Source organism: Phyllostomus discolor, chromosome 13 (assembly GCF_004126475.2).
Source record: "Phyllostomus discolor isolate MPI-MPIP mPhyDis1 chromosome 13, mPhyDis1.pri.v3, whole genome shotgun sequence".
Classification (NCBI taxonomy): Eukaryota; Metazoa; Chordata; class Mammalia; order Chiroptera; family Phyllostomidae; genus Phyllostomus; species Phyllostomus discolor.
The window spans coordinates 51,695,942-51,749,164 of record NC_040915.2 but is presented as its reverse complement, the minus strand read 5'-3'; the positions used below and the strand labels follow the sequence as shown (position 1 = coordinate 51,749,164).

General features: G+C 53.6%; 1 protein-coding gene and 1 long non-coding RNA gene across 6 annotated transcripts; both read right to left on the bottom strand.

Annotated features, from left to right (window-relative positions):
• Positions 1-9,967: 9,967 nt before the first annotated feature.
• Positions 9,968-31,165, bottom strand: CABP1 (calcium binding protein 1). 4 transcript variants are annotated; one of them, XM_028527973.2, is made up of 7 exons: positions 30,441-31,165; positions 17,851-18,030; positions 14,968-14,998; positions 14,566-14,709; positions 14,236-14,345; positions 13,865-14,012; positions 9,968-10,432 (listed from the first exon to the last, which is right to left on the bottom strand). In XM_028527973.2, exons 1-7 carry the CDS (start codon positions 31,083-31,085, stop codon positions 10,407-10,409), a joined length of 1,284 nt encoding a protein of 427 aa, XP_028383774.1. In that variant the 5' UTR covers positions 31,086-31,165; the 3' UTR covers positions 9,968-10,406. The 4 variants fall into 4 exon arrangements, with proteins under 4 accessions (XP_028383774.1, XP_028383776.1, XP_028383775.1 ...); XM_028527975.2 differs by lacking the exon at positions 30,441-31,165 and adding an exon at positions 22,541-22,758; XM_028527974.2 differs by lacking the exon at positions 17,851-18,030 and having other exon boundaries at positions 30,441-31,164.
• Positions 31,166-38,861: 7,696 nt separating this feature from the next.
• Positions 38,862-40,368, bottom strand: LOC118497842. 2 transcript variants are annotated; one of them, XR_004900349.1, is made up of 2 exons: positions 40,066-40,368; positions 38,862-39,094 (listed from the first exon to the last, which is right to left on the bottom strand). It is a non-coding gene; the product is annotated as an uncharacterized LOC118497842 (long non-coding RNA). The 2 variants fall into 2 exon arrangements; XR_004900350.1 differs by having other exon boundaries at positions 40,094-40,368.
• Positions 40,369-53,223: the final 12,855 nt, after the last annotated feature.

The following is a 53,223-nucleotide window of genomic DNA, read 5'->3' as shown; positions in this document are numbered from 1 at the left end:
GCGATGGACACTCTCCCGACCTCAGAGTCTTTGTCCCCTAGTGAATCAGGAAACCCATCCTCCCACAGAAAGCCACATGCACTGGTCTTGAGGACTTGGCTCCCACGGGAACAAGACCCCGCCCCCACGCCCTATTGGGCTCATCCAGATGGCCATCCAATCAGAAGGCTCCAACGCAGCGGAAACGCGTGGCTTAGTGGGGGAGGGCCTCCAGGCTACCCTTGTCTCCATGGCAACGGCCTCAGGCCTGCCCCGGCGTCGTAGGGGGCGGGTCCGGGGCTTCCCCAGCCGCAGAGAGAAGAGTGGCGGGCGGAGGCCTGTCTGGAGATCTAGTCTGTTCCATCCGCGCTTGCGTGACCGGAGCTCCCCGTCTGCTGTGTGACAGTCCACCCAACGTCCTCTCACACTGGCGATCTCTGCGCTGTGGTCGCTACTCGAACTCCCACTTTTAAGATAGTAAAACAGGCCCAGAGAGGGGCAGTGTTGCCCGAAGGGTCACACAGCAAGTTTAGGGCACAGTCAAGGCAAAATCCCATTTATCTATTTATTCCACAACTATTTATAGAAACCCTACAATTAAGGTTGTCAGATTTAGCGGATAAAATACAGAAAGCTTAAATTTAAGTCTGAGCATAAACAAATGGGACATGCTTATACCAAAAAATAATTCATTGTGTGAAATTCAAATTTAGCCCTGGCTGGTGTGGCTCAGTGGATTGGGCGCCGGCTTGCGAACCCAAAGGTCACCGGTTTGATTCCCAGTCAGGGCACATGCCTGGGTTGCTGGCCAGGTCCGCAGCTGGGGGCGGATGAGAGGCAACCGATGGATGAATCTGTCACACATTGATGTTTCTCACCCTCTTTTTCTCCCTGCCTTTCCCTCTCTAAAAGTAAATAAATAAAATCTTTTTAAAATAAATAATAAACAAAGTTAAAAATAAAATAAATAAAATTCTAATTTAACGGGGCTTTTGCATTTTCTCTAACAACTCTGCCTGCTGGGGGCCAGGCAACGAGCTTTGTGCAGCAGTGAGCAAAACCACACCAGGCATCCTGCATGGGAATCACAGTCCCACGATTCAAATAAAATGGTGGTGAGTGCTACGAAGGAACAAAATGGGGTGCCGAAATGGAGAGCATTAATAGGGGGTTTTATTTAATTTATTTTTCAGAGAGAGGAGAAGAGTGGGAGAGAAACATAGATTGTTTGCTTTTCACACGCCCCCAACTGGGGACCTGGCCCACAACACAGGCATGTGCCCTGACCCCACCGGGAGGTGAACCTGTGACCCTTTAGTTCACAGGTCGGTACTCAATCTACTAAGCCACCAGAATTCCTTCCCTAGTCCCCAGGTTCACACAGAAGTAGCTTTTGGACTGTCCCCTCCTGGTTCCACTCCCCCCCCCCCCTTTTTTGCAAGGATCTGGACATGTTTCCTGCTACGTGTTTTCCCTTCGGGGCTGTTCTGGGGCCCTGCACTTGGGCTTCTAATCCCACTTTCTTCTCTCTGAAAACTGTCATCTTTGGAGCAGCCGGGCAATTTAGAGCTTGAATAGCTCTCAGGGCAGAGGTGATGCGGGCTTCCTACCGCCAACCACAAGATTACCCTCAGAGCCCGTGGTCTAGCCACACACTCACTTCCTCCGGGAACTCAGGTTTATTTTATCTCCAAGGCCATCTAGTTCAGGAGAAAACCATAACAGGAATGGCTTAAACTTTCCTCAAAAGATCTTACAAAGTTAAGGGCTTAAAGAGCCTTCTCTCAGCTCCCCAGGTCCTTGGTCACTGGAAGGAAGTGGTCAAGATTCCTGGCTAGCACCCACTAGGCTCAAGTTCTCTACCTGCATGGGCCACCCTTGCACCAAAGAGCTTGTCTCCATTTTTGAAATTCAACAGCTTGTGGATGAGGCTACCTTTCAGGTAAAATGAAATCTCTGAGACCCTGGAGGCAGGATGAGCATGGAATCTAAGTTAGACTGCCTGGGTTCCGAGCCCTGCTCCCCCACCTACTGTGTGGCCTTGAACAGGTAACATACCTCTCTGAATTTCAGTTTTCTCAACTGCGAAAGACATAATAATACTTCCAACTTCAAAGGATGGATGGATGAGTAGAGAAGGTAATACAACCACCTGACCTAGCAATGTCATTCCATTTCTCCCAAGAGAAATGAAAACATATGTTCACACACAAACCTGTACACAAACGTTCATGGCAACATTATTCATAATAGTCAAAAAGTAGAAGCAGCCTGGTTGTAAAGTACAGCAAAGGAAATGCAGTCAATCATACTGTAGTAATTCTGTATGGTGCCTGCTGGCTACTGGCAATATCAGGAGGAACGCTTCGTCAAGTATATGGTTGTCTACCCGCTAGGTTGTACACCTGAAACTAATACAAAATTTCTTTTCTCTGGACCTCAGTTTCCTCATCTATAAAATGCAAATAAGAAGACCCACCATACAAGGGTGTTAGGAGCCCTGAACAGAGCGGCTGGCCTATAGTAACATCCTCAGTGCACCATGGCTATTAATCATGTCAGAAGAAATAATTATAGCATGTGATGCTAACACTTGATAAATAGTGTTAGCAAAGGCCTCAGTGAAGTGCTCAGGCTGAGGAGTTGGGAAAAAACCCTTCCGCCCCGGGGAGGGAAAAGCCCAAGGGAACCAAGTTCAAACGTGGAAAAGGAGCAGCTGCTTGTGAGCCCCCAGAGGCAGTTTCACCTTGACCCACAAAACTGAAAAGGGGTGTGTCTTCCTGTACAGATAAGGATCAGAAGAACAAAGCATGCTATTAATTGTCTTGCCTATTTTAAGTTTGTGGAATATTTTTCCCCCCTTAAAGATAAGCTCACAATAAAAGTTCAAAAGGTAAACACAGAAAGCGGGTGGAGGCCGGTCTTGCCTACTACCAAACCCGCCCTGCCAGCCCTTGCACTCAGAGTGGGCGGTGTGGTACCAAAGCCAAGTTTTCTAGCCCAGGGCCTATGGCAGCGAGATGGCAAAGGGACCAGAGCCACCTAGAGAGTCAGGAAACCACCGTGTTGCCCGGTCCTGGCCCCAGGTGGGTCTCTTGAACCGAGAGAAACCTGGCTGGGTCTCGAACTTCAGGGGGGAGGGCGAATGGACTTGGCTTTTCTTTGGTTCCCCCAGGAGGATATGAGTCACAGGGAAGAAGCCAGCCAGGCCCAGGACTGCCCAGGACAAGGACAGAAACACCAGCCGTCTTCCCATCTGGATGGCCTTGGGCAAGTCACTTCCCTTCTGCACTACGCTTTCCTCACCTGTGAAGGATGTGAGGAGACTTTTCAGGCTCCTAGAGTCAGATGAAGATTATATAAAGCGAACTTCAGGAGAGTGACTTACGTGACCATCGTAAGCAAGCACTCTATGTGTTAGCTGCGCTCGCTATCTCCCAGGCTCCTTTAATTGTGTGAAGGATACAATTTACGAGATTGAGAACACCAAGGACAGTCTATATTACCTACTGCAGGTGCGAGCGTGGTGAGCCACATTTCCTCTCTGAACCTCAGCCTCCTCATCTGTAAAATAGGGTGAGATGATGAAGAAAAAGGACATAACACAAAACTGAAAATAACTCACAAATAAATAAAGCGGCTGCTTTGTTTTTCCCATTCCCTTCCCTAGAACTGGGCACGTTAGGGAAGCGACACGAAGAAGCAGGATAGCCAGAGCTTGGCCACTGGATGGTAAATGGCCCCTTAGGCCGGAACTTTCTGCCGTGATGGATGTATATACCACATATACCATGGCTGTACCATCTAGTACAGTAGTAACCACCAAGCATACGTGGCTACTGAGCATACGAAATGTGGCTGGTATGTCCAGGGAACTAAATTTTTATTTAATTTTAATTAATTTAAACTTAAACAACCACATGTGGCTAGTGGCTACCACGCTGGACAATGCAGCCCGGACTGGGAGCTCCAGGAGACCAGCCGTCAAATCTGTCTTTCTGTCCCTGCCCCTAACACCCAGTGGAGGACCTGTGTTCAGTTCGGATTTGTTGAATGAAAGAATTAACAGATGTCGGAACTGAAAAGCAAATGTTTTGAGAACTGTTTCCCTCCTCTTTCCCGTGAAGTTTCCAAGACTTACCTGTGAAATGGGAGTAAGAGTAGTTCCTATATCATGGAGTTGCAATGAGAGTTAACAAGTTACTATTTGGGAAGGGCTTAACAGAATGCCAGCAACACAGCTGGTGGCATACAAGTGTGTATTAATTAAAAATAAAACTCGTCTGGCCTGTGCGAGCTCTTCCTTTTTGGAGAGTCTGTTGCATTTTAGTTTGGTTGCAACTGCAGGAAAAATTCAAAGTAATAATGGCTGTAATGACAGAGAAGTTTTCTCTCTCTTTTAAAGGAGTGTGGCATAAGGCACCCCAGGGCGTTTGGGGTGGCTTCCAGCAGGTGTCAGGGACCCCAGTTCCTTCAGTTGGTTGTTCTACCATCCTCAGTACTGACTTCTTCCTCATGGTCCAAAATGGCTGCCCTCGCTCCAAGCCTCAGGGTCACATCCCAGCTAGCAAAAGGAGGAAGAAAGGCGAGGGAAGCCAGGTCTCTCCTTTTAAGGACACTTAACCAGAAATTGCCTGTACTTGCTTCTATTCATTATCTAGAATTTGGTCACAAGGCTACAGCTAGAAAGCAAGGGAGGCTGGGAAATGTAGTCTTGATTCTAAATGGCATAGAAAATGGGAATTTTGTTATTAAGGAAGATGGGAAGAACGAATGTTGACAGAAACGCAGCAGTCTCTCCAGATCTCCAGTTTCACCCCAGGATTCGGTTCTCGGTGGCTGTTTCAAGCATTTGTAGCTATTGAAACTAGTGACAACACACGCGTGTACCTGACTACACACGTGTGTACGTGACCCACATCGGCATTCGTGTCTGTTACCTGATCTGGTCACTAAAAGTCCTCCAAGCAGGTGTGGTGGTGGTGGTGGTGTTACTCCCTTTGAATAGGTGAGAAAACTGAAGCTAAGGCCAAAAGGCTCAAGGTCCCAGAGATTGTAAATGACTGACCAAGGACTAGAACCTAGGTCGGTCCGACTCCCAATCTTTTCTGGCCTGTTCCATGGCCCTGCCTGCAACGTCAAGGCTCCTGCTGCACAAGGAAAGGGTCCTGAAAGACCGGACATCAGAGCAGAGGGAGACCCGAGGTCAGGAGGCCACAGGGATGGGCCTGGAGCCCTTCCTGCACCCGGGGGCGGCAGTCACAAATGGCTGCCTTCCTCTGCACCCCCAGGGGTGCATCCCTCTGGCCAGCATTCGCGGACTGCGTGCTGCTGAGCACCCAGCCGAGTGCGAGGCTTCAGGACATACGGCAGAGGGTAAGTCCGACAAGATCTCCACACCATGTCCTTCAAAGGCCATCTCCCATCAGGAAAAACTCATGATGGAGAAGCGAACAAATGTATTCATTTACACATTGGTGGATTTTGTTCGTGTATTCAGTAAATAATTACTGAGCACCTACTAGACGCTAGAGACATACTGCAGCGAACAACGTAGAAACGGCCTCTGCCCACATGGAGCTCACATTCCAGGGACGGTTGGGGGCATCAGTCAGTAAGCAGACAAGCAGAAATAGATCGTGATATAATAAGTACATCAGGTCCTAACTTTCATAGATGCTCTCAAGAGTATAAGTGAGATGTGGCCATGGCTTCCTTCCTTCAATAGGGGAGTCAGGGACACATTTAATCCCAGTCCCAAGAGTAGAGAAGGGTCCAGCTGTTCAAAGAACGCAGGGAAGAGCGTTCCAGGAACAGAGAAGAGTCTGCGTGAAGGCCCTCTACTAAGCATAGTGCCTGGATTACTTCATCACAATCGCCCCGCCAGGGAGGCGCAATAATCACCACGGATGTGTGAGGAGGCTCAAAGAGGAAGAGGGACTCTCTCCTGACTCACGCGCCCCTTAGCCCCCTTCCGTGGCAGAGCTGGGGTGCGACCCGAGGTTTGACTGCCCCCGAAGCTGGAGCCTTGACCGTGACACTCAGCCCCTTTGTCCTCTCTCTAGGAAAGACAGGCATCAGCAAGGGAACAGGAGCAGGTGGCAGGCACCCCAGAAGGGGAAGGGATATTCTGTTCCTGCAACCTGAGCCTCAGGCACGGCCGGCAGGATCGGGGCCACCTCGCAGGGCCGTTCTGTGTGGACGGCCCCTCCCGCGCCGTAGGGCCAGATCCCGGACTGGACTGCGCTCGTCTTGCCCTTGACCATGGCCACCGAAGGCTGTCGTGGCTGGCGCTTCCTTCCCCCTTCCTCGAGAGAGAGGGATCCCAGAAACTTGAGGACTCATGGGAGAGGGGGCAGGGAGATAGGGAATAACAATACAACCATCACTGCAAAAATTTTTCTCACATGTACTGTGTGCCAGGCACTTTTCTGAAGGCTTCGAGTACACTGACTCGTTCAAGCTTCAGAACACCCTAAACAGCATCCCCAGATGAGGAAGCTGAGGCCCAGAGGGTGGTGAAACTTACCCAAGAGGGTACAGCTAATAAGCGGCAGAGCTGGGTTTTGAATCCAGGTGGCTGGCCCCTGAGTTCGCCTTTTTGAAATTCTTTTCATTGTAAAACAGGACAAACAGAAGAAACATACAGAACAAATGTGCAACTCAGTGCATTATTATAAAGCAAGAAAACCCCACATGGGTTGAGAAATCGAACTTTGCCCGACACCCCCTCTCTGTGACCCCCTCTCTGTGACTCTCCCCACACAGCTGCCCCTCCCCAATCTCTGAAAGCAACCGCTTATTTAGACTTTCACGGGAATAATTGCCTTGTGTTTCTTTGTGGTTTTTTTCACCCTAAACACTGCTCAGCCAGGCCCATTTTTTCCTAACTTGGTTTCTCTAACTTGATTTTTTTCTAACATTTTTTTCTCTCTGAAATCTCTTTTAATCTCCAAGTCCTCCCTCCGTCTCTTGCTTTTTCTTGTCATTTGTCTGTTGAAGAGCTCGACCACTTGACCTGGGGGTTTCCCAGTCTGAGTTCGCTGATGCAATACAGAACCACTCAACGCTCCTCTGTTCTCTAAACTTCCTGCCAATTGCCCGCGGGCTCTGGAGGCGTGATCAGACTCAAGGTTCATCCTTTGGGCAAGACCCCACGGGCTGTGTTCTTCCCTCAGGGGCACAGAATGTCTGTTTTCTCTGCCTTTTGATCATAGCCATGTTCTTAACCACAGTGCCGCAGGCTGCCTGCCCGCAGCTGCTCTGTGATTTGCTCCACCCTCCGGACCTACCTGCCCCAAAGGCAAGCCTGCCGTGGGCACCAAGGCTTCTGCCGCCATGGGCCTGGCTCACACAAGAAGGCAGCCCCTTGGAGGTCCCACCTGAGCCTCCCCACCCTCCCAGGCCTGCGGTGGGATCGGACCCTGCCCCTCTGATGAGCGTCATCTCTCTCTGCATCTCCCTCCAGCTCAGAACACCAGGCAGATGGATTGCTCCATTTCCCAAAGGGGCCATGCTCTTCTTTCCTCTGGGCTTTGCTTGTGCTGTTCCCTCAACCAGAAACACTCTTCCCCTCACTGTCTCTAAGCACAGCTGATCCTTCAGGTCCCAGCACATCTGTCCCTTCCACCCCGACCCAGCCAGATTGGACTGGCTGACTTTTATGTACCCCCACTTCTCCTAGGCTGACCTTGGGGAGTAACCCAGGAAGCAGTACTATTACATCATACCTGTCTGTTTTCTTATGTTTCCCCTCCTAGAGTCTGAGCTCCTGGAAGACAGGGACCTGGGCACAGGACCTGGCACATACTAACTGCTCAGTAAATATCAGGTGCATGCAGGTGTGAATGAACTGGACTTGGCGGGTCACTGGGAGGCAAAGCCAGGCTCCAGGCTCTGGGCTCCGTGTGAGAGCTCTCAGACAAGCAGAGCTCCTCTGAGATGACACACACAGCGAGGGCCCCATGAGGGGGTGCCATGCTGTTGTGCAGTACGAGTCACGGGAAGAATTCCTGCCTTGGATGGGTTCCTTCTGGGACAATGGGTCTCAGTCTTGGAAAGTAACACAGCCCTTTCTTCAAACAATCTTACTAGGCACCCCTAAATTTAAGACAAGTTCAAGGTGAGGCGTTCCAGTTTCAGCCTTGGAGGAGGCAGAGGCCCACCCAGCCCCTGGGCCTCCCCTTGTCCTGGGCACCAGGCCTCCTCGGAACTGTTCCTTGGCTACATCGCCAAGTCACGTAATCAAAGCCACGTGTCTGTTCTCCTAAGAGGTCACACTAAGGACAGAAGCGTCCTACCTAACACCCCAAGTTCACTCCCTCCCTACAGTGCCCCAGGGGCCCACCCTGGCAGCTAACAGACACCCCCTTGCCACAGGTCGCTCCCCCAGTCCTCCAAAAACGCTGCGTTTCTGAAACAGCGCAGATCTGGGGCCTGTGGGCCGAGCTGAGTGGGCACCGGAGCAGCAGGGCCGCAGGCTGCCAGGGGGCACGGCGCCAAGGGCTTAGCCTCAGAATTGGATTATTTGAGTGAATTTGGAGCTCTCGGCCCTCCGGCCCTCAGGGACATGGGGATTACACAGGCTTCTGGCAGGGGCCCGCAGTCTTTCCCACATCTCCCACCAGGTCTAAGCACAAGGATCGTCCCTGGGCCGCACGTCACGGGCATGGCAGAGTCCACGCACCTCCCACCTCCAGCCTTCAGTCCTCGGCACCCCTCCCCCTCGGCCGCCTGGAAGCACACCTGTCTCCCGCATGTCTGGAATTTATAGCTCTGCTATTCAAATTGTGGTCCGCAGGCTGGGCAGCGTCAGCATCCCCTGGGAGCTTGTTAGGGATGCAGAGTCATGGACCCACCCCAAACACTGCATCAGAACCACCAGAGTCGGGCCCGGACCTGCGGCCTCACAAATCCTCCAGGGGATTCTTACACACACTAGAATCTGAGAGCCACTGGCTCGGAACACCTGGGTCTGTCCCACACCCCTGATTATGCCCCACGCCTGTCAAAGATTCTGGGCAACCTCCGCCCACAGGCTTCTCCTCTGGACTCCTTCCGCCCTTCACTTAGCTGAATGACTTACGATGATTATAATGGGCTGTGAAATAATTGTGCCACATGGCGCAACTCCACCGCAGTTAGGTCAATAGTGGCCCCTAGAGGTGTGCAATGCAATGCCCTGAGAACACTCACTGTGAACTTCATCAGCCTTTATTATCCCGTTACATTCGAGCAAACTGAGGTTTAGAGAGGGGATGTGACCGGCCCAAAGACACACAGCAAATAAACCCAGAGCCTAACCACCCTACAATTCTGCTTCTTGCCGGGGGGAGAGGATGGCAGCTGTTTCTACCATCTGTCCCCTCACACACACGCGGGTGTCCTCCAGTGTGAAAACCTTGTGCTCACTTCCTCAGGACAGCCTCCCTCATCTGCCCAGAGAAGGCCGGTCCTCCTCATTCTACCCCCTCAAAGGTCCCTTTTTCCTTAATGGTAGCATCACAGTTCGTAACCACATGACAGTGTGATCATTTCATGTCGGTTTCCCTGACCAAGGTGAAAGTGCCAGTAAGACAGGAAGTGGGGCAGACCCTGATAGATGCTTACCCAATGGGCTTTCTTTTTCTTATACGGCAGGTCCTAGAATAATGAGATACGTAGGAACTTAACTCTTGTTTGTATCCAACAGCCTATGGTAAAATTGGTTTCGTTATATGTGGTGTCACTTGAACATTGAGGGCTTACTGTAGAACCTGACCTTGTGTGCCAGCTGCGTCCCAGCTACATCGCTACAGCCTCAAGCCTGCCTTTTGAGTAAAGGTACCAGGTTCTGGCTCCTGAGGTCAGGGAGGAGGTGGCTGGGTGTCTAAGGGGTCCTCAGTAAGCGCATGTTGAAAGCAGGAATGTTCAGCCAGTTCTGGGAATGTAGCTGGTACCCAAGAAACATGTCATCCCACCAGGCCCAAAAAGCAAAGACCCCCATGGCTGTCTTGCTCTCGGAAATATTTTTATTGGTTCTGAGATAACAGGGCTGAGGCGAGCTGGGATGGGCACAGAGCTGGGAGGGCAGCAAGAGGCTTTGCCCCGGGGCAGACATGCTGTGGTGGGATCTGCTGGCGGGCTCCCTGGCCCACCCAGCCAGCAGCGGCTGGGTACATAGCGCTTGGCGCCTGGCATGACCTCTGCGGGCTTGGCACTGTGGCCTCCTTGTCGGCGGGCGCCCCCCTTTCCAGTTGCAGGAATCGCGAGTCTTTCACAGTGCGGAGGGGTGGGGGGTCCGGGGTGGGCACCTCCCCGGGGTGCAGGCAGGCCCCATCCGCCAGTACGTCCTGGGCTCTCGGCAGCTACAGCGGGGTGAGGCGAGCTCCGGCTCCTCTTCCCCCTGCCCGTGGGAGCTTGGCGGTCCTGGAGGGGCCCTTCCGGCCTCAGCGGGACATCATCCGGACAAACTCTGGGAGGGCACAGGAGAGCGGGGAGAGAGCAGCCGTCAGGGCCGGCCCAGGGCACTGCCTCCAGATTTCCTCAGGTTCCCCCTCCGTTGCCACTGCTCCTGACTCCGGCCGGCCCCCCACATCAGGGGGCCCCTCGAACCCACCTTCTTTCTACACAGCAGCTAGCTCGAGCTTTCTAAGCAGCACATCTGACTCCCTTCTCAAACCTGACCCCCACCCACATTACCGTGGATGCTCACGGATAATGTCCCTTATCGTCACATGACCTCCGGGCCCTCCCTCCTCTGGCCCCAGCTGACACCTCCAGCCTCCTGTCTCCCCGCTCACCCCCCAGTTACGCGCTCTCCCCTGCGGCACCGCTGGGGCCACGGGCTCACTCCCACTCCTTTCACCCCTTCACAGCTTCCTTGCAGCTTGTCCCCTCGCCCTTCTTCTTTCAGACTGGGCTTCCCCCTTTAGAGCAGTTTTAGGTCCACAGCAAAGTCAAGCACGAAGTACCCAGAGTTCCCACACACTCCCCACTTCCACAGAGGCACCCCTCCCCCGCCACCAACAACTGTTACAATTGATGAGCGGCGCTGGCACGTCACCATCACCCCAAGCCCAGTTCACATGAGGTTCAGCCATGGTGGTGTCAATTCTACGGTTTGAACAAATGTGTGTAATGAGTGACACGTGCCCACCATCACTGTCTCACACAGGGCGGTTTCGCTGCCCCAAACCCTCTGCTCCGCCCACTCGTCCCTCCCTCCCGGCACAGCCCCCGCAAGCCCTGGTCCATTCCTGTCTCCAAAACACCACCTTTTCCAGAACGTCCTAGAGTTGGAATCACACAGTGTGTAGCCTTTCCAGACGGGCTCCTTCCACTCAGTATAGTATGAATTCAAGTTTCCTCCATATCTTCTCATGGCCGGATAGCTTGTTTCTTCCCAGCTCTGAATAACATCCCATTGTCAAGTGGACTGCAGATTATTTATCCATTTGTCTACCGAAGGACATCTTGGTTGCTGCCAGGTTTTGGCAGTTATGAACAAAGCTGCTATAAACATCCATGTGCAGGTTTCATTTGGATAAATATTTCTTCCTTCGTTTTCACCTGGTAGCTCCTACTCATTTCTTAGCGCTGTTTATGTATAAGCTCCTGCAGAAAGCCTTCCCTATCCCTCCTGCAGATTGGTACAGGCACCCCCTCTGCACGCCACAGCCCACTACACTCCCCCCAAACAGCACGAGCTATACTGCTGGCTTCTGTCCCCTTGCTGGTCTTAGGCTCCCCAAGGCAGGGGGATTGGGTCTCAGCACACAGAGGTGCATGACCATGCAGGAGGAGTGGATGGGGGCGCTGGGCCCTCAGGGAAGGGCAGCCACCTGTGAGGGGCACTCACCTGACACAGGACATTCTGAGATGTTCCATCTGGAGGCAGCAAAGCCTTCTCTCCCTCCAGCCACACTCTACTCAACCTTGAAGAACAACTACTTCCCATAAAGGGCCTCCCCACCTCTGTGTTCTGGACACACAGCCAGGCATGTGCTCATCCAGCCTTTCTGCTCAGCACCCCGTGTCTGGAGAACGGAGTCGGTGCTTTCCTGCACCTTTCCCGTGCAGCTCACAGTGCTGCACACGGCGCCGTGCACGGTGCGACGTGTGCAGCGGTTGAGATGCCAGACCTGGGCTGATGGCACAGCTCTGCTTCTTACTAGTCAGGCGACCCTGAGCAAGTCACATGACTGCTCTGAGCCTCGGCTTCCTCCTCTCATGAGGCAGTAACGGTGCAGTCTAGAGAGTCCTCACGAGGGTTAAATGAGGTGAAATATGTAACGGGGCTGGTATATAATAAATGTACAATAAAGGCTAACTACTGTGATTGTTGCTGATTCCTTAAAAAAAAAACCTTTCACGGAGCATTAGCTACATGCCAGGTACTGAGTTACACGGGAAATGCAGAGAGAAGAAAAACAAGGTTCCTCTTATGAAGAAGTTCAGAGTCAAGCGGAGGGACAACTGTGAGTGGCAGGTAGGGGACAATGTGAAGAACATGGGTGACCCTGATGTGCCGCGAGGCCCAGGAAAGAGGAAGTGCGATCGGGAGAACCCAGGAAGAAGGGTGGAAGGGAGTGCCCCGCGGCCGCGGCAGGATCTTGAAGGATGAGCAGAACTGAAGATGAACAGAACTTAGCCCACGCGGACAACGGAATGAAAGGCATCCTGACAGAAAGAACACTGTGTTCAAACAGGAGCCTAGCAAGTTCACGGACCACAAGTCCTGTGGTCCAGCTGTAAGGGGCAGTGGGAGCGAAGAAATGGCAGGAGCCGCAGGTGGGAAGGTGGGCTGTGGTCAGATCTTGGGGGCCTACCTGCCGTGTTTTTCGGACCACAAGACGCACCTAGGTTTTGGAGGAGGAATATAGGAAAAAAAAAATTTTGAAGCAAAAAAACGTGGTAAAATATTTAATAACATAAGTGACATAATAGTTCACCAATGTAAATGTAAACAGAACTCAACAGCAGCATTAACGACCATCATTCCTCCCAAATTTGGCAGGAGGTGGGGGAGAAAGGTACATCTTATAGTCCGAAAAACACGGGTCAGTGCCAGTGTGAGGGACGTGGCACTGGGAAAACACCTTCCGTGGAGGGACACGGACAGACCGGTGGAGACGGATGGATGGACGGATGCATAGATGGACACTGATGGGAAAGTGACTATACGGATAGATGAACAGACCAATGAGGTACGGGTAGGAATACAGACAGACAGATACACACACACAAACGTATGAACAGGGGTAGGGACGCACGGATGCACGGACAGACGCGTGCAGGTCGACGGGTGAGCAGACGGATGCATGGGAGAATGACAGAAGGACGAGTGGCCCTGGCTGGTGTGGCTCAGTGGATTCAGCACCAGCCTTCCAACCAAAGGGTCACTTGGTTCAATTCCCAGTCAAGGCACGTGCCGGGGTTTCGAGCCAGGTCCCCCATAGAGGGCATGTGAGAGGTGACCACACACTGCTGTTTCTCTCCCTCTCTGTCCCCCTTCCTCTCTCTCTAAAAATAAATAAGTGAAATCTAAAAACGAAGAAGGATGAGTGGATGGATGCATGGGTGGGTAGAGAAGAGCATGGGTAAATGGTTCTGTGAATAACTGTTTAGAGATGGATGAGTGGATAAATAGGAACCTGGACAGATGAAGAGATGGATGGATGGATGGATGGACGGACGGACAGAGAGACAGGGATGGACGGGTGGGTGGACGGGCGGGTGGACAGGTACAGAGACGGGAGGCAGACTGGCGTGCACGGATGGAGGGCTGGCAGGACGGAAGCGTGGGGGATGGAGAACGGGAACAGACTGATGGGTGCGCGGTGGGCGTACCGGGGCAGGGCTCCACGGATGGCCACTTTCTTGCCCACTTGCAAGCCCCACCTACCTTCAAAGTCCACACGGCCATCCCCATTGAGGTCCACATCTCGGATAATTTCCTCTATGTCTCGATGTCCCACCTGATGACCGAGGAGTTTCCTCATGGCCTCTCGCAACTCACTGGTGCTGATCTCCCCGTCACCGTTGGTGTCGAACTAGAGGGGGCAGGAAGGAGGGAAAGGCAGCTACAGCATGGAGACGGTCAGGAGCAGTTCCTCAGGGTGAGCTCCTTCTCCAGAGTCACTGCCCCTCCTCCCCGCAGAGAACTTTCTCTGCCCAAGCCCCTTCTCGGGTCTGGAACCCAGCGTTCAGGTTCCTTTTCAAGCTGCCACCATGGGGCTGGGATCCTAACGACCCACCCACGCCCCGCCTGCCCACCTCTCGGAAGGCGTCTCGCAATTCTTTCACTCCAATCATATCGGCCGTCTCCGCCAGGAGTTTAGGTCCCATTAGCTCCACAAAGTCATCAAAATCCACATGGCCACCCACTGGGGACAGAGGAAAGAGTCAGGCCCTCCATCTAACCATTCTGCGTCTCCAGCCAGGTGGTGGAGGGCACCACCAACCCCTCCTTGACCTGCCCAGGGCCAGGCCCAAGGTTTAACCAAAGGCCACACGAGACAGAGAGGTGGCCACGGGCAGGTGGTCTGTCCAAGAATGGCTCAGGGCGGTGGGGCCAGGGAAGGAGGTGCCCGCGGAGGGACTCACGGTTCATGTTGATCTGCTGGGACAGCTCAATAAGCTCCATCTCGGTGGGCATGTAGCCCATGGTGCGCATGCAGTTGCCCAGGTCCCGGCAGTTGATGTAGCCGTCCTTGTCCTTGTCAAACTCTCTGAAGGCCTCTCGGAGCTCTGGGGAAGGGAACAAAGGTGGGCGCGCTTGGGGGTGGGACCCACAGAGCTTCTGGGGGCAAAGACAGCCACAGGGCCCACTGGCTTGGAGCGGCCCCTGACCCTGCACCCCTCTGACCCCCGGCCCGCGAGGATGCCCGGCTCTGACAGGCCCTGTCCCTGCAGGCCAGGGTGTCCCTGCCTCTCCTCCCCCCAGGCTCCCTTCCCTCAGCTTCCGGGATGGCTGAGAAACCCTTTCCCCAAAGGGCCAGGTCTTACCTTCAATCTCCTCTGGCCGCAGTGATCTGTCCTGAAACGAAAGAACACGTCCTGTTAGCAGCTGCGAGGGGCCCGGAGCCCCAGAATGCCCAGCCTGCGGGCCATGCGAGGAAGTGGCAGCAAGCACTGGGTGCAGGTGTTGGGGCTGCAGCAGTGGCAAGCCTGGACCCCGGCCCTGAGGGGAGAATGTGCGCCCCCAGGCCTCCCCCCGTCATGGGTGAGGCCCGGGGACCCAAGGGCCCCATCAAGCCTGGGTGCAGAAACTCTGCGCCCAGCCCCTTATTTCGGACACAAGAATACGTCAGAGAACAGAGCTGGTCCTGAGGCGAAAACCTGCAAATGAAACAGGGTCTGCGGGAGGTCACGACACAAGGGAGGCCTGCAAGGTAATGGGAGGAGAGAGGGGCTGGAGGGGAGAGAGAGCGGGACTAAACAGGCGGCCGAGAGAGGAGGAGGAGGAGGACCCGAGGCTGCGGAGGCAGGATTAGGGCTGTGCCCTGCTTCTCGGGCACTGCTCTACCTTCTCCGATTTGACCCCCAGCCTACACTTTGCCCTGTCGGAGGACACAGCGTAGGACCCTGGGGGCCGCCAGTGTCTCCGGCTGCCACCAGGATCCAGAGCACACAACTAAAGCCTCAAGCAGTGCCCAAGCCTCCTTGGGGAGTCAAGGAAACCCTGGGTCTCAGCATCACAACAGGTGGCAGAGAAGTCTCTAAATAGCAGGCCCACAGGATGCAGAGGGTGGCTGCAGCTGGTGAGGGGCCAGTGGCTCCGGGCCTGCCCAGGAGGGACGCCGACTGCACAAAACAGGTGCGGCTGCCCAGCTGGACCTGCTCAGTGAGCTCCCAAACTGGTCCACAGGGCTCCTCTTCCCCACGTGACACAGCTCCCTGCCTTTGGCCAGGGAGAACATAGGGCAGGTGTGCTTGCCCCGAGGAAGTGCTTGCCCCGAGGAAGTGCACGCCAGGTATGGGCACACCTGTCGTGAGTACAGACATGCAGGTGTGCCACCGTGAGCATGAGGCATCTCAGCTGTGCACACAGGCTGTTCTAGCCAAAAGGGTCAGGGAGGGTAGAGACAGCTGCGGCCGACCCACTCCAAACCAGCCTCGGAGGAAGGGGCCCCAGCCCCGGAAAATCGGAGCATCTTCTAGAAAGGGGCTACTAGGCAATGTCCTGTGGGGCAAGCAGGCGCACAGGACCCGGTGCTCAGAGGGGGCTCTAAGAGGCAGGGCAGCATTGACTGTGTACATGTGCTTGGGACGGGCAGGCTGCGAGCTGCCAGGTCCTGCCCTTGTGGCCGAGGGCAGGCTTCACGGAAGGTGTGTGCCTCTGTTAGATGACCGTACGGACTGCCATTAACAAGCCTGTCACGGCGCACAGTGCACAGGTTGTCACTCCACCCCCCACCTAACCCCTATCTTCCCCCCATGTAGCCGGTCTAAGTCAGACTTGGATCTTGAGTAACCAAAAAAGATGTCTTCCGCAAGACCCGGCCCCCAGGAAGCAAACGTGAGCGAGCACCATGGGTGTGCCTGTGGCAGAGAGTGCTCGCCGGGACAAGTTGCTTAGACATAACAGTCCTTCCCACTGCTCGGGCTCCAGCAGCCCCTGGCTTCCCCAGGACCAGCTCCGAAGAACTGGAGAAGTGAGGTGCTGCTGACCCCCACTGCAGCCTCCCCCACGCCTCCTGTACCGACGGAGTCAGGGGGCGGGAAAGCCAGGCGCCCCTCTGCTGCGGACCTGTGGTCTGGCTCGTCCTGGTGGCTGGCGCTTGCGCCGCACCCTCCTCTGTGCAGAGACGCAGGGGTTTGTGTGCTGTGCTCTGGAGCGGAACGGAGACGCCCGCCCACGTGGCAGGGAGCCCATGAGCAACGTGGGGGAAGTCAGGTGGAAACGAGCACGCGCACACTCCTTTCTCTGAGACTGACATGGCCAGGGAGAAGAGCTCGGCCTCCAGAGTCAGACAGACTCGGGTGCAAAGCTCAGACCTGCTGCGTCCTAGCTACGGGCGGGCCACTTCTGTGGGCCGCGGGCTCCTCGCCTGTGAAAGAGGGCCACACCAGGACCCACCTCCAGGGCCTCTGCGAGCGCCACAGAACGAGGCACGTAAAGTGTCTAGTGCGTGGCGTTCAATAAGTGGAACCTACGCAAGTTTGTATCTGTAACACCATCATTGTTTCCCTCCTCCCTGTGGCTGTTCAGACACCTGAAGGAGGTTGGCCAATACAGCAGCCACGTGTGGCTATTTAAATTTGAATGGGAATTAAACAGAATTAATAATTCAATTCCTCAGTCACACTAGTCATATGTCAAGTGCTCAGTAGCCACACGCGGCTAGTGGCTGCTGTACTGGACAGGGCAGGTTGTCGAGCGTTGCCAGTGCGGCAGGAAGTCCTGCTGGACAGTGCTGTGCACCCGGCACTGCTGTTCCGGGCCCAGGAGGCCCTGACTCAGCTCCCAGAACCTGAGTCCCACCTCCATCGCCCGCAAGCTGTTACCTTGGGCAGGTGACTCCTCCAATGCAGTTTCCTCATCTGTAAAATGGGATAATAGTACCCACCTCTCAGAGTTGCTCTGAGTCTCAAACGAGAAAACGCACCAAAGCTCTTAGCACAGTGCCTGGCATGTAGTTAAGTGCTCGGAAAAAATCCCACAGCAATGTTAGCTGCTGCCGTTACTTCTTGCTCATGGAGGCGGACTCACCAGTGCTTTGCAGCCATGAGCGGGAAACTTTAGGGATCAGGTTCGCAGGTTAGCGTCTGCGGTGTGTCTGCTGGGGGACACACGCTTCCGTGTACAGAGCCCCGCTTCTTCCCAGCACCTCCTCACGCCCCGTGAAGCCAAGCCCAGCATGGCTCTGCGGGGGCCGACTTACGTACAGGCTGCCTGTTCTCAGCGAAGCCCTTGCGCAGGAAGATGCAGGCAGGGCCCAGCAGGTTGTGCATGACGGCGCAGTTCTGGGCCAGCATCAGCAGCGGTCCCGGAAGGTCGCCGCCAGCCGCCAGCCCCTCCTCGCTCGTCTGCACCGCCCTGTAGCTGGTCGTCTCCTCCTGGCGCATCTTCAGCCAGCACCAAGCAAACACAAAAGAGAGGCAGGCGTCACCTTCCCGCCCAGCGGGGCCGCCTGGCCCCAGCCGGGCTCTTGGTCCTAGAGGGAGCTGTCCTCAAGAGCAGACCCGTGAGAGTCCAACAGCAGGGGTCAGAGAGCCCTCAGGATGCTCAAGGGCAGGCGTTAAATTGGTCCAATAGTTGGTCTCCGGTCCTTGGCTGAAACAGATGTTCCAGGGAGAGCTGGGTGTGGTACCCACCAGGTGGCTCAGGTGCATACACACACACACACAAACATGACACACACACGTGCAGAGAATCACACTCATGTGTGTGCAGAGGCTCAGAGAGAAAGGCAGGCAGCGGGAGGCTTCCGTTCCAACCAATGGCAAGTTTCCATTGAGAGATGAATGGAGGAACGCCCTCTCCCAGCACTGTCCCAACGCCCCAGTGCAAACCCTGGGGCTGAGTTCCCAAACTGCCTTCCAGCCTACCCCTGCTGGACCCCCGCTGGACCCCCGCTGGACGGCAGTGAGGACAGTCGGAGCAGAGGGCAACCTCAGCTGGTCTGCTGGGCTGGGGGCTCCACGGCTATGGTGAACGAAGCGGGCGGGTGTGAGAGGTGGGAGGCTGGGGCTAAGTGGAGGCTGCGTGTGCCCTCCGAAGGAGGGGCCCAAAGCATCAGACCTTCCGGCGGGTAACACAAAGCACATCTGCGGGTCGGGTCCCACCCAGTTTGCGGCCTCCAGACTAGACACTCGTTCACCAGCAAGTCTCCCTCCCCCCTCCCGCCTCCCTGGCTCCCCGCCTGGTGCAGCCTGCTGACCTCTGGAGGCTGAGGCATGGGCCCTCTCTGCTTACCGAATATAGCTGTGCTCCCAGGCCCCGGCCAACCCATCCTCCGCCTGGCGGTTCCCATGCAGCTATAAAAAGTCAGCACTGCCCACAGACCGTCCCCCTCAGGACAAGAGCAGCATCCAGACACAACATTCTATCCCACCCCAGCCTCCGCAGGACGCCCGGGGCCCCCACGAGTCCAGAGCTGCACACCCTACCCTTTCATCTTGCTTCACACTCTTCTTCCTGCCAGGCTCCTCTGGCTCAAAGAAGGTCAAACCGGGGAGAAGATCTTAACGCAGGGGCAGCCTGCCCTCCCCGGCTGAGAAGCAGAGTAACCTGCCCCTCTCGCCTTGCCCTCTCACGTGTCCTCTCCCCAGGGGCCCACGCCGTGGGGCCGGCTACAGACTAGACTCCCCTTTGCCTTCCTAAGCCCCTTCCAGGCCTAGAGAGGGAGAAACAGTATTCTGGTTCTGCGGTGGGGAAGCAGCAACTCAAGATCCAAGGTGAAGGACCTCAGTCCAAGGCCCAAGCTCAGTGAGTGCAGTAAGGGTGAGCCTTAGGTAATCTCAGGATTTAAGGGATGCCGGGCAGACCAATGGCCATTCTGATTTGAAGCCAAAGGAGGTTCAGAGCCTCAGCCGCACTCACATGGGCTCCCAGGACGTAGCCAGAGCAAGGCCAGAGCCAGAGGGACCTGCCCGACTGACCGGAGGCTGGCTCCAAGGAAGCCTGGGACCACACAAGGTGGCTCAGTCCCAGGACACAACCTCAGGAGACGTTTGGAGAGAGGCAGCGGTTTAGTTCTGGCTGCCTTGCGCGCACACTGGGCCCAGAATGAGAACAGCCCAGGCAGGAGGCAGCGGCAGGCTGTGCGGAACTCTGAGAGGCGGTTTTTGTGCACCTGCTTTGGACTCAAATGGTCTTAGGGACGATTCCAGCTCTGCCACTTGCTTGCTTTGTGACCTTGGGCAGGTCACTTCCCCTGTCTGCGCTCTAGTTTCCTTCTGTAAGCAATGGGGATAACCATGGCGACGCATGGGACTCTTGTGAGAAATGAATGAGCTAGCGCCTAGAACCTGGTAAAAGCGGAATCCGTGGGGTTGCCATGGCGATGACAATGACGATGACAAGGATGATGACGATGATAGTAACAGTGATGCAACTTAAGAGCCGCCGGGTGCCAGAAGGCATTTACTTCTGACTCCAGAGGAAGCGGGGGAATGCTTGACAGTCAGGAAAGACACAAGGGTGGAAGACAACTTGCTCCCACAGAGAGTGAGCCCGTGGCGGCTGGGGACTTTCCACTGAGCCTCTGGATCATAATCCTGCCTGGCACCAAGCTGCCCCGGGAGGCTGCTATTCTTCCCTGGCCCGTGATGGCACCCAACAGCCTGGGCTCGCCCTCCTAGCGCCTGGAGCAGGCTGCCTCTCCCCATCGCCAGTTCCCCGCAACCAGCAGGAAGCCCGGCGGGTGGTGGCCCACGGGTGCACTGAGTCCCCTGGCACCGAGTGGACGTCTCCTGAGGGTGGCATGGCAACAGGAGGGCCCAGGAGGCCTCATGACCTAACAGCTCTCCAGCCGCAGAAGCTGGCCAAGGTCAGACGGGTCCAAGCTCCCTCTCCCCGAAGGCGCTCAAGGAGAAGCTGAAGGAGCGAGCGCCCAGTGAGGTGGGAGCGGGAGTGCTGCTGTCAGTGGGAATCTGGACCGGATGACGTGTCAGGTCAGACTGCAGACTCTATGAATAACATTTCTGACAGCAGGAAGAAGGGAGAGGCAAAAATAAAAATGAAATACCAGCCCTGGATTCACACGGGCCGGGTTTAAGGCCCAGCTTGGTGCCCAGTTGGCTGGCCGGCCTTAGGGAAGTTCTGATCTCAGAGTCCAGCTCCTTTGCCTCTAACACAGCCAAGAGAACTATTTGGTGGAAAAGAGAAAACGAGATAACAGAGGCTGGGTACCTTTGCTAATATTCATGAAAAAGCAACTGTTGCTTTTATTAAAAACATGAAATTGATACAGTAAGTTTTATTGCAACCTTTAACCTTATTCCCTAGACTCAAAACCTCTCCTACTTTTCCTTTTTCCCCACCCACCTTCTCAGAACACTGAGTGGAAAATTATGATTACGATGGTACTACTAGCTAACAGTCATTGAGTCTATAATCCAGGCAGTGTGCACGACATTTTATTTAGTTCTCACAATCACCTGACCAGGTGGCTATTAGTATTTCCACTTGATGGACAAAAAAGCTGAGGCCCAGAGAGGTCAGGTAACTTGCCCAAGGTCACACAGCTGGAAAGAGGAAACCTGAGAAGTCTGACTCTTAAGCCCTCTGCTGTGTAAGGGAAGATGGGTGGGGTGGCACCAACGAATGATTCTTGTTCTTAAATTCTCCTCTTCAAGCTCTGGACAGAACCAGGGGAAAAGCCACTCCGTGGTCCTCGAAACGAAATCAGATCAATTTCTACTTCTCTGCAACAGTGTGGAGGCTGCTTCTGGTGCAAAACCCCCCCCCTAAGAAGATGGCAGGTGATGGGAGGAGGGTGCACAGAAGAAACAGCCAACCCTCAGCAGGATCCAAGGAACAGCAAAGACGAAAGGGAATTTGAGGCGAGCAGCTCAGCGAAATGAGGAAGACGATGAGCAGCAGAAAAGCCTGCGAGGTCCTCAACTGAGAGGCTGTCAGCTGACCAAGGAGGTAGGAGGGGGCTGGGGGCAGAGGTGTCATTAGCAAACCTGAGACCTTGGGTAAGTCACTTAACCTGGGTGGCAATTTAAGTTCCTTGTCTGGAAAAGGAAAGTGCTGCAGGGAGGCATCCCCCTCACTCCCTCTTCCTCTAGGAAGTGACAACTAGGAGTTTCCTCTATGGACCTGACTACAGAGGACCGAGACATAGGCAGAGCCCGCAGGAAGCAAACCCTACAGATGCCAGCCCAGGCTTGCACGAAAGATGTGCTGGAGAGGATCACTCGCTTTCCAAAAGGAGTTCCTGCAAGAAGACACTGTCCCGGTGTACAGCACTGAATCCACTACAGGGTCTGTGACACGCAGACGCCTTTGCTCAACATCCTATTTCTCAGTGGAAACCATTCTGGTCCCTGAGCCAGTCTGGTCCTAGCTGAGGTTCTCTGACCTGATCAAGAATTATCGAGGGTAACAGGGGATACCCTGCTTGCTTCCTTTCAGCGGCAATAGGATCTACCTAAAACCCACAACTCTGAGGGCTTGGAGACCCACCAGAGAGGGTCCAAGACCCTCACAGGGGGCGAATAAGCCCAAGGCCCTAATACTGAGGAGCCTTAGGAGCAGCGAGGCCAAAGCTCAGCTCAACCATCTTCCGATCCAGCCAGCTTCAAGGGGTCTGCCCACTCAGACACCCACAGGACCCCCACTTTCCATTTCACGTCGCAGGAGCTACCTGGTTCTTCCCCACATTTTGTGCACATTCCCGAACCAGCCCCCCATGCGGCTCCATGTCCCGTCTCCAGCTCCGAGTCTGGGACGCAGGGAAGTGTGGCAGGAGGTAAGCCGGAGGTTACGACAGGGAAGCAGCTCTAGACAGAACCCACAGGGAGGGTAGCAAGCCTCAGATGCCCACCCCCTCCACGCTCACCCTCTGGGACAGGTGGGCAGACGCCCGAATCCCCCACCCCGGGTCCTGGGAACCCAGAAACATACCTTCCTAGAGAGATTCCTCAGAGGAGACTTGACACAGTTGCCCATCCTAAGCCGAGGCAGCCCCTCTCAGGATCCCCGGGGCCATGAAGGAGGCTCCTGGGGGCTCAGAGACCTCAGCCCCGGGCACTGCCAACCCCAGCCTCCCTCCGCCTGCGCCGCTCTTCCTCCAGGACTGATCTGAGCCCTCTCCAGCGCGCGTGCTCCCTCACTCGTCTGCCTGCTCCCTCACTCGTCTGCCTGCTCCTGATTTTTTTTTTTGGTGGATTGTGTGTGTGTGTGTGTGTGTGTGTGTGTGTTTAACTTTCTGGGCACTTTCTTAAGGAGATGAAGGCAGGAGGGGAGCATGCAGGGCACAGAGAGAATCGCCCAGGGAGCTGATGGCAGAGGGCGGCGGAGCCGGGAGAGGGCGGCTGGATCATCTCCACCAGATTAGCGCTCAGTCCTCTCGGGCCCACTCCCCCCCACCCCCAGCCCCTCCTCTCCCAGCTGCCAAAGCTGCAGAGAGATTGCCTTCGGTGGGTTGGGTGGGGGGAGTGTCCAGAATGGCAGCTGCAGCTGGGAATTAGGCCAGCAGACCCAGGGGGGGAATCGGGCCAGTTTGGGTCCCCAAAGCCAGAGCGCCTCCCAGCTCCCAGCCTCGTATGTGCATTCACTCACACACACAGAGACGCAAGCACACAGGGACAAGCTCATCCAAACAGCCCCCTGGCAATCGCAGCTGGAGTGAGAGCAGGCCTGGGAGAGCTTGTGACGTCTCCATCACGCTCCATTTTTCACACTTGCCTTGTCAGTGAAATGGGATGAGGCTCCGGGGACTGGAAGCACAGCGGAGCCAGCAGCGGTGAGCAGCAGCACTGCTCCCTTCGCCGCCCAGCTGCAGAGGGCTTGGGTGAGGGCCACGAGCCTGCCCCTAATCCTCTGCCCAGTCCTGAGCAAGGGTCTCTCGCCAGCGTCCTCCGGGTGCAGGGCAGAGAGATCGCCCTCTGCAAAGCGGTCTTCAAGGTCCCACGACGAACTTATTAGGTGACTGGCTCTTCCTCGTTCTTCCAGGTTCCAGCTTTGGTATCAGTTCATCTTGAGCCTCAGTTGTGACACTGGAGATCCACAGCCCCAGCCAGATGACCCGAGACAGAAGTGCCGCTGTTTCCCTGCACCCAGCTTTTCCCAGCAGGGGGCACCAGAGGTAGGTTGGCAAGCCGAATTCTTCCCAGCTCGGATTGCGACAACCCTTACCGGCGCCAGTGAAAGAGCTTTCAGTCCCCAGGGCTCCTCTTCCAGGACTCTGTGTCCAGTTTTGGGCAGCTAGTCAGAACTCCCCTTAGGGCAGATGAGCGGGGCGCCGCCCAGAAGGCGCCACAGGCTTGCTCGCAGGTTGCTGGGGAAGACGGTCCCTGGGCAACTCCCGAAGACAGTGCTGCTGCTGAGGACCGCATCAGCGTCAGGATGGTTTAGTCGGGCTAGCTGTTCTGTGGCCTTGTTTGGGCCAAACCTCTGGTGGAGAAGGAGGGGCAGCCCCTGAGGGCAGAGGGAGGAGCCTGGGGGGTGGTTTTCCCCAAAAGGGAAGAAAAGGGGTGAAGACACTGAGAAGCTGGAAGAGCAAGCAGCCAACTTAAGTGCCTTCTTCAAAGCCCTGTTCCTTGGAAACAGCACAAAGCAGCAACTCTGAGGGGGCTGCGGGTCAGGCAGGGGTCAGGGTCAGGAAGAAGAGCAACAGACTCAGATGAATGGGAAGGATCTACAAGCCTGGGTCGAGTTCTGCCTCTGCTGGCTTCTGACGTCTCACGTTCCAGAGCTTCAGTTTCCTTGCCTGGAAAATGGGGTTTCCTCTCTCTTGCTTGTAAAGCGTCCGTGGCGAAGTGCATGGCACGTGGCAGGTACTCTATAAGTAATTATTCAGATGGAAGGAAGAAGTATCGTGACGTCCAGTATTTACGTGCCAGGCACCATGCCTGGCTCTGGATGTGTGGCAACAGGGGAAACACGGTCCCTGGTGTCAAGGAGCTCATGTTCTCGCAGGTGGGCGAGGGATATTGGAGAGCTAGGAACACACTTAATTACATATCAGGTAAACACTATGAAGGGGAAACACAAAAACTCTGAGAATGTGACTTAATTCAGGAAGATCAGGAAAGACTTGTAGCTCAAAGCCAGAAAACGGACCAACTGCAGGCTCTTTGGAAAAGCTCACAGATGATATAGTATAGAATTGTACCCCTAAAACCTATATAATTGTATTAACAAATGTCACCCTCATAAATTCAATAAAAAGAAAAGTGAGTTTAAAAAAAAGAAGAAGAAAGCAAGCAACACTAGGGCTCCCGAGAGACCCCCAGGGGAAGTGGGCTAGGTTCCGGGTAGGAACCCGGTTCGCACCGCCTGCACAAGCGGACACGTGGAAAGGCGGCAGAGTGAAACGCAGACCTCCCAGCACCAGCTGCAGGCCAGGCTCGCTGGGGAGCTTCCCCAGAGACCCTGATTTAACAGGTATGGTGGGCCCCAGTAAGCCCGTGCCCACAACGACTGACATGGGGCCTAAGAGCTTGGAATGCAGAGTCAGACTTGGGTTCAAATCTTGCTCTGCTGTCTAGCAGCTACTGTGTGACCTTGAAGACCTGTTCACCTTTCTCTTTCTCTCTTTTTTTAAAGATTATACTTATTTTTAGAGACAAGGGAAGGGAAGGAGAAACAAGGTGTGGTTGCCTCTCATGCGCCCCCCAACTGGGGACCTGGCCCACAACCCAGGCACATGCCCTGACTGGAATTGAATCAGTGACCCTTTGGTTTGCAGGTCGGCACTCAATCCACTGAGCCACACCAGCCAGGGTCTGTTCATTTTTCTGAGCCTGGGATTCTTTATTGATAAAATGGGTACCCTAATAACCCTTCCCTCATAGGGCTCATCTGAGGAGTTAATGAGTTAATGCATGCAAAGGCTTGGCACAGTGCCAGGAACCTAGAAGGTGCCCCTTCCCCAGCCCAGCATTGGTCTTAGAGAGCCAGGTGGGACCTCCATTCCCGTAGCAGGATACCCACACAGACCTGGTGACTCCTGCCCCCTACAGGCCATCCTGAGCACAGCACCTGCTTGTCGAAATGGCTTGTCCTTGGAAACGGGAAGCAGGCGGGCCGTCCCCTATGGAGAAGTCATGCACTTTGCCCTGGCACACGTTTTTAAATGTTGCTTACTTTAGATGTAGACATTTGGAGATGGGTCGGAGGTTTTGCTTGTGATGGAGAGTGTGGACAATTGAATAAGAAAATAGATCACACCCCTCAACGTGACGCCTGGCACTCAGCAGACACTCAGTCAATGCTAACAGGACATAAGAATGTAGAGTATGGAGTCCCAAGGGCGGGATGTGAGGCCCAGTTTACCATTTTCTAACCACGTGGCCTGTATAAATGAGTCAATTTCTCTGAATCCCAGTTTCCTTAATTGTAACATGGACATAATATCTGACCTTTCTATCTCGGAGGATTGTGGTGAAGACCACAGCTACAGACAGAAAAACACTTCTAAGTAAAGGCTTTGCAAAGTAAGGTATTACTTCTGCCCTCCGTTGTCACCTGAAAACATGATTAAAATAATAAATTCCTGACCTTAACTTGTTAATTAAAATAAGTCACATACTTTGAAGAAACCCCATCATTCTTGAGGGAGGAGGATGTTGATCCCCGCTGGAGGCTTAAGGGCAACCAGGGATTCAGGGATTCAAACCTAGAGCTTGCTTAAGTTATTTTTTGGCTCAGCAGGCGGGGAACTGATGATCCTGAGTGACAGGGGGAACTGGCAATCTGGGAGGGGCAGGTGGCTCGACCCTTCCTAGGAAGGTTTTCATGGGGCTGGCCGGTGGCAGCTTCTCGGAGGAGCAAAGCACACGGCGCAGCCCCACCTCCCCACCCGCATTCAGTGTGGCAGCAGGGCCTGGGCCCCTGGGAGCCACACTTGGAGTTCTGGGACGGAATAATAGGATCAGAGGGATAAGAAGGATAAACCCGTTGCTGATTATTCCTGATTAGGAGCGAGGCTGCCCTTCACTGGCTCTGATCAGTTCGATCGCCAGCATCTGAACTTGGATGGCAGCCCAGAGTTAAGACATTCAGAAAAAAACAGGTCATAACTTGTACTTTGCGGTTCCTTTTGACAAATAGAAAACACACTTCAGTGACGTCCCCCCAGACCAGTAGGTGTGGCACAGGCAGGTGGTTCAGAGACGGGCAGACCACTTCACGGTCCTGTGTGACCTTTGCACCGGCCACTTCCCCTCTCCTGAGGCTCTGCACTCTCTAAAATGGTGGAAGATAATGCTAACCTTCACAGGTTGCTGTGGAGATAAGACAATGAAAAGATACTTTGTCAACTGTTACATGGGCTCTAGACAAATGTCTCAAGTACCCTTGCTGCTTCCCCAAAACAGCCAGAGGCAAATGCAGACGTTCTGGGGAACTTTCCTCGACTGATGTTAACCACAAACTGACCTTCGCTGTCTCCTTTCCCAAGCCCCAGGGAAGAGGCAGTGAGGGCTCCCAGCCCTCTCTGAGAGCAGCAGGGAGAGTGGGCCTGGCAGGAGTGAATGCTATGCACAGCCCTCATCCTGGAAACACAGGCCTGGGGCAACTAAATCTGTTAGGACCCACACCATCACGGTCTCTCTCCCCCATCAATACTATAGGAGCTAAGAAACCTCTGCAGACACCCTGATCCCACCCAATCAATCATTCATTCATTGATTCACTCACTAGGACAGAGGATCATAGTGATCCTACTATGTGCAAAGCAGTTTGGGAATTGGAATAACCTACCCAAATTAAAAGAGATGTGTCTATAGCTTAAAAAAAAAGGATGGAGCAGTGCCGTGGGCTTTATTTGTATTTGTCTCCTCTGCACGGGGTGTTTCTCCCCAAACTTAGGGTACGGAACAGAAACACCGTTCTTAAAATAGTTTTCCAAGACCCGATGCCAAGAGTTGCCCCAAGTCAGGCCCATTCTGAGTTAGTTTCTGACAGCACAGCTCTCCAGGCAGCTGGGTGCATGTCCACAGCCAGCCACAGAGAGGGTGCTAGGGAAGGGCCTTCGTCATTCAGCTCCTTCCTTTAATGTCCTTCCTCACCTGGCTCAGAGACAGCTTTCAAAGTACGGGCCCTCATTCAGACAATTACTCTATGAACAAGAATAATAATGTTAATGAAGGCTGTCCTCTTTCCAACACCCACTCCGAGCCAGGCCATTTGACATAGTTAATCTTGTAGAAGCTTTGCGATAATTCTGCAAGGCAGTTTTTGTCAATCTCGTTCCTGGATGAACACAGACCAAAAGAAAAAAAAAAAAGAGGCCCAAGGTCACGGCGCTGGGCAGTGATAGAGCTGAGACTGGGACCTGCAGCCCTACACTCTCCCCAGGTTCAACCTGAAAACCACACTGGCTCCCTGCAGGCAGTGAGGATGCTCTCTGTAAGGTCACTGGAAGAATTCTGATTCCTCTCCCCCTACTGCTGGAGTCTGTCTTGGTACCTTCAGTGTCCCTGGGAACCCTGGCTCTCCCCGACTCTATCACAAACAGAAGGAAAACAACCTGACAGGGCCCTTGGTGGTTAACCAACAGCAGCAGCAATACCGACAATAACTAACGCTGATGGAGGGAGCCTTTGATCGGGGCCACACACTGGGCCGAGCTCTGTGCAGACACCCTGATCCCATTCAACCTCCCCCAGCCTGCTGAGGCGCTGGTACCGTCCCTGCCATGCATATAAAGGGACAGGCCTGATGAAGTTAAGTGATCATTAACATGAACTTGGGAGACACAACAAATACGCTCCCCAGGGTTTGTATTTTGTCTAGGCAGATCCTATCTGAAAGTTTCTGCATTCAGAATCCCTTTTGCCTTTTCTTGGTCCTGATCCTGTCTCTCAGGACAGAAATCTCAATGGAAACAAAATGAAGGAGAGACTTATTCCCCGTCGCGGGAGACTAGCACAGAAGTCCCAGGCGAGGCTTTGCTGCTACTGCCCATGCTGCCCGAGCAGATGCCTCAGAGCCGTCAGCAGGGAGCCCAACTGTGTGTACCACAGCTTTGAAGAAAGACTCTGCCACTCCCGTGGCAAGAGCTTCCAGAAGGAGGTGGTAAATATTTGATGGGACCTTCCAGCTCTTCCTGACTCAGATGACTCTGGTGACATTTCGGAACATTGGGCTGGAGGATATTCTTCATTTAACGACAGGGAAAGTAGAAGTGGGAAGAAAAGCAGGTAGCTGAGACACGCTGAGCTCACTAAGGGCCCGTGTAGGCAAATTCTGCAAGGCTGGAAGGAAAGGGCTCTTTTTCCAGAGACGAAGTCAAGTCCCCAGCAAACAAAATAACCAGCGAGTGTGCGGTTCTGGATCCATAACCTGCCCTCCAAACTGCTGAACTGCTGAACAAGCTCCAGGGGGGCCGGCACCCCAGCTCCCCGTTCACTGCTGTCTCCCTGTTCATTGCCCCTGCCTGAGCAACGCCCCGACACCCCGCACCTCCCCACCACTACATCAGCCACCACAGCGAACCTCTCCCGCAACGTGTTGCCACACTAACTCTCACAGCTCCGCCGCATCCAAATCTCTGCGCTGGAGAATGGTTTCCAGCAAACTCAGCTAACGAGGGCTCCCCGCGGGAACAAAGCCACGCGCTGGTGGCCCGTCACCCCACCACAGCAACCCCGTGAGACTCAGCTCCGTGTGTAGCTGCCTTCATGTCGGACCTCCACCGGCATCAGCCACTGCGAAGTAGTATTTTGGAAAGCAATGTGCAGATCTGAGGCAAAACATACACGGCCTCCTTGGAATTCTGATCTAGCACAGTAAGCCAGGAGCTTGAAACGGATTCTCTCCACTACAGAAAGACTCGGCCCCCGCTTCCGTTACACACAGTGCCAACCGGCTGACCAGACCTCTGCATTACACCCCTCCTTAGAGGCTGCAGCAGAACTGTATCAGCGCCGTGTCAGTGAGTTTGATTTAATTATGGGTTCAGCACTAAAGGACATCCTGGCTTTGCTCGGGAGTGCACAGGTTCCGTTCTGTCGGGGCTCTCCCCCCTGCGGCACACCCCCAAACTGGATTATGACTACAGGGCTCTTTTTTAAGGTCAGATGTCCGGCTGCCTGGTACCTTGAGAGAAAGGCCTAGAGAAAACCACAGGAGCCACTGGAGACCCCTTAGTCACCTTCCCGACCCTAGAATGCACACCAGCTCACACTAGGAGTCTCAGGATATAATTTCCCACCCTGTGACTCACAGCTGCCCACCTGCTATCCCAGTGGCCCCCCTGAAACTGTAATATCCTAAACACCCCAAAGTTCCAGGGTGAGCAACAGCTCTGCACAGCCCCTGCATGCCTACCCAGACTCTTCTCATATTTTAGCTCCACTAACTTTCCCCAGTCTTCGTGGCAACCACAGGCAATGGCTAGGGTGCATCATCCCCTAGCAAGGCTGCATGCCCCGAGGTGCCCCACTCTTGATCCCAAGGCCCCAAACCCATTGCTCTCTTAACTCGCTCACTGGTGGTCTTGGCCAGAGTCCAGAAAAGTGGGTTTGGTGCTACCTGATCAGAGCTCCCCTCCTTGACCCCTGCAAATCTCCAGGCGACTTGTGGAGGTCATCCCTTCCAGAACAGGCCCACTATGGCAGGTGGAGAGGCTATGCGGTGGTGTCTCACCCAAAAGAGGCCCGGAGCGTGGACAGCGCACAGGGTGCTGAATCAGGCACCGGGGGAGGAGTACCGCGGGCAAGGGCGCGTAGCTGCAGGAGGACTGGGAAAGCGTGACTGGGGGCCGCAGGCAGCAGGAGGAAGGTTGTGGGTGCGCAGTCGCGGCAGGGTCCCGAGTGCCTCTCCAGCGAGCACGGACGGGAGGCGCGGCCCTTACCTGGCCGAAGGCGGAGCTGAGCATGGGGCGCAGCCGGTGGAGGAACGGGTCTGCCTCGGACGCGGCAGCTGGAGCGGAGACCCCGCGACCCGGGGCTCGCTGCGAGCACCGGAGGAGCTCCGGGGACAGCCCCCGTTCCTCCCCATCCCGCCCGCGGGCCAGCGGCAGCGGGGACCGGGGCGAAGGTCGGGACGCCGCGGCCGGCAGCGCCTCCCGGGGCCTGCAGTGTGCCTGGGGGAGCCCGCGCCGGCTCCCCCGCGCACCCTCCTCTCGCGGAGTCGGCCAGCACAGGGGCCTCCGCGAACTGGGGTCCCCGGACGGCAGCGGCGTGCCAGGGCAGGTATCGGGCAGCCGGCGGCTAGGCAGCCCTGTCTCCCGAGCAGGGCCGTGGCGGGGAACCCGGCTGCCCCCGCTCGTCGCCGCAGCCGCCTTCAGCAGCGACGTCTTGGACTCGCTTTTGGCGATGTGCGAGCTCATCGCAGCGGGGCCCGCGCTCGCATGGCCGGGCGCAGGAGGCGCGGTGCGGCGAGCGGGGCCCCGAGCGGGCAGAGAGCGGGGCGCCTGGCGGGAGCCAAGCCCGAGCACTCGCTGGAGGCGGGCGCCGTACCCCGGCCGCTTAAATGCGGCCCCGTCGCCACCGCCCATGTGACAGAGCAGCCTCTACGCCCGGAGCCCTGAGCTCCGAGGCGCCTGGCAGTGCGGATCTGGGGGGAAGCAGGCTGTCCCCGGAGAGCCCACCCCCGGCTCCAGGGCGGCCCAGGTACTGCTGTGTCCCGCCCCTTTCCCCGCCCCACGCTCGAGGAGCCCCGCTTCAGGGCGGCCCCTGGTGGCTGAGGGGGCGCTGCGGCGCGGATCTAGGAGCGCGAGGGAAGGGGTTCGGCAAAGGGCCTCCAAGACGTGCAGTCCTTGGTATCGCCAGAACTAGCCCGTAATAATACGCCTGGAGGCTCCCACAGGAACCTAGAACCTCCGGACCCTCCAGACATGCAGGCGGGGTTACTCCCAGGGGGTACAACTTTGAAACTGAGGATGAGAGAGGTGCAGTACACTAAAGACCCAAGGAGGATGAAGGCACGACAGCACTGCGCACAGTCACAGGAGCCAGAATGACGTCCAAGGACACTGCTGGGAGGACAGGTTCCACTCTGTGAGCACTCCATCCAGCCCCAAGACCATGCTGGGGGGGCCAGGATGACCCTGGTAAATCAGCCGCAGCATTTTCAGTTCTCAGAAGAGAAGCCAGGTGGCATCCGATTAGCCTGGATTTGCAGGGCCTGCTGATAATCAAGTCTCAGGCAGGACCCATTTGTTGCCCCTACAGGTCTTGTGCCCCGTCACCTTCATGCCCTTCTAGATGTTAGAAAATTTTCACTCTTGGCAGGCAGCCAGGGAGTCACACAGGCCTGGGTTGACTCTCAAATCCCAGCTCTGCCACTTACCATCTGGGTCACCTGACAAATGCATTCAACCTCTCTGAACCTGTTTACCTCTTCTGCGAAATGCAGACAGCGACAACTTCCGGGTAACATGCAATGACACTGGGCACACAGAAGGCCTGACCCCATGCTCAGAACAAGGCCCACGTGCAGCTAAGCTAGTCCCTCCTCTCTGCACCTTCCACAGTTGTTTAGTAACGGGACACTTGGGATTGGGGTGTGATGGCCTTCCCAGCCTCTCCCTGTTTTGGTCTCTGGCTGTGCATGAGAACAAGGCAAGCCTGGCGACCATTCAGTCTCAGCAGCAGGACAGGTAGCCTGATGGCCAATATGCACTGTACCCATGCCAAGCGCTCGCCCTTCTCTGCGCTGCCTGCTGCTTTTACACTGAGAGGTGAGGATTTCCGAAAAACAGGAGGGGCGAGCAAAGCCACTGCCTGAGGCCAAAGTGAACAAGGGAAGAGCGGCAAATCGCTCCCCAGCTTCCCAACCCTCAACCCTCGGACTGCACGCCATTTCACACCCACTCAGGCGCCCATTGCACAAGTCACCAGGCGGTCTGCGCCGCCTCAGCCCTGAAGCCTCCTCGCAGCGGCCACTCAGACCGGAAGGGTGGGGTGGCCACCCTTTTGGTGTCTCCCGGCCACACTGGAAGAAAGCTGTCTTGGGCCACACAGTAAATACACAAACAGTAGCAAAAAGTGATGACCAGGAAAAAAAAAAAGGGTTTAAGTAAATTTACAATTTTGTGCTGAGCCGCATTCACAGCTGTTTTGGGCTGCACGTGGCCCACAGGATACGAGCTGGACACCCCAAAGGATCCACCCTCCAGAGCATGGGGTCAATCAGTGTCTCACCCGCTCCAGCCCCAGAAGAGTCAGTGTTCGGCGGGGTCAACCCCACATGTGCAGAGCCCCTTGTCGGAATCCCCCAGGAGCTGCCGGGCGGCAGTGGGCTGCAGGGCACTGCAAATCCCTGCTGTGCCCCCGGGGTTAGCCTTCTGAAATTCCCTCAACACTCTTGGGCAAGGCCCCTGTCAGCAACCACTTCCTGAAAAAGTCAAGAACCTGGTTCCACCAGCTATGAAATTAGAGAAAATGAATCAGGGTCATGTTCATGGAGCGAACGGGCGACACGCGTGCATGCAGAGCCTGGACACTCCTGGGAGTGGGCCAAGACTGTAGAATCTTCGTTCGTAGAATGCATTCATGTGGCCGTTCACTTAACAAACAGTTCTAGAACTAGGCCTTGTGTTAGAAACTGGGGATAGAAAGGTTCATCCATCCATCCAGCAGACAGTTGAGTGAGTTATCCGTCAGGCGCTGTCCTAGTTACCAGGGGCATGACACCGAACAAGAGTCCCCATCCTCAGCAACAAATACACAACCGCATGAACGCATGGGAATGTACCGGGGACACACTGGTGGCGGGCGGTGCTGTGAGGAGAAACGAAGCCGGTGAGAGAGGAGGGCCTCGTGGAGGGCTACTGCAGACAGTGACTAGGGACGGCCTTTCCCAGAAGGGGATGTTTGAGCAGAGACCACGACGAAAGGAGGGGGCAAGCCCAGCACACAATGGGGTGGGGGGAGCTTCCGGTGCAGAAGTCCTGAGGAGGGAACATCTGGCCACATCGGAGGAAAAGCAAAGAGACACGCGTGGCTGCAGCGAGCCAGGGGGAGGGTGGGAGCAATGGGCCTGGAGAGGAAGGCAGGCAGGGGCTTTGTTTTTCTCCCCAGTCTGCAGGGAAGCCGCCAGCAGGTTTGTGGCAGAGCGGCGGCATATGGTTGTTTACACTGTTAAAGGATCATTGGCTGCTTTGCAGGAAGTCCACTGCTGGATGGCAGTGTGGCAATATGGAGCCAGTCAGGTGCTGTCACATGGAACAGGTGAGACAGAGTGACGGCTCGGACCCGAGTGACAGTCGGCGGAACCGGGTGGAAAGAAGTGATCAGATTCGGGAGCCATTTAGAGAATTTCAGTAAGGCTCAGTCCCTGCTCTCAAGGAACTTGCACCCATGATAAAAAAGAATAAAACCCATCACAATGTAATGGGAATGACATGCGAGGTTACAGAGGCAGGCAGAGGTCATGCCAGGCAGAGGGGACAGCCTCAGCGAAGGCTTGGGGGTGTGGAACTGCAGAATGCATTTGGGGGAGCTGTTAAGTGGTTTAGGGGGAGTGTGGTGAGGGCTGGAAGACGGGCCCACAAAGGTGGCTGGAACCAGACTGTGAAGGATCTTGAAGGCGACATTCGGGAGTATCCCGTTATTCCACGGATAAGAGAGTCCTTGAAGGTTTTATGAGCGTGGACAGGACATGAGCGGAACCGTATTTCTGAAGATAATGCTGATTCATTACGGAGTAGACTAGAAGGACACTGAAGACAAAACCAATGAGGAAACGAGGTTCATTCATTTAACAAAGATGATTAAGTGCCCACCATTTGGGAGGAGGTGATACATAAGTAAATATAGTGCCTTTCTTTTTTTTTAAGATTTTATTGATTTATTTTCAGAGAGAGGGGAAGGGAAGGAGAAAGAGGGAAGGAAACATCCATGTGTTAGAGAAACATCAACTGGCTGCCTCCTGCACGCCCCCTACTGGGGACCTGGCCTGTAACCCAGGTGTGTGCCCTGACTGGGAATTGAACCAGTGACCCTTCGGTTTGCAGGCTGGTGCTCAATCCACTGACCCACACCAGCCAAGACATAGTGCCTTTCTTTACGGATTTTAAGTCTGGGCGGGGGGTAAGATACAGGCAATACTTTAGACATACCATCATTAAGATGTAGGAAGTCTTGGGTGGAAATGACAATGAGCCTTGCCTGTCTATAAGATATAATGGGAATATAATCACTGCAAAGTCTCCTGATACGTAGAAACAATTTTTTAAATAATATTTTGGGGCTGTATATGCCTTTATAGCTTTAAAAGCATTGTCATATAAAGCCTCTTACATGACTGTATGTGTTATACAAATTGTAATGATTAAATAATTAATGTTGTTATTATGATTTGACTGTATAGCCCTGGGTGAAAGTTAGGCAAAAGCAGAGGTGTTCTGGAGAGCGGGATAGGCGTCCCCGCCGACAAGGACAACGCAACAGAGACGATGGGCCTGGTACCACAGATGACATCCGTCTCCAGAGAACAGTGTGTTTAGCTGTCTCTATGGATCAGCTCTGGGAGGATCCATGTAGAAGGAGTAAGACAGGGCCAAGGACAAAATTCTTCCAATGTACAGGGGTCTCTCACTGATCAGTCTCAGTTGAATAATGTCGTGTCCCTGGAGCAAACTGCTTTAGAAACAGACCTTGCCTGACCGGGGCCGGGCGTCACACCTGGAGTCCCAAAACAGGCTGTGGGGCAGGAGCATGGCAGTGCCCGAACTAATTCTCCGCCGTGTTTCTGGCCTAGCGGGCTCCTTTCTGCTGCTGTCAGAATCAAATTCCGCACTAATCTCTCCCTTGTTTTCAAATGACAAAATCGCTCTGTTAGGTCTCAGAAAGCTGGGATTACACAATGTTCTTAGGGCTTTAAGTCCTCTGGTGATTGGGGAACTCGAGAAAGGATTGGATAAAAAAAAAAAATGGGGGGAGGGGCAGCCGGTGGACTGAATAGGGGACTCCTTTCCAGAAATCTGCCTGTGGACCCGAATGTTCGCCACTTAAGAGGATTCTAAGACTCTTTACATAAAGTGAAAAGGGATGTGGATTTCGAGAACATATACGTGTCAAAACTGAACTCTCCACTGAAGATGGTGCGTCTCACTGTGTATAATTATAACTCAGTAATAAGAAGAACCAAGCAAGCAGGACAGAGAGATACAAAACTCATTAATACTGACAAGCAGAACCAAATGCTCTGGATTGTCTAAGGGCGGTGAATTACACTTTTTCAAAAACAGGGTGGCCGGACTCGCTGGGTAAAGGCTCTGACAGTGAGTCCCAGGCTGCCAGACGCGGATTCCTATGCAGGCCATTAGCTGGCCGTGGTTTTATGGGTGTGATTTGCACCCCTCACCTGAGCAGGCAAGTCCTGTATTTGTTTCCTGGTTTCAAGGGCAAAAGAGAGGAAAACCATACATGAAGGCAATCCTATCCTCTACAAAGAACTGATTGGCCAGAATTTACCATTTTCTTTTAAAAACAGCATATCAGGTCTCCAAATACTAGAATACATCCTCACCACCAGTCTCATTCAGAACATTCCCCACCCTAGAGCAGTTCTCAGCCTCTCCAAGACCTTGAATGGCTGTAGGAAGTGACCACCCCCCTGCCATTACTCCTGTAACACACAGGCCCCGCCCCTGAACTTGAGGCGTGTAGAACATCATGGTTCTGGCTGACGGGGCCTTGCTGGGAGACTCCTCACTTTACAGAGTTCTGAGACAATTTTCCTTTAGCGAGGGTGATGGGTCAGTACACTACACCCCGGAAGTCACCATTACATCCATGCAGTTTCCATTAGCTGAAATGCAACCCATGGTGAGTTGACCTAACGACACTCTAACCACAGTGGCCTCCTTTACTAGCTGTCTCCCCCGCTGGACCGCAAGTTCCATAAAACCAGAGCTGGGTCTGTTTTACTCACTACTGGACCTGCAGTACCTACCACAGAGACTGACGCATGACAGCACAGTAGGTGCTCACCTAATATTCAGTTAATGAGGAACCAATGAAAAGAAGCAAAACAATTCTGACTGGTGCAGCTCAGTGGATTGGGTGTCATCCTACAAACCCAAAGGTCCCTGGTTCGGTCCCTGGTTGAGGGCATATGACAGAAAACCCGTGTTTCTCACACACTGATATTTCTCTCCCTTTCTTTCTCCCTTCCCCTCTCTCAATAAATAAATAAATAAATAAATAAATAATAAAAGCTTAAAAGCAGCAAAACATTCTTGGCTTTACAGAAATTAATCCCCTGTGCTTGGAAATAGGATTGAAAGAAGATCCTACATGATTTGGAGTGCTTTTCTCCTTCAGACAGATCATTTCTGTTGAACAACCTGGATGCCGAACGGCCAGCTTAGCGTGAAGGTGCATGTGACCTTCAAGGACCAGGCGTGTTTTTGCCGCAGGCAGGAAGGTTCTGTGTGCTAATTGCCCGGGGGTTCCGTCAGAAACCGGAGCCAGCCAACAGTGCAGTCTGTGAGCAGGGTGGTTACATCTGTGGCACTTGGCACGGCGCCTGGTCCTGCGCCGCGCAGACCTCCTGGTACCGCGTGGTTGGAAACAAAATAGGTTCGGAAAAGGAAGCTCATGTTGCTGCAGGGAAAGGTATAACTATTCATGAAATTACCTAAAATAAGACCCTCTCAACAGACCTAGCAGGAGGGATGGGAGGCACTTGGGAGCGCAAAGGTATAACTATTTACCAACCATGCTTCCACTGATGTGGAAGTACTGCAATACTTCAGCAACCGAAAGGCAATACCGGAGCACGTCAGCTGATTCCTGGCCCGAGGTGTCAGAAGCATACCCACCCCAGGATGTCCCCGGGGCCGCTGCTTCCTTGGAAGCTGCCATTTTGGGGTTTTGAGATGCAAGGGATAGGCGACCTCTAAACATCATGGTTCTGGCTGACAGGGCCTTGCTGGGCGACGCCTCACTTTGCAGAGTTCTGAGATGATTCTCCTTTAGCCAGGGTGATGCCACTGACCTGGAGGTGGGTTCCAGGCAACTGCCCTGTCTGGGGAACAATCAGGGCTGTGCAGGTCTGTGACTCACCGTGAGAGAGAGAAACTAGGAGACCTTTGCAAGCAGAGCTCCACTCTTCCAGCTGTCCCCAGACTACGTGTAACCCAGCAACAAGGACGCATGGCGGGGGGGGGGGGGGCGCGGATCGGGAGGGACGAGGACATCAGAGGTCTGGAGCTATGCTCTCCGAGACACTCAGCCTTTAATGGAGGAAGGCTTTTAGAAAAGATCTGGTGAATTCTCTGCCCTTTCAACTTCACTTTCTGTTCTCTTTTTATCTGCTTTCAGCCTTTCCAATTAATCTTGGATTGAGAGCCCAAGGCAAGAAGCCAGTGGTGCCTAAGGAATGCTAAAGAGCAAGCTGGCCCTGGGAACGAGTGCCAGCGAGGGACCCCACCGCAGAGAGACAGGCACTGCGCGCAACCCTCCCGTTACCAGGAGGCCTGTGAGGCGTGTGCGCGGGTCTCCGCATTGGCACCATCTGCCGATTCCTCGGGAGGACAGAACAAACCAGCGAGGCATGAAGATTAGATTATGTAACGCTCGAGGATTGCTGTTTTCAAAGAGGAAACAAATGGAACGAATTGATTTGCTTGTCAGAGTTGTGTCACTAAAGGTGACTCGTTCCCTCCTCTTCCAAGAGAACTTCATTAAGGAGGAGAATGGTTTCACAGATTCCGAGCATGGGAGACCACAACTGACTCCATTCATGTGAGGGAGTCCAACTCCCAGAGTTGCACTGACAAACCCTATTCTGTTCCCCCTTCCTGGAAAACGACTGTTCAACCAGCACTGAAAATGTACCAACGCGGCAGGGAACCTAAAGACCAGGACCGGCTGCCACTCATAATCGAGATTCCAATCCTGTGTGCGTTGCCTGAACGGAACTCTCTTGCTTCTAGGGGAACAGCCTCTGATTTTGAGACCAGTGGGGTGACCTTTACTATTTGGAGTGCTAAATAGTACTTGGATAGAGTGGGGATGCGCTCTTAAAGACCCATGCGTCAGGGAGGAGGTGCACCACATTTCTGGGGTTCTCCTGTCACTGCCAGGCTTCTCCCAGAATGCCCAGTGCAGCACTTCTCACAGTGTGTCCAGCAGACCTGGAGAGTGAGCCAGTGATAACCCCGAAGCTGCCCCCCCCAGTGGCATTCCTGGAGGTTTCATTGTCTCGTTACATACCAAAATTTAAGTGCCAGGTCTTCATTCAACATGGAAATGGAGCCTGCTGTCCCAGAGATTTTCCACGTGCCCCTCTAGATCCAGTCTCCATCCACCCTGCTCTCTACCCCGGGGTGCTAACCTGTCAAAACCCATCTGGACTGCGTGGACCGGCTCCTTGGCCCTCCAGCTTCCTTTCTGGTACGGAAGATGGGAGGCGGCAGCAGGAACTGCAGAGCAGAAGGAGAATGAGCTTCAAGGATTTATTCATTCCCCCAGTTCTCTCCCTGCCAGATCGCCTCAGGGTGGCTGTGTCTTCTGATAAAAGGTCTCGGCTCCTTCTCCAAGCAGCCCTCTCCTTTGAGAGAAGGAGAACAAAACAGTTCTCTGTCTGGGTTCTGTCATTTCTTTCAACCTTCAACTTTCTGTTCGAGGACTAGTGAAGACCCTGGGTATTTATCACCAGCCCCCGGGTCCTACACTATGGACTGGTGTATCTCTATGGTCTGTCTCCCTATACCCTACCCAAACCTCTAAAAACAACCCCTTTGCTAGACCCTCCTCCTCTAATGCTCCAACTGGGGCATGCCATCTGTTGTCTTATACACACCCTGCCTGACACACCTATCGCGTGCGTCGGTCTGGTCCCAGCCCTGCACCACAGTTTAAAAGGACAGGAGCAAAATTAATAATATGATATGCTACTACTTTATAGTTATTCTGAATGTTCACCTTTACCCAAGGCTATAATAACAACTTCAAGATAAAACCTAATTCCTCTTTACAACATAATTGTGCAGTAGAGTGTGTATGAGCTAAATATAAGCCAAAGAACAAGCTTTTCCATGCCATCAAAATTCATGTTAACAACTAAAAAGAGAGAACTGCAGAACGGATGCCCCTGGCTTGAGATTTTTTGGGGGAAGAAAAACATATTCCAGTATTTAAATCAATCCCACAAATATTCAAAAGCCTACTCTGTGGCCAGAAAGGTGGCCATCTTACTGTGAGGGACAAGTACACATGGGCTCAGACTTTGTGAACCTTGGTCTTCTTTTTTTTTAATTTTTAAACTGTCTTTTTTTTTTTTATTTCAGACACAGAGGAAGGGGGGGTGAGAGAGAGAGAAACATCAATCAGCTGTGCCCCACCCCCCGCACCCAGACTGGGGACATTGTCTGGCACCCACAACCTCCTGTGTACAGGACGAAGCTCCAACCAACCGAGCCGCACCAGCAAGGGCCCTTGGTCTCATTTTATGCAATAAATGTATTCCTTAAAAGGTGAGTACAAATTAGATATGTTGTATGATGGTGGGAAGCTTACTACCTAAACGATAATTTTGTAGAATAGTCACCATTTGATCTTTGAACCCATCCAGAATTTTCGTCCATCCAACTCACTTCAAAAGAAATCTCTCTTCAGTCTGCAGGGGAGATGGGTCTCCTCCGGTGCTCCTGGAACAGCAGAAATTACGGAATGGAATTCAGAGAAAAGATAAGGGAACTACTATTTATAGACCCCATATAGGATCCTAGGCAATTTGCATCTGTTAGCACATTTAATCCTGGAGATAAATACATATTCCACCATTCCCTTCTTTTCTGCTTCTGAAAAAAAAATGTAGTACGGCAGGTGTGGAATTCAAACCTTTTTTTTTTTTTGTCTGAATGAGAAAGCAAGGCAAAAATATTATTCGATACAGGACTATAAAGATCACATTATTCCCTGGCTTCAACGGCTTCCCACTGCTCTTAGGCTCAAGTCCAAAATCCTTCACACGGCCACCGTTCCCGCCCGAGTTCTCTCCACCATCCAGGCTCCTTCCCACTTCGCACCCACTGTTCCCAGATTTGTCTGCAGGCGCTTCCTCTCCCCTCTTCTCCAGCCTCACTCAGACTCAGCCCTCCAGTCTGCGCTCACTTTACACTAGCTCGGGAAACGTCTGTTCCTCCAGCTGGGCCTGTGAGTCCCTCGGTCCCCGGTGCCCAACACCTGTCTGAGCAAACGAGCAAGGGCTGCCCAGCCCGGCGGTGGCCAATTTTACCATTTTTCTCGGTTGGGTTCCCTTCAGGGCCCGGGGCCCAGCGGAGCCTCCCTCAGGAAACGGAAAGGCTGAAGGAGCCTCGTTAGGGATTCTAGAAGGTTTTCGCATTCTCTCTCCCACGTAAGGCGCGAACTCAGGCGCTCCAGAACTCGGAGCTCCAGCCTACGTGGCAACAAAGCAGTCCCAAGCGTCCCAAAGCGCGCAGACCTTCCGGCCAGCCTTGCACCAATGGCTTGCGCGGCACGGGGTCACGTGACGTGCAGCGGTTGCGCATGCGTAGTTATTTAGCACGTGCTCTCCCCAATGTAGCTTGGCCATTGCACCTGTGCCTTTCGGTCTGGGCTGCTCCAAGGCAGGAGGCCGAGTATGGTTAAGAGCAGAATTCTTTCTGGAGGTCACAGGTTGGGCCTGGGATGTATTGAGCATCGACTAGTGGCAGGCATTGGAGCGATGTTAGTTCACAGAATGCTGCCAATGGCTTAGTGTCGTGGGCTTGATGAGTCCATTTCACAGGTGGGGAAACAGAGGTGCCTGTGATTCTTAGGACTTGTCCAAAGGTACGGGAAATGACAGTCCTGGGATTTGAACCGAGATTCTCTGGCTCCCAAATGCCCAAGCTCTATTAGGCCCATGTTCATCTTTCAAAAGTAAAGTTCGTTCCCCTAAAAGATGGCTGACACTGGGAGGGGTTTTCCTCTCCCTTTCCCTAGTAACTCGGAGCCAGCTGCCTGCCTGAGTTCGTGTCCTGGCTGTGTGACTGTAGGACAAGTCTTGTCACCAGTAAGCCTCGGTTTCATCATCTGTACAATGACAGCATTGCTTGCTGCCCATTACTTATGACAATTTATTCTAACAACAATGTAGTGATGCTTCCCCAATGCCAGGTACTGCGCTAGGTAGGGCATGGGTGTGCCAAAACAGACGAGGTCGTATAATTAAATGAATAATGTGTGAACATGCTAATAAACTCCACAGTCCATTAATAATATGCATTACATGTTAGGTGATGGCCAAGTGTCATGGAGAAATAGTAAGCAGGGAAAGGAAAGAGGAGTGTATTGTTTGGGTGTAATTTTTTAAAATTTTTTATTTATTTATTTTTAGAGAGGGAAGGGAGGGAGAAAGAGAGAGAGACATCAATGTGTGGTTGCTGGGGGCCATGGCCTGCAACCCAGGCATGTGCCCTGACTGGGAATTGAACCTGCAATGCTTTGGTTTGCAGCCCACACTCAATCCACTGAGCTGCACCAGCCAGGGCTTGCTTGGGTGTAATTTTAAGTAGAATGGTCAGGGAAGGCCTCACTGAGAAGCTAGCATTTGAGCCAAGACCTGAAGGAGGTGACAGAGGCAGACACAACAGGGACGGCTGTAAAACCTGGACAAGTTTGGACCCATTTCCCACTACGAGCAGACGAGATCTAAAAATGGCCCTGGCATCCCCGTGAAAGCCTGCAGCTCTCCTGTGGGCTTCCCTCACGGAAAGGTGGGCAGCTCCGCTGCCGGTTTCTCACAGCTGGCTCCTGCGGAAGTCGAAACAGCCTGCCACAGGTGTGCGGATTCACAGCCAACGAGCTCTGCCTTTGTGTCTGCAGAGCAGCGGATGTTTCTACCAATTAGAGGAGGGTCGCCATGCCCTTGGAAATTGCTACTTTTTGCTCCATTGAAAACAAAAGAAGCGGGAAGACAGAAATAGGACCAATGCTGACATTTTGCTGAATGCCCCATCTCAGCCAGTTTCTCAAACACACGGAGAGACTCATTCACACAAATGCATCTGCTCGAAGCCCCTAACATAGATACAAGAGTGGCTTGAACACGGCACAGAGAAGTCTAGTCTGGAAGAAAAATACCAAGCCAGGCCTTGGCCAGCTCTCCTCTTAGCAAAGGTTGTAGAAAAAAAATATTAGGAGCTAAAAGCAAAGGGAGAGAGCCCTAAGGCTGTCCAAATTGGGAGGTCACTGAGTCCAATAGACTAAGGCCCAGAGAGGTGAGGTTAGCTATCCAGGGTCACACAGCAAGTCTGTGAAAATCCCAGGGAAGTCATGGTCAGCTGGGGTCTGAAAATATTAAATGGGAAATTTCAGAAATAAACAATTTCTGAGTTTAAAAACTGAGTAGGGTGGTGAAGTCTCCTGCCGTCCCGCTCCGACCCACCCAGGACGTGAACCACCCCTTTGTCCAGCAAGTCCATGCACAGATGTTCCCCGCCCAGTAGTTGCTTAGTAGGCACCTCGGTTATCAGGTCCTTGCTTGTCGAGGGACCACAGTGCTTGTGTTCGAGTCACCCTGTTTTACTCAATGATGGCCTCAAAGCACCAGAGTAGTGATGCTGGCAATTTAGACATGCCAGAGAAATGCTGTACGCTTTATCATCGTTTGGTCCGTGTAGGAAAGAAACAGTATGTATAGGGCTTGGTACTGTTTGCAGTTTTGGGCATCCACTGGGGGTGTTGGAATGGATCCCCTGTGGATACGGAGGGACTACTGTCATACAGTAAATGAGGAATGTATGTAGTATGTTAGATGACAGCAAGTGCCATGGAGAAAAATCAAAGAGGGAAAGGGCACAAGGAGTACAATGAATGGGCAGGACTCAGCAGAATGATCAAGGAAGGCCTCACTGAGAAGTTGACATGTAAGCAAAGACCTGAAGGAGGCGAGGGAGGAAGACATGGCGGTGTCTGGGGGAGGGGCAGCGGCGCAGGAGGAGGAGACAGAGCAGAGGCCCTAAGGCAGGAGGCCACTGAAGTGAAGGGAACAAGGAGAGGTGGGAGGTCAGAAGGAAAAGGAGCCGGAGCATGTGTGTGCTTTGTAGGCCTCTGCAAGGACCTTGGCCTTCACTTCCAATGCGATGGGGAACCACTGGGGAGTTCGGGGCGGAGAAATGACATGATCTGACCCAATAAAAAAGGGTGAAGCTACTGCCATTCATTCACTCAGTCATTCCATCACTCAGGCCTCTCAGGTGCGAGGCACTGTGCTGATGACCAGCTGAACACTCCCGGAGTGAGCCGCAGGGCAGTGAGTTTTGTGCTGATGGGAGGGTCCAGAGCCGGGTAAAAGGAGGCTCAACCACCATCTTCCCCCATCACGTCTCTGACCTTCCTCACCCAGGGAGAGGGCCCCAGGTATCTGCAGAGCTTCTTGCTCAGAAGGCTGCTAGAACCTGCAGGTTATAAATAGCATCTCCAGGAGCTGGGAATCGAGCTGCTCCATCTGAATGAGTCAGAAGCTCAGAGCCACAGCCCCCCCAGACTGCAACTTCGTTCCCCCCACACACAGCTCTCCACCCCGGACGCCCTTGCTGACCTCCTAATCAAAGCTTCTGCTTCTCACCATGACCCTCTCCGGCCTTGTCACTCCCCCTTTACCCCAGGCTCTCCCACCTGGAGCACCAGAAAGCCCTTCAGTCCCTCAGTTCTAAGAGGCAGGACTGTGTGAATATTTAAAAGCCCAAGATCTGCATTTAGGCCTACCTGGATTTCAGTCCCAAATCGGCCATCTGCTGGCTGTGTGACCCTGAACAAGTGACTTCACACGTGGGAGCCCCATTTTCCTCATTCATAATAATGGGAATGATTGCAATGGCAGTACCTACTCCATGTAGAATTAGAATGGGGATTCAACGAGATACCCCCATAGAGTGCTTAGCCCAGAGCCCAGCATTAGGTAAACTATTCAATTAATGGAGTGATAGTCCCTGTACTCAATTAGATTATAATGCAGAGAAGTGTGATAATAAGAAAATGACAGCTTTCTTCTATTCTACTGATTATTTACCAGGTGCTTAAAGTATGGGTTCCTGACATAAAATGCAGTAGTACCTTTAATCTTTTTTTTTAAGATTTTATTTATTTATTTTTAGAAAGGGAAGGGAGGGAGAGAGAGAGAGAGAAACATCAATGTGTGGTTGCTGGGGGTCATGGCCTGCAACCCAGGAATGTACCCTGGCTGGGAATCAAACCTGGGACACTTGGGTTCCCAGCCCACGCTCAATCCACTGAGCTACGCCAGCCAGGGCTACCTTTAATCTTTAGAGACAAGCAAATTTCTTTTTCTTCATCTCACGCAGGAAGAAACAGACTTGAAGACAGCCAGGTGACTGGTCCAAGGCCACACGGCACCCAGGCAGGCAGAATCTCATGGCAGCAGAAAGGAACAACAATGTCCCCTGAGGCCCTGGGGACACGTACAGCCGCTGCTCCCAGCTCTCCCCACCCCTGACGTGCCGCTGTGAGTGGACGTGAAAAAGTAAAGGTGGGGTCGGGGCAGGGGGACAGGCAGGCAGGGGCACAAGGTATCTCTGCTTCCTCTAGCCATCCCTTCCAGCTCCTAATTAGGGTGAGAAGCCCTCTGTCACCTCCCCAAAGTGTAACCGGAAAAGACACCAGCGTTCGGGCTGCCTGTCACTACCAAATCCAATAAGCAATGACAGTGATTGAATCTTTTATAGGCGCTTTATTCAGATGGCTGGCGATCCGAGAAGATGGTGGGTTTATACCCTAACAAACCATCTCCCCCTTTCTTTCCCAGCCAGATCTTTTATAAGGGGGTTGGGGGAGGGCAAACAAGGTGTCAGCGAAAGCCTATGAAATTCAACAGTTGCCTTCAAGGGGGAAGGGCAGTCCTTGCTTCTTCCTGGTACAGATGTCTCCACATGAAGTAATCCCCAGTCAGTGCCCCAGGAGGTCAACTGCCAAATCCCAGGTTCCAGGATGGGTCTTATCTGCAGTTTCTGAAACAAAAACTTAACATACACATTACTTGCTAGATTTATGACTATTTACCTTAAGGTAAATTTTCCCAAGTCTTAAACCCCTATCAAAAGCTCCTGTCCTTTGAGTGATGCTGAATAAAAAGCTCTCACTACCGAATGGCTCCCCCAAAGAAGCTCTGTTTAGCAAGTTTTACATCGGTTAAGGATGAAGGTGATGGAGACATTTTGGCTTCACCGACACCCTTGGGTCCTCCAGGGTTGTGTCTGATCATCCCCCCAAACTCTGAGGTTCTAGAAAGATCCCCTTGAGTTCCCCGCTCCACCATGCTGGAAGCCTCATAAAATACTAGAAAGGGCACGTGTTTGGGGGTCAGACAAGTCTGGGCTCGCTCCTGGCTCTGTCCTCTCCTCGCCAAGTTCAGGTCTCAGAGTTTCATTCACCTCTCCATGCACTTAGCAAACACATGTGTAGCAATGTCTCCCGTGCTCCAGGCTCTGCCGTAACCCCTGGCGCCACTGCAGTGTGTCAGAGACAAAACCTCTGCCTTCACGGGGCTTTCACTTTGGCGGAGGGAGGGGAGAGACGTAATAGGCAAGCAAATAATTTCAGGAATGATATGTTAACGGGGAAAATGGAACATGGCAATGGGATCATCACGGCGGAGGGTAGGGTGGGATGGGGTAGAGTTCCCTTTGAGATACAGTAGTTGGGGAGAAAGGGACATTTTTTTCTGAGACCTGAGTGATGAGCAGGCACTTAGGCCTGGAGAAGAGAAGGAGTTTGGTGCGTGGAGTTGGAGCTCTGGGAATGGAGCAAGCGGAGGGAGACAGGGAGTAGATGTGGTCAGAGAGGGGGCAGGGGCTAGATCACAGAGCACCCGGGGACAGGAATCCCAACCCCATAGCTGTGGGCATTTGTGAGACACGGCATAAATCCAGCGCAGGACCTGGCTTACGGTGGGCGCTCAATACTCAGAAACTATATGGTGTTTATGCTCCCTCCTGTCCTCCTCCTCCCAGGGGGCCTCCTGCCCCAGCCCTGCCTGGTGGCCCTCTTGGCCCCAGCGGCTCCTTCTGGCCCCATCAGGACCACAGCAAGGAGGACCTCGGCAAGTCTCCACGCAGGAAGGAGGCAGCGCTCCGCACTCTCTCTCCCTGTCCTCCTCCAAGCCCTCCCACCGCAGCTCAGTGATTTTCCTGCCTTTAACAAGACGATTTTATTAAACATCTCGAAAAAATATTCTCTCACTCCCTCTCTCTTTATTTATAAGAATCAACTTAACACCCTGCTCCTTTGTTCTATTTGGAAACTGGAACAGCCTGGTTTATATTTAGCCGAAATCCTGCTCCTTTCCCCGCAGATCCCAGCTCGGCCCACTGCACTAGAGGGGCTAAGGAACACAGGGCTAGGGGGGGTTGGGGGACAGGGGCGTTGTGAAGGTGTCCCCCCCCCGCCCCTGCCCGCCAGGGGCCCCGGTCTCAGCTAAGCTGGAAGGACCCATAAGGCTAAGAACTGAAGAGTCCTTTGCAATGCTTGGTATGCCCCAAGTCAAGGCTTTGCCCATCCTTCCGTCACACTCTAGTCCTGTTCAGATGTCTCTGGAAGAAGACGGACCAGGAAGATGGAATGTGGAGAAGAAAGGCCCCAACCCTAACCTGGAACTACACTTGGAAGGCAGTACAAGGCAGCCACCCACGGGGTGGGTCTGCATGCAAAGGCACACGCTCCTTGGCCTCTCCCTAGCCGGCTGCCCTGGCGGGGGGGAACCCCGTGTGCTCATGACAGTGGGTGGCACGGAGTACGTGCTTGATACATGCCAGCCACCATTCATCACTGGGGGCTGGAGGAAGCCACTTAACTCTCCAAATTCCCAGTCTCTGCTCAAAACCTGCTTCCTCAAAGAAGACTTCCCAGGCTCGAACTCACGGAGTCGGCTAAGAGCCCTGGGCTAGGCCCCGGAACCACGGAGACAGAGGAGCAGAAACACACAGGCACCCCGGTGTGATCAGAGACGCACAAACACAGTTGCCACAGAGAGTGCTGAGTTCGGAGGAGACCGCAGCTCCACGCGGGCAAGGTCAGTTCCCCCTGGTTCCCTGCTGCCGTTGTAAGCTGAAGTCGGCGCCCGCTCGCGACACGGGGAGACAGCGCGGAAGAGCGGTGATGAGTCTGTTTGGGTAAAGAGCTGTGGTATGTCCATACGACGGATGTTACTCAGCCATGGGAAGGACTGAAGTACGGACACGTGCTGCAAAGGATGACCCTGAGAAAGTTTCCACTAGGTGACGGAAGCCAGATAGGAAAGGTGGCATGTTGCATGACTCCGTGTCTGTGAAGTAGCCAGAGTAGGCAAATCCGTAGAGATGGAGCACGGGTGGAGGGCTGTCAGGGACTGTGAGGAGGGGGATGGGAGTCAACTGCTTCCTGCACGCAGCGTTTCCTTTGGGGTGCAGAAGCTGCCTGGGACAGGAGAGGCAGTGGCCGTGCAATGCCACTGAGTTGTGCGCCTTCGAGTGAGTTCATGGCATGGCACGTGAATCTCACCTCACCTTCTCGATGCTCAATATTTTCAGCCGACGGGGAAGGACACACCGAAGGCACAAGATGCCCCTGCACGCAGAGGAGAATGGCTGAAAGGAACGAGGCCGATTATAGAAAATTCGCGTGAGGCTAGGGAGCGACCAGAACTCGCAAACATTCCTGCTGGGCCTGCAAAGTGGCACAATTATGTTGAAAAAAGTTCGGCAGTTTCCTATTAAGTTAGACACTTACCACGTGATTTAGAAATTCCACTCCTAGCTATTTACCTGAAGTAAATGGAAACATGTGTCCATACAAGGGCTTTTACGGATGTTCACAGCAGCTTCCTTCATCCTAGCCCCACACTGGGAGCAACTCAAATGTCGCTCACCAGCAGAATCGCATTAAGGACTTGTGCTATACCTGCACAGTAGAATACTACAAAGCAAAGAAAGAATTACCAATATGTTTAACAATGTAGACGGACCTCATCAACGTGTTTGTTCAACGAAAGCAGCCAGGCACAAAACAGAACATTCTGCATGGTTTCTTTTCCCTGCAGTTCTGGAACAGACCAAACAATCCGTAGTGACAGGAAGTGGATCTGCAGCCCTGATTGCAAAGCATAAGGAAAAATGGGAGGGATAAAGATGGTCTAGATCTCCACTGGAGTATCTTTTATTGTATGTATAATATACTCCAATAAAACTGATGAAAGAGGAAAAAAAGAGAAAAAGACCACCTACTGAATATCCGCCCAGAGCTACTCACCCTCTTCCACTCTGCTCTGTGCCCAGGGAGCTGCCCTGTCAGACTCCACACTCTCCCAGAATTTCTGGCTCCTAATCAGGTTTGGCCCCCAGGAGGAGGTAGAAGGGGCAAGGAAGAGGGAGGTCGGGACATTTGGTCCTCTGCTCCCTCCCTGCAGGACACCACAGGCAGGCTGTGTCCCTCAACAGAAGGTCACGGCTCCTGTGAAGGTGGCTCTGTCCACACAGCTCGTTCTAAGCAGCAAAACCGTCCCCTCAGCCCTCCATCTGTAACTAGCATGGCTCTGCACCCTTGTGGTTTCCCTGCACCCTGCTCACGCCTAAATAAGTCCCTTATTCACCCTTTCTCAAGTTACCCAATTTGAGCACGCCATCTGTTTCCTTCTGGGAGTGACTGGCCACACTAATTAAGATCCCTACTTTAGAGAAGGATGTAGAAATTCGAAGAGGAGCAGAGAAATGACTCAGAAACTAATGGAAAAGCAACAGAGGCCACCCGGAGGTGTGGTCTGCAGGTAAAGGGCGCTAATAGATGCCTGTTGAATGTCTGAATGGGTGAATGAATGAACAAACGAATGAATGACTGTGGGTACCGGGAAGGACCCGTTTGCCCCACTTCCTTGAAGGTCCGTAAGTGCTAAGACAGGACATCAGTGTCCAAACTACTTCAGCCAGACGAGTGCTGACCAGCCCCCCAGCCCAGCACGGAGTTGGCGGAGCCTTGCATTGGGAGGATTAACACCCAGCCTGGGACACCAAGAAAGCAGCCACCCGCCACAACCTCAGTGAGAGATTCAAGAGTTATTTTTGAAAAGCAAGCAGGGCCTGCGGGCGGCCCTGGCAGAGCGCGAGCTGGAAGGGAGAGCCAGGCGCAGAGAGAGAACAGACAGCTACAGCGGAACCCACGCCCCGTCCCTGTGACGTAAGCCCCACGCACTGTGATATAACATGGTGGCACGGGGGGCGGGCATCCTGCGTCCCCTCGGGAATTTTTACTGTGGTAAAATATACGCACCATAAAATTATCCTTGGGAATGTTCGAGCCACTCCCACCCCAGGCTGAGTGACATTGGGGACTGGACTCCAAGAGGGACAAGAGGGTGGGAACACTGGCCAAAAATATTCATGTCTAAATGGTGTGTGAGATTTTGCTCAAGTCTGGAAAAATCCTAAAACCGGAGGGAGGGCCAATGCTCTGTGGCAAAGCTGGGGTCAAGAACCAGGAAGCAGTTGATGTCCCCTCCTCTCGCAAAACAGAGGGGAGGCAGAAGCGGCTGCAGGGCAGGGAGGAGGGGAGCCCGGAGCAGGGTTGGGCCCTGGGTCTGGGCTGAGGGCTGCAGGCCCAGAAGTGAGCAGCCGGGAGGCATCTCATAAACGCTGCAGTTGCCGAGGGAGGTGCTTGCACCTGGCAGGGGGGTGGTCAGAGGCAGCCAGAGGGAGCCATCAAATCCCCAAAATAACTCGCACTTCTGCAGGAAGACTCTGGAACTAATCAAGGTAGGGATCGTCTGAAAACCCATCAGGGAGAGGTTGCTGAGAGCCCTTGTGTCTCCAAGCGGGGATTGGAGGGAAGGCAAATGAACGAAAGATGTGGTTTGGACTGAGGGCTGCTGTCCTACAAGAGGGTGCCATTGTGAAGGTGAAGTTTTTTCAGGGCTCCAGTTGGAGGAAGAGGGGCGCCAGAGGCAACTGTCTGCTGGGTGCCTACTGAGTGCCGAGTGCCTACTGTGTGCCCAGGCCTGGGGCCTCATGTGGCCGAGGAGGTGAGCTCAGAAGACAGCCTGCCTGAATGCAAATCCCTTCTCTCCTCCTGCCGGCTGTGTGATCTTGGACAAGTCACTTTCCCCCACCCTGAGCCTCAGCTTCCTTATCTGGAAAATGGGGATAAAATGTATTCTTGGCTCCTGGATGCCAAGGGAGCTGAAACGCGACACGTTCAGTACCGAGTTCTTCTTCCCTTCTCCTGCTTCCCTTCACCTAAGTCCTACTCCTCCCCAGGCTTCCCGGCTACCCTGTAACTCAGTCCAGAAATGCCCCATACGGGAGATGAGAGTAAGTAAGTACTCGATGCACAAGAACTTTTCACAGGACCCTTCCCAGCAATCCCGGGTGAAGGAGAGGCGAGTTGGTTTCAACCAGTTGTCCTGGTTGCTGTAGTTCAGTGGATTGAGCGCGGGCTACAAGCCAAAGTGTTGCAGGTTTGATTCCCAGTCAGGGCACATGCCTGGGTTGCAGGCCATGACCCCCAGCAACCGCACATTGATGTTTCTCTCTCTCTCTCTCTGTCTCTCTCTCTCTTTCTCTCTCCCTTCCCTCTCTAAAAAATAAATAAATAAAATCTTTTTTAAAAAATTCCTCATCCTCCAGGGGAGTAAACGGAGTCTCAGAGAGCCCAAGGCCACGTGGTGAATAGGTGGAAGTATCAGGAGCCCGACCCGGGTCAGTGTCAACCAGAACACGTCCATCCACTAGGCCTGGTGCCCTGGCCCCCGCTCGGGTGAGCAGGGTGAGGGGCAGCCCGCAGCAGGGCCCGGCTCCTCACGCACCCCGTCTCCAAGCCCCACGTCGGGAGGCAGATCCAGCGTGGACGTTGGAAACTGCCTCCAGACGAGACATATGGGGTCCACTGGGGGGAGCACTGCCCTCGCTCACTGTGTGACCTTGGCCGAGTCCTTTCCCTGCTCCGGGCCCCAGTCTCCCCAGCTGCAGAACAACGGGGGTGGAAACAGGTGATCGTAGTCCTGGAAAGTCTAGATTCTCGCTCCCTGCTGTCTCATAGGCACCTGGCACAGGGGCCGTGCGCACCCACCCGGGCGGCTGCCGGGCTCTCTGTCCTTCGTTGCTCCCCTACCTTCGTCTCGGGGATCGGGTCTAGGCAAAGGGATCAGCACACGCAAAGGTCAGGAAGTGAGGGCAAGCACAGCATGTCGGGGAGCTGCAGACAGAACAGTCCGGTAGCTTGGTTTATTCGCCCACTTGAGTATTTAACCGGTGTTTATTGCTGTGGGCCAGGCTTGGACCTGAGTACTGGGGACACGGCAATGAACAACACGGACAAGACCATGATCTTCACCAGTGGGGGGAAACGGGAAAACCAGGTAAACAAACCAATAACCGGGCCACTTTCGGAATGGGAAAGTGCTACGTGAATCATGGCAAATGTTTATAAAGCATCTACTCTGGGCCAAGCATTGTTAACAGATGTTCAATAATTTCATCCTTGCTACAGCCCTGTGATGAAGGTGCTATAATCATCACCCCCCTTTTTACAGCTGAGAAAATGGGCACAGAGGGGTTAGGTCACTTGCCCAGGGCTCCCCAGCTAGGGAGCGGTAGGAGTAACATTCAAACCCAGGCCATGTGGCTCCATTGTGCTGGCTCGTGGGGAGAGCATTAAATAGGGCAGTTTGCTCAGGGAAGAACATTCTACAGAGTGGGTGACATTTGAACTGAGACCCATAAGACACCAGCTGGCCGTGGGAAGTCTGGGAGGCAGAAAGTTCCAGATGGAGGGGATACTGAGTGCAAAGGCCCTGAGGCAGATTGGAGCTTGACAGGTTGGGAGAAAAGCAAGGAGGCCAGTTTTAAGCAGAGCAGAGTGACAGAAGAGGGCAGAGGCTTGGAGGGCAGAGGCGTGGGGGCAGGGAGGAGGCCCAGGAAATGCCCCCGAGGTCCTCCCAGGGACACCCCAGGGGTCCAGTCCCAGTCCAGGGAGGGGCTGGGGCGCTCCTCAACTTGGTCTAATCCTATAGGCCTGAGTTAGAATCCAGATTCCACCCCTGGGTGCCCTTGGGCAAGTGGCTTCACCTCTCTAAGCCTCAGTTTTCTCATCCAAAAAATGGGGATAGTGGTAATTCCTATCTGGTAGGCACTGTGAGTATTACATATAACATGTCTAAGAGGGAGATTTCTGGGAGCTGGAAAAGTTCTACATCTTTACCTGGAAGGTGTCATATAAAAGTTAATAAACTATACATTTTAGATTTGTTCATTTTACTCTCTACACGCGATAGCTCCATTTTTTCAAAAGTATGGTGCTGGCCCATGGTTAACACCACATAAATATCACCCAGCATTGGGATCAGGCGTTCCATAACTATTTGTTCAATGCATGAAAACCTTAGCACCTTGCATATTTTATTTACTATTTATTTGGTCCCCAATATTTCTGGTGCCTGGATGCCAAGGGAGCTGAAACTCAACATGTTCAGTACCGAGTTCTTCTTCTCTTCTCCTGCTTCCCTTCGCCTAAGTCCTACTCCTCCCCCAGGCTTCCCTGTCCACCCTGTAGTTCAATCCAGAAACGTGGGGGTCACCCTGGCTGCCTTCTTCTCCGCTTCCTTCCCCAAGCCCTCACAGTCAACCCATCACCAAGACTGTCTCCAAAGATGACCCCAATAATTCTTCCCTCCCTGTAAGGGCATGCTGACCT

Excerpts from the sequence above, each read along its gene's own strand:
- CABP1 (XM_028527973.2), bottom strand. The coding sequence starts at position 31,085 with ATGGGCGGTGGCGACGGGGCCGCATTTAAGCGGCCGGGGTACGGCGCC. Across the intron at positions 18,031-30,440 it reads TCAGCTCCGCCTTCGGCCAG|ATGCGCCAGGAGGAGACGAC; the intron begins GTAAGGGCCGCG and ends TGCTGGCTGAAG. Across the intron at positions 14,710-14,967 it reads GCGGCCAGAGGAGATTGAAG|AGCTCCGAGAGGCCTTCAGA; the intron begins GTAAGACCTGGC and ends TCCCTTCCCCAG.